A 60,948-nucleotide genomic window follows, 5' to 3' on the forward strand; every position below is an offset into this window, starting at 1 on the left:
ATTAACTTTAGTTGACCAGAATTGGAAAGCAAGACTTACATAAAAAAGCACATAAAAAAAACAAACAAACTAGACAGGGAAGTTTGAGAACAACTTCATGTTGGTTTGAAAAAACATGTGAACTCACTCAATGAAATCTGATTGGCTCTTGTTGGCTCTGCCCACTTTGTAACTTTTAACCTTAGTTCCAGAGTGACCAACTGTGAAAAGTATGGGGACACTGGCATCAAACATGTGAAAATAGCAGCAATTTTAATTCCCCCAATCAAAGTTAATGCGGTTATTGGCTCCTCCCACTTTAGGGCATCCAAGCAATATTGCCTTTTCATTCCGGTTGACCCCATTCAAGTCTGTGTTGCTTAAAAGCTCTAACACGGACAGCCATTTGAAAATCTTCCCTGTCAGTCAGTTAAATAATTGGGTGTTGGGAGTTGGGTGTTGTACCCCTAAAGCTGTAGGAGGAGTAGCGTTTAGAAAGTTGGGGGTACTAAGAATAAGAAGCAGAAGAATAAGCTTAAGTCAAAGCTACATAAAAAAATACATCTGTATTTCCTTACCTCCAGAGGTAGATATGTGTGTTTCTGCTCTTGTCCCACTTGGAGACATGGAAGGTGGGGGTATTTTAATTGTAGGTTATATTTCTGCTTAAAATACTGTGCTACTGTGCATTCAACAGTTTGACCACTCTCCAGCTGTAGAGGGAACCTGCAGAAAGGATGACATCCAATATAATAAACATTATCCCCTTTCCCCTTCCCCAGGTTCCACCAAAGAAAACTGTAGAATCATGCTGCCTACTTACGTCTGATGACTGGCTGGCCTCCGGGTAACATTGCACACTCTGTATTTTCTCTTCATCTGCCCACAATGGGTAACTTCTACTTTTAAGCCTGTTTTTAGAAATAAAAAAAAAAATCAACAAAAAAAAAATCTAGCCAAATGCTTTTTTATGCTATTTGTTAAATGTACTACAGGTATGGGACCTGTCCAGAATGCTCGGGACCTGGGGTTTTCTGGATAACAGATCTTTCTGTAATTTGGATCTTCATACCTTACGTCTACTAGAAAATCATGTAAACATTAAATAAACCCAAAAGGCTGGTTTTGCTTCTGTCTTGCCAAGCTTCCCTTGGCAGACTTTTGAGAGGAACATCAGCTGGGGGACCCCGGGAAAGGTACAGCAAACTCTCAAAGCCAGATCAATCGGGCAAGGTTCTACACAACACGTCTGCTTGTAGATGAAGTCCCGAAGCCCCCTCTGAGTTCCTTTTTATATTAATGTAATAACAAAGTGATAGATGGCTACATGCCCAGAACGGTGACCTTGAGAATGACCACGACAATTAAAATAACCATGTGCATGAGATACAAGAAGGAATTAATATATTGAAATAATAACAAAGTAATAGATGGCTACACGCCCAGAACTGTGACCATGTTAATATGTTTGCGAGTTAATTAACTGAACTCCTGCTGTTCCCTTATTCCAACTAATGCTAATACATCCATATAACAACAAAGGAGCCATATTGGATACATTTGATCACACTCACTATCATACATGGCCTTCCATGTCACATTTGTATCACAGCTTCCAATAGGGATTAATTATATCTTAGTTTGGATCAAGTACAAGGTAAAGTACAAGGTAAAACATTTCTAAAAATTTGCATTATTTGTATAAAATAGAGTCTATTGTAGATGGCCTTTCCATAATTTGGAGCTTTCTTAATAAAGGTTTCTGGGTAACGGATCCCATACCTGTACTGAAAAATAAAAGTTGGTTTATACTAATGGCACATGCCATGTTTTGCCTCTCGCATGATTTCCACCTTCAAACTGGTGCTCCATAAAAATAAGCTTCATTACAGTTATTACACTGACCCTGCCAATACAATCATGGGTCAGATGATTACTACTTAAAAATGTGAGCATATTTGAGCGATAATTGCCCTACAATTGTACAAGACAGGTCAGCATAATCGGGAAATTTTGATCATTTTTCAGGCCACAAGCACTTAAAATGTTAAAGGAGAACTAAACCCCCCATTGTGATAAGTCCCCACTGGCCCCTGTCCCTGCCTCCCCATGCACAGTCTTACCCCTGAATTCTGACCCCTCTAGAAATAGCGACCGCACGTGCAGAGTGAGCGCAGCAGAGCTCACGGATGCCATCTTTTTCTCTTTGGTAATCTTTGTGTCTTCTTCCTCCCCTGCGGCAATTTCAATCTCTTTCAGCGCATGTGCAGTTGTCGCAAACTGGAAGATTGCTCCAACTGCACCAATATGCCGCTCACTTCACTGCGCTTACTCTGCATGTGGTCGCTATTTCTAGAGGGGTCAGGATTCAGGGGTAAGACTAACTAGTATGTCTGTAATGCAATGAGTGGTTCATTTTAGATTAACTTTTAGTATTATGTAGACAGTAATATTCGTAGGCAATTTGCAATTGATCTTAAATTTTATTTTTTCTGTTTTTTAATTATTTGGCTCAGAATTTTAGAAATGCAATGAAAAATATATATACAAAAGGGCCTACCTAAATAGAAATAAATAAAACGTAACAATAACAAAAAACTGTAGCTTTTTGGCTGCTATGGTCAGTGATCACCATTTCAAAGTAGAAATGAAGACCAATTGAAAAGTCGCTAAGAATATGAGAAATATGGCATCATATTAAAAGTTAACTCAAAAGTGAACCACCCCTTTAAAAAGGTACAAAACCATAAAGAAAAAAAAGCTTTTACCTTTGATTTCCTTTGTGAAGCGAACTCTCTGAGAATCTGTGAGAGGTTTTGGCTGTTCATCGATGTTTCGTATATCCAGGACCTCACACATGAACTCTATGACGGGCTGGGCTTTATAGAAGGCTGTTGCTGAGACTATGGGACAAACATACACAAGTTAAAATAAAAAGAAAGAAAAAAAAAAAAATGTAGCCCATCCTTAAAGGGAAATCAGTGTTACCTATTAGATTCTGGTGAATGGGGTGACATGCAGTAGAACAAAAAAGGCAAAATAATCCAGTGTTTAGTCTTATTCTTTATGCACAATTATCTTAATTTTATATATGGACACATTCTAAAACATCTGCAGTAGCTTGCCAAGTATGATTGTGTGCACCACAGACTTTTTCCAAAAGTATTATAAACAAATTTATTCACATAATTTTTTGGGTAACACACTTAATACATAAAAAAGGTATTCAACATGCACCAGAACACAGGTATGCCATAGAGGCACATTTATCAAGGGTCGAATTTGAATTCATGCGAGTTTTTTTAAAACTCCCATAAATTAAAAATTCGACCAATCAAAAATTATTAACAAAATTGAATTTTTCCAACTCGAATTCGAAACGACGTGAAGACTCGAACCAAATTTGATTCGAATAAGAAAAACTCATTGGTCAGGACAGCTGTAAACATCACCAAATTGATCCCTGACCTCTCCCATTGACTTATACAGTAATTCGGCAGGTTTTAGGTGGTGAATAGTCGAATTCGAAATCTTAAAGGGCCAAAATATGGTAAATCTCGAAATTCGAATTAAAACTTAAATTGAGTTTGGATAATTCACAATTCAAATTTGAGAGTTTTGACCAAAAAAAAAATTAAACTCAGCTTTAAAGAAGGAAGTAGTGTTCTGGCTATTATGTTAGACATCCACACCAGCCTTTATACATTACATTTTTGGCTAACGATATTAGAATTTTTCCTATTTACCCAGTTTTTACTTTTACACTGAACAATTCCTTTAAGATTCCCAAGTCCCCAAACTGAAGGAAAGAAAACCACTTACAACCTTGATGGTAATGTAAAAATATGCAAACGTTTGTACTTATTCAGTAACCAACCAATGTGTAATTTCATTTTAATGATCTAATCCAGTTAAAAAGCAAACATTTCATTGTTTATTGGTCTGTTAACCGAGTGTACAAAGCCTTTACTCAAATCGTTATATACAATTAATGATGTAAGAGAAATAGCCTAGGAAAGAAAACAAGTCACCTAACGCAATTCTATCACTCACCATCAATATTGAGCATCATGTTCCACATGGCCGGACGCACAGATTGATGGAAACCAAACCAAACCTCCCGCCCACCACCAAGAGGGTGATAGTAGCCCTCAGGTGGAGAGAAGAAAGAACGCCCAACAGGGGTATACCTAGGAAAGAAAAAAAACCAAACATTGTCATGGTAAAGCCGTTTGTGCTAAAACTGGTTATGGATATTGCACCTTATTGTTTCACTGCCCCCAAGAAAAGTTTACCCTTAATGTCAACCTAACCTATCAAGTTTTAATAAAAAGACACTCTCATAAGAGGAATTTTATATAATTCATGCTATTTTCAAAAATTTACCATTTTTAATACCAGACATATGATAATAGGAAAAATCCACCACACTGGCAATGCCATATCCATTTTAATCAAATAATTGAACTTTTTTCACCTTATTTTCTGTAATAATAAAACAGTAGCTTGCGTAACTAAACTGCACAAAACCATATTGGTGACAAAACAATTCTATTGGATTTATTTAGGGGCAGATTTATTAAGGTTCGAATTGGAAACTTGAATTCAAATTTTTGGGTTGGATGTTTGGACAAAACTCATAAATTTGAGTTAGGAATAATCCAAACTCTAATTCGAATTTGAGATTTATCATACCTGGACCCTGGGAAAAATTCAAATTAGACTATTCGCCACCTAAAACCTGCCAAGTTCATGTACAAGTCAATGGCAGAGGTCCAGTGACCACTTGAAAATGTTAATAGCCTTCCTGACATTCAGAAAAAAAATCGATTTGAGTTTAGTGTAATTGGAATCCGATTCGAGTTTTCAGGTCGTTAATATTCGTTTGTGTTTTAGATATTCGGTTTTGTTCTTAAATAATATACTATACGAATTTTGAGGTCATTTGAGTTTAATCAAATTTTAAAAACTCTAATATTCAACCTTTGATAAATCTGCCCCGTAATGTTTAAATGTTTTTACAAAGCTTAAGCTATGGCAAACCAAATTAAGGAAAAAAACACTTCTCCAGAAAGCTCCAGGTCACAAGCATTCCAGATAATACTTCACATAAATGTAAAGTCAGTTTTGATGAAACAGCAGAACTCAGCAGTTATCCTCCAGGTTGAATAAACAAGAGTTACACTAAAACCATTGGAAGTGATATGGTCATGAAAAAAAGTTATTTATTTCAAACTCAAAATACTGTGTTGAGATGTGTTGCTTGGTATATGAAAGTAAGTATTTTTTCCAGTTTTTAGGAAAAAAAAAAAAGAATAAATATATATATTTGCTTTGTTAAAATAACAAAGACCTAATACTGGTTAAGCCAAGTGCATGGCTTAAGAAACCTAGGAGTTTGAAAGAATCAGCTTCCATACTTGTGGCTTCATGTTTTTGCAGGCCAATACTGCCAGCAGCAGCATGAGTAGATTACACATACAGCTGGGCAACAATGGGGGAAAACAGACTGTGCAGGATATATGTTAGCAAAATAATACACTATAGTTAATGGCATATGAGGTGCTGGTATCACTGCCAAATTACAATTTTTCCATCCACCATGAATTGCTTTCTACCAACATTAATGGAAAGCATAAAAATTGCCCTATCAAAATGCCTGGCTGGTCACAAATTTGCAAACTACATAGGTTTTTAAAGAACTTCAACAGTTGTTACTAATCTCATCTGGTACCGGTCCAAATATCTTTTTGTCCCAAAAAAAGTAACCAATGACAAAGGGAAGTTGAATGTGAAGAAATAGCCACACTGACTCTGAAGCTAACTGCAGATTTTCATTTATGTAACATGTTTCAAGTGATGATACATGTTACACAAACATCTACTGAAGCTTTTTATTACCAGTAGATAAGCCACAGTAGTGCAAGCTATAACACTATACTTATTCTGCTGAATGCTTTACCATACCCAAGAAAAAGCTCTAGAAGCTTTCTCTGATTGTTTAGGATAGCAGCTGCCATATTAGCTTGGTGTGACATCACTTCCTGCCTGAGTCTCTCCATGCTCATTTGTAGCTCTGGGCTCAGATTACAGCAGGGAGGGGAGAGAGGAACAAACTGAGCATGCCCAAACCCTAGCGGTTTATGCTGAAAACAGGAAGTGTGATACAGAAGCCTATGTGTACACAATAAGAAGGAAATAAATGCTGTGTTTTCTTTTGACAGAGGACTCAGAGCAACATTACTTTGAGGGGTTACTGTTGTATTTATATAGACCTTTCTGATAAAGCTTACTTAATTTTAGCCTTTCCTTACATGTCCTAACCCCACCCCTTAACACAGCATTGTGCAATGGGAAGCAACCGCTGAAGGGAATTGCACCATAGCTTCAATTGAAATTAGAGTTTGCTACTTTCTAGTCATTTCTATGGAAGCTTTAGAACTGTCTTTATCAAAATCATGAACTATAATTTTACCTATTGATAAATACACATCTAACAATCCCATAGGAAGAAATAAAAAAGTAGGTGAATTCTTCTCGGGTAAACCATAATCTCACATTTTGGTAAATCTGCCCAACAGAGTTCAAACTATGTAGGATTTGATCATCGATATAGCAATAAGTGGTGAGATTACACACTGTGTAATACAAACTGAACACCATCACAGCAGAGCAATTACAAATACAACATTTTGGGGACACGCCAACCCTCTAAACCAGTGATCCCCAACCAGTAGCACGTTAGCAACATGTTGCTCTCCAACCCCTTGGATGTTGCTCCCAGTGGTCTCAAAGCAGGTGCTTATTTTTGAATTCCAGGCTTGGGGGCAAGTTTTGGTTGTATAAAACCCAGGTGTCCTGCCAAACAGAGCCTCAATGTAGGTTGACAATCCACATAGCGGCAACCAAATAGCCAATCAAAGTACTTATTTGGCACCCAAACAACATTTATCATGCTGGTGTTGCTCCCCAACTCATACTTCTGAATGTTGCTCACAGGTTCAAAAGGTTGGGGATCCCTGCTTTAAATCAAGCATTAAGCATATTGTCTAAGAGAAGTGATGGGTGTGCTGTTGCTTTGTTTTCTCATAACTTTCAAAAAGATCTGTACATTTTTTTTAACACAGACAACCTGTGTTTCTATCAGATCTATTATGCTACCAAAATGATATAGCACACTGAGAAATAAAAAAAACTTTGCGGTTTGTTGGCAAATTGTCGAAATAACAGAAATGTCTAGATATCAGGGAAGCTTTACGTACCAATTTTTTGAAAAAAAACAAACACAAAATACGAATCAGTATTAAATTGCCTAGGCCATCTTCCTCTACAGCATGCGCACTTGTTTGTGTGATCCATGTAGTCCACCTTCCTTGTTTGGAGGATGGGCTATATTTAGCAAGTCATATTACATTTACTACATTTAGCAAGTCACAATAGTGAAAATGAAATGTAACCATGTTCTATGTATAACATGGCAAATTTATATCACAAAGAAGGGACAATTCTGCAAACACAGACAATAGTAGAATGGAGGATATGCAACGCTTAACTCTCCTAAGGCTTTTATACAAAGCAGTTATATGCACATAAACTGTAGACATATTTGCATGGGATGCTGATGGTCCTTTCATATACAGATATAAGATAAAAATAAATATTACTCTTACCTCATTGATGCCAAGTGCCTCATTGCCACATCCAAAGCCTGCACAGACTCCAAGGGCAGCTGAATTCTTCCACTCCCAAGTGCCTCATGAAGCATTCTCCAACTCACCACTGCCACCCATTTAATAGATACCTTAAAAATCCTATCCTTCCCTTCTCCAGGGATAGTTACCTCAAAATCCACCTAAAAAGAATAGGATATGGTTAAGAGAAAATATGAGAAATGTAGATTCATTGTTTCAAGAGCCCTCTCTTACCCGTTCATGGCCAATAGGAAGTGTAGTGACAGTGTAAATATTCTTCTTTCCATCATACACAGGTTTTCTGTCCCCAAAAATTTGTGGTTTAAAGTGCTGTACCATGTACTCTACAACTTCCCTGAGAGAAAGTGCAAATCAGTGAGACAGATAGCACACAAAGGTGTAAGATTTAAGTAGTTTAACTACTGCCACATAATGGGTCATAGTTCAGGAGTTAAAATTGGAGTCTGTGACTCCCCCTCCACACACAGCTCTAAACTTCAATATCAGATCACAAATTGAAAATAGAACGTAATTAAAAAAAGGCTTTAACTTCTGCTGAAAACAACTGAACTGAAAAAAATGTTGGAAGGTGAATAACCCCTTTAAGGTAGATTAGTTATATTACTGCAAAGATAAGAAGCAGATCAATAAATTGTTCCAGGAATCCAGGACAGGATTTACAGATTATAGATCAGTAGAGGGGACATTGGAACTGGTGTCATTAAAACAGAAATCTAATAACCCAAATATAACATACTCACTTGATCTCATACATGATCATACCTGTGCTCACCTCCTTGCTCTATCATAGAGCTCTTACCTGTTTACACGGCGAGGACATTTATCTGGTTTGATGTCCACCTCATAGTGATAGACGTCAATCTTGGGAATGTCAACCTCAAAGTAATTGGCAAGTAATTTAATAGGTTTCCCCACAGTACCAATTCCTGGCCTTCTCGGGGCTTGGAACACTTGCTGTAGGGGTGGAACAAGGCCACTCGGGGCTGCGAAAAAGAAACATAATTGGTATAAGAGTTTACAGGTTTTTCTACAGTTTAATACTTTCAAGATCACAAGTTATAACTACTGTATATCTAACAAAGCATGAACTTCAGAGGAATGTTAACGAAATTGTTCAGTGTAAAAATAAAACTTGGGTAAATAGATAGGCGGTCGCCGGAGATTTGTCACCAGGCGACTAGTCTCCCCGAATCTGAGCGTGTGCCCTGACCATTATATGTTAGAGGTTCAGATATCAGAAGGACTAGATTCAGCATTCCCAGGCAGGTTCTGCCTATCACCAAATAGTCTATAGGCACATACTTTTCAATGAGTACTTTGACTTGTACAGGTTTCCCTGAGAACACCATGGTGGTCAATTAGCCATGTGTTTCAAAGGCCTAAGGGTGGCCACAGAAACACAGTTGATAGCACAGGAATCAAAGTTTTGTACAATATAGGGTGCGTGTATGGCGAGCCGAGCTGTATTGGCAGACTTGGATATTGGTCTGTTCGCCGATCGGGCTGGCCAGAAATTTTTGATCAGCCACTGTTATTGCTTGATTGTCAGATACAGGTAGAATTCAATTGTTTCTATCCGTATACCTGACGATTCAGCTCTAACACACCTGTTTGAAAACAAACGATCTTTCCTGTGACCAATTGTTGTAGGAAAGATCAGAATTGTTAAGTCTATGACCACCTTTAGGGTAATGGCACCCTAGCTGCCTTCAATTGTTTTGTCACCTTATCACAGTGAGCTCTGTTTTCTGATTATATTGTTTATCATCTAAAAAAAACATTGTGTATAGCAAATCATTTTTGAGGAACATTTTGATTTGGAATTCTGTAGGGTGCTGCTAGAGGTTTCAACCCTGAACCTTCCTGGATTTTCACTAAAAAAAATTGGGATGAGCAACTGTCAAATAGTGTTAGGCCCACAGTGTGCCAGCCGTTTACTTTGCCAGTGTACACACTCCATCAAGTCTTGAACTGCCAGCCATAGACCGGAGTAGCACACTGCCTGTTACCAGTGAATTTTGACCAAAAAACACAGTGTAGCGTAAGGGTCCTCAACCTTTTTTTTTTTACCCGTGAGCTACATTTAGATGTAAAATTATTTATGGAGCAATGCAAGCATGAAAAACATTCCTAATAGTGTAATTTGTGGGCTGTGATTGGCTACTTCGTACCCCCTATCTGAACTGGAAGCATATAGGAGGCTCTGTTTGGCAGTACACCTTGTTTTTATGCACCAAAACTTGCCTCTAAGTCAGGAATTCAAAAATAAGCACCAGCTTTGAGGCCACTAGGAACAACATCCAAGGGATTGGTGAGCAACATATTGCTCATGAGCCACTGATTGGGGATCACTGGTGTAGAGGTTCAAAAGAGGTTAAAGGCAGGAGAGACAATTTTTTTTCTCAAGGAAAAAGTTAGTTTGCCAAATAGTGCAGAGATCACCACGCTTCAACCCCCACAAAGATTATCACACCAAAGCTTCACAGGCTTCCCTTTTGTTGTGTAAATTAACCTCACAGGACTTTGTGTAGTGGGGGACAATAAAGATGTTGCGTTAAAGAGGGGCAGCTTAATGCTGCTGTTTAAGCATTTTATTACTGGAGACCTACAGTAGGAATATCCGAAAAACATTTTTAAGCATCTTTAGGATTAGCTAAATAAAGTGAGCAGATGGAAGATGTGCTTGAGGAAGCTTCAAATGGATCACATTTGCATGGGTTTTGGCATAGGTTTTGTACTTGTTTACACAAGAATAAAAAAAAAAAATCCCTGCAGAGTAGTTAAGCAAACTTACAAAACTTTTCCAATTAAGAAAACTTAAGCAATATTGCTCAATAAAAAAAAAAAAACTACTATTAACATTTCAAGGGGATCCTCCACCCAAGAGCTTTTATTTAATGCTGGAAAATATTTAATGCTAATGTGTTTTCTAATATTCACTGATTTTAATAGCTTTAAAGTTATTTGTAAATGTAATTGCCAATAAAACCTGTATTTACCCATTTTTAGTGACAGCTGGCTCTTCAAAAATGTAGCAGAAATGGCTTGTTTAAAGATGTGGCACACTGACTTCAGCTACATTGTTTCAAGATTTTAAACTAGAGATCTGAAAGGCATTATAATAAAATGCTGCTTTCAGTTGCAGTAACATTACAAATATGTGCATGTGTATGAATAGTATCTCTACAGTACAAACAAGCAAGGCGTGTATGCATAAAAGCACCTGCAACCCAAAACCATATTTCATTGTTGAAGTCTACGAGGTTAAAGTATGGCCATAACATTTGACTAAATAAAGAATGAAATTGTGGGCTGCCCCGCACCCTGTCCTGCTGGCGATGCTTCCCATCTGTCAGTCAGGATGGGGGAAGGGACAGAGGCACAAAAACCTAGAGGGTGAACCTCTATTAAACAAAGCAAGGCAAATGTAATCACTCCCCCTAGAAATATTTTCATTTCTGCAACAAAAAGAAAAATAAGTAATACAAAAACCACTCCACAAGACATGCATACATGCAAAAAAAAAAAGGCAAGGCATGCAAACAACAAAAGACAAAAATGATGATGATGATGATGCACACAAAAATATTCAGATTGGTGTATGCTAAACTGCTCATTTGTTTTAGCATGCAACTCTGGACTGATACATACAAAACAGACAATGTCTTTATTCTGTTGCAAGCACTTGTACTGCACATACACCACTACACTGTTATTTTCTGAAATCTGATTAGACATAAAAGTATGGATTAACGAGTCTGAATTAACCCACCCTAAAAGATAAGAGTTGTAGTAAATCATCTTGAGGACCATCGGTTGCTTTTCCCTGCTCTAATCGTACCTAAAGCACCCTAGGTATATGACGTAATGAACAATGCTGGCAGTTGTAGTTCAGCAAATTAAGGGGGGGCTACAATTTAATGGATTTGTTATCAGGTTGAAACAGGGAAGAATATTTTCCCAAGCTGTTGCTAGTAAGTAGGCAACACAAAGGGGGTTATTTATCAAACACAGAAATGTTCTCACTTTTTTCTGAAAACTACTCCGACCAAATCTGCATGGACTTTCCCCCCTATTTATTAATACATTTTCACAAATTATTCTACTGCAGAAACAGTCACAATAAAATCGGGGGAAAAAATGGACTCCTGCAATATTTTCGGATTTTGCGCTCTAAACGTACTTTTTTTTCCCCAGAAACCCATCGCAAAATCTTCCAATTGTTAAAAGGACATCTGCCATTGACTATTATATGTTCTCAGCAGGTCTGAGTTGGAGTACTTTCTTCATCTGAATTTAATCCAGAAAGAAAATCTAGTTTTTTTTTTCCGAAAAAAATATTATTTTCCCCTTAAAAGGTTAGACTGCAAAATTTGGAGCTTAATAAATAAGTGTCAAGAATGCTAGACTATTCTAAAGTGTAAGGGCAATGGTACACCAGGGGGCACATTTACGAAGGGTCGAATATCGAGGGTTAATAAACCCTCAAAGTAAAATCCTACGAATTCGAAGGATTTACCACAAATCCTACGATCGAAGGAAAATTAGTTTGATGGAACGATGGAATCCTGATGATTCTAAGGATTTTAATTGATTGATCGAAGGATTTTCCTTTGATTAAAAAAACCTTAGAAAAGTAATGGGGAAGGTCCCCATAGGCTAACTTTGTACCTCGGTAGGTTTAAACTACCGAAGTATGTAGTCAAAGTTTTTTTTAAAGAGACAGTATTTCGACTATTGAATGGTCGAATGATTTTTAGTTCGAATCGTTCGAATCGAAGTCGTAGTCGAAGGTCGTAGTAGCCTATTCGATGGTCGAAGTACCCAAAAAATACTTCGAAATTTTTTTACTTCGAATCTTTCAATTAGTAAATGTGCCCCCTTGAGTTTAATCACCAGCGATAAATCTATGCTTCTGCAGACGTCTAATCTCCTGTAAAAGCTTTTCCACAGACAATAAATATGAATCACTGGTGGTAAAACCCATGTGTCTCTTCAGTCTCCCAAAATTGCTTGAAGTTGCCTCAAGTGGAAACTTAAAGTTTTTTTGGAAGAAGCAATATTTTTTTTGAAGCAAAATTTTTTTTTACCACCAGTGATTCACATTATTGTTGAAGGGAAAGCTTTTTACAGGCGATAAGTCGCCCCCAGAAGCAGACATTTATCACTGGTGATTGCCCTTGAGGTTGGCTTTCAATGGAACCAGGAACTTTGGCACAAACAAAACAGCCCCAAAACATGTTTCCCTCCTCCACCAAACTATACAGTTGGCATTATGTATTCAGACAGGTAGCACTAGCCTGGCATCAGTCAAACCCACAGTGTTAATGTAAAATCCAATTCATCACATTAGCACTCTTCCACAACTTTACACCTCTCCAGCCAACATTTGTCATTGTTTACAGTAATTTTAGGTTTAACAACAACAACCTCATTCTGGTGAAAACAGAAATCCAGTGGCACATTTCATAGATACTTGTTTATGTGTACACTTTGTTCTATTGCAGGCTTTTTCAAAATGTTAAAGCTGGACTTGAATATGTCACTTCGCACAATTCACTCTAAATGGAACATTCATTTGCAAGGATAAACGGAAATAGTTATCGGAGATAAACAAAAATCCAAATGATTAAAATAAGCTCACGTTGTAAACTTAGAATAGATTAAAGGCTAATTATATTTTGCTGCACCGGTGTACATAAATACTAGATCCTGCTGCTTGTGTCTGGAGTAAGCAGGCTAATAGCTTAACAAAATTTCAGGTTTTTTGGTGGTTTAGCATAACCCATATGTCAGTTTGGTAATAGGAATTGTGCTATGTGGTGGATGAGAGGTTTGAGTGGTATCCCTTCATTTAGCATGCTAACTAGTGAAACAGTAATATAGAAGCACATTTATCAAAGGTCGAATTTCGAAGTTATGTGATTTTTTTTTTAAATTCGAATGAGCTCACAACATGAATGGGATGTTATTTATAAAAAAAAATGTGAACGTTTAGTATCCGATCGAATATGAACGACCCGAAAATTCTAATGGAATCAAGTTTTCGTTAACATCTTCAAATGGTTCAACGGATCTCAACCATTGACTTCTACATGAACTCAGCAGTTTTTAGGTGGCGCATATTCGAATTAGAACTGTTTCCAGGGTTGAGGTGTGATAAATCTCCCATTCGAATTCCAATTCGAGTTGGTGACTTAAAATTCGAATTTAAAATTTTGACCTAAAAAAATTAGAAAATTCGAATTTCCCATTCCCATTCCCATTAAAGACAAAGGCCTTAACACAATTTATAGAGACATATCATATTTATAGAGTATCTACAATCCCTTTTAATCAAATGGAAAGAAGAAGAAGTTGTTGTTAAAGGAACAGTGACACCAAAAAATAAAAAACATGCTTTAAAGTAATTAATATATAATATACTGTTAAACTAAACTGGTAAAACTGACCTGTTTGCTTCAGAAATGCTACTATAGTTTAAATAAATAAATAAGCTGCTTTGTAGACACCGGCAGCCATTCAAGCTGGAAAAAGGCACAGGTTTCATAGCAGATAACAGATAAGCCCCATAGAATACAATGGTGTTTTTTCTGTTATCTGCAATGTAACCTGTGCCTTTTCTCCCTTTTCCATCTTGTATGGCTGCCCCTATGGCTATACAGCATCTTAATTATATAATCTACAGTAGTCTTTCTGCAGCACACACATCACTTTTACCAGTGCAGGGCAACAGCGCATTATATTTTTAATACTTTTATACATTTCCAGTTTTTTGGGGGTTATTGTTCCTTTAAAAATCACATTGTAATCTTTTTACAATGCACTTTTGCAGTGCTGTGTACACGATGCTGCATTAAAAACAATGTATTTTAGACATCTTAAATTGGTTTGGGTAAATAATTACTGTGCAATTATTAATATAGCTATATTTAACTCTGTTATAGCATAATGGCTTTATGATTATGAATATGATATGGCATCTTGGTCACTCATTTATAAATGCATTCTTTTCAATATTCAGTTTCTACCTTTCCCAATAAAACATTTTCAGTCTACTACCACTATCATGAGTTAAAATCGCACTCATAAAAAAAAATAGTGTTTTCTGCCTGAAAATAGCAAAGAAAAGTTACTGCTCTGCTGTCCACAAATTTCCCGCTATACACAGCCATCTGTGTTATTATAAGTATGTAGATCTGGCTTAGGCTTGCTTAAAAATAAATCAATGGTCTGAAATTTTTTTTTGATTGTTTACAAAAAAAGAATGGGGAAGAATGAGGAAATAATAAGAATAATTTTCTTCTGTAATATGAATGATTGCAGCTGCTTTATGGTATTGGTTAGGGATGTACCGAATCCACTATTTTGGATTCGGCTGAATACCGAACTGAATTAGTGTATGCAAATTAGGGGTGGAAGGGTAAATTTTTTTTACTTTTACGATGCGTAATTTCCCTCCTAGGCGTATGCAAATTAGGATTCGGTTCGGCCGGGCAGAAGGATTCGGCCGAATCATGAACCGAATCCTGGATTCAGGCATTCCCTAGTATTGGTATATTCATGCTGGGCAAGAAGCACATAACTGATGAAAGATGGCCTTACGTCTAGAATAAACAGAATTATGAAGTATAGGGATACATTTTCACATTAATGGTTGATAATGTATCGACAGTCCAGTGATGCAAAAGAAATAATGTCAAAAATGTTCTTATGTGGTCAGAGTTAAGCGGCTGCTTAAAAAAAATATCCTTCTGTGTCATGCAACATGTGCTGGTATTTATGCATGGCTGAACCCATATTTTGAGCTCTTGGGTATTGTAACATGCCCCAAATCACACATGATATTAATATTAACACATTTACTGTATGTGAAGCACCAACTTATTCTGCAGCACTTGCACAAGAGAGAACGGTGTACACACATCAAACGTACAGATTATAAACCTATAGGGTTCCATACAGGAGGTAGAGCAGGCTCTGGCCAATAGCTCTGACAATCTAAAAGGAGAAAGGGGTATGAGACACAAGGTGTGGGAAGTTAATACTTTTTTTTTAAAATTAAATACAAATGCTGACAAGTCTGTCCACATGTTATGCAATAAATCACTTTAATTCCCCAATGAATTCAGACTATTTCTCTTTCCTGCACTTGCTCAAGCCACCTCTCCCTCCTCCTTGCACTCCACTCCTTTTTGGCATGAAAGAAAGATTCCCAATTTGCATTTCTTTAGGGGGTCTCTCTAACAACATTAGTTGCAGTACTCTCCCCACCCCCTCTTCCTTCCTCCCTCAGTACATAAACTAACTGGGCAGCTAGCAATATTCACTGCTCACCTGCAGAAGAAGGTCCTGCTTCCATCCCATCCACGCAGCTTAATATCTGCTCTTATGTACAATGTAATCTGCCTACAGTCTCCCTGTTCTGTTGCAGCTGCCTGTTCTCCAAGCTCAAAGATACAGGCGCATGCGTATTGCCACTGCAGCGAGTAGCCAATCAGAAAGCTTACAAAGCAAGTTTTTTTCTTTTTGCAAATAACTTTATTTAAATAACAAGCACATCGTGCGCGCACACACGTGGATTGGTATTTATTTATTGTCAACCACATTATACCTGCAGCCTTACGCCCTCAGCTGGAATTACGGATAAACACAGCGAATAGTCTTTAGCAACCACTGGAGTAGCTAGCTAAATAGCCCGCTGCTTCCAAATCTATCCCATTCGCGCGGTTTCAGTAGTTCGCTTACACTCGCACGGTCTTAATACTTAAGAAGGCATCTGATTGGCCGCCTGTCAGATCCTTTGATTGGCTACTGGTTTGTTACCTGCCCTGTCACCTGAAGGGATGGTTCACCTTCAAGGTAACTTTTATTATGTTATAGAATGATCAATTCTAAGCAACTTTTCAATTGGTTTTGATTATTTATTATTTTATAGTTTTATTATTATTTTCCTTTTTCTTCTCTTTGCAGCTTTCAAATGAGCGTCGCTGACCCCTTATAAAAAGCAAATGCTCTGTAAGGCTACACATTTATTGATACTGCTAATTTTTATTACTCATCTTTCTATTCCTATTCATATTCCACTCTCTTATTAAAATCAGTGCATGGTTGCTAAGGTAATTTGAACCCTAGCAACCACATTGCTGAAATTGCAAACTGGATAGCTGCTGAATAAAAAGTTAAATAACTCAAAAACCTCAAATAATAAAAAATGAAAACCAACTGCAAAATATCTTCGAATATCACTCTACATCGTACTAAAAGTTATCTCAAAGGTGAACAACCCCTTTAAAAAAATATAACATATCTTAGTGCTTCTCTAGTGGAGTTCTGTGGCTCTGTTGGGTTTATCGCAGAGAAAGAGGAGAGATACAGATAGAGATATGATCCCACATTTTGAGAAGGTCTGCTTTAGACCCTCTTAAAGAGCCATTCTTTATTCAGCACTAAACTTAGTTTGTAACAAGGTTAAATATACAAGGAGAGTACCAACTTTTTAACCCCCTTCCAATAATATATAGGAAATCAAAATAGGCAATCACAAATCCCACCCTATTAGACTGAAAGCACTTGCCCTTCATGCAGAGGGCTGTTTGCTACTGTCAAATTAAACCTAGCAACTATACAGTAGCTTAAATGAGAAACTACAATATGGACAGGGGAATGCCTAAATAGAAAGACGTAAAAAGTAGCAATAACGATAAAATTGTAGCCTCACAGATAAAGCTTTTTTAGCTGCTGGGTTATTGATCCCCATTTGAGAGTTGGAAAGATACACAAGAGGGAAAACAAATCAGAAACTATTAACAATTATAAAGCTATAATTAATGTAAAAAAAAAAAATGTGATGAATAGAACATTGTACAATATATAACAAGTTTCACGATTTCCAGTGCACATAATTATAGACATAATCCTCTGTAAACATTGGTGCTATATAAATAAATGATGTTGGTGACATGGACTAATGGAAAGTAGGAACTATTATAGTAATAATGGATGCATGATACTCTGTTGATCAAAAGTAGTTTATAACGATGTTATTTTTTTTATTTGAAAGTGTCATGATACAGGCCTGTAATAGTTAATAAAACAGGCCAAGGTATCATGAGAAATATTTCTGCCAACATCTAAATCAGACACATAACAGGCCTCTTTTCACTATGGTCAGAGCTGTAATGCCCTTCTGTAAGTCCTGGCTGATAAGAGCCATTCCATGGGGAGGGGGAAGCCCAAGAAGTGAGAACTTAAAGTTCCCAGCAAGACCCTCTAAGGTGAAGTGGTCACATATAATGTATACTCAAATATATTTCTCTCCTATGTTCCTATAAGGAGTTATGGTCATTATATTCTCAACAGAATTCTGCACTGAAATCCATTTCTCAAAAGAGCAAACAGATTTTTTTTATATTCAATTTTGAAATCTGACATGGGGCTAGACATTTTGTCAATTTCCCAGCTGCCCCTGGTCATGTGACTTGTGCCTGCACTTTAGGAGAGAAATGCTTTCTGGCAGGCTGCTGTTTTTCCTTCTCAATGTAACTGAATGTGTCTCAGTGGGACATGGGTTTTTACTATTGAGATCTACCAGGCAGCTGTTATCTTGTGTTAGGGAGCTGCTATCTGGTTACCTTCCCATTGTTCTTTTGTTTGGCTGCTGGGGGGGGAAAGGGAGGGGTTGATATCACTCCAACTTGCAGTACAGCCATAAAGAGTGATTGAAGTTTATCAGAGCACAAGTCACATGACTTGGGGCAGCTGGGAAATTGACAATATGTCTAGCCCCATGTCAGATTTCAAAATTGAATATAAAAAAAAATCTGTTTGCTCTTTTGAGAAATGGATTTCAGTGCAGAATTCTGCTGGAGCAGCACTATTAACGGATTCAATTTGGAAAAAAAATTTTTCCCATGACAGTATCCCTTTAAGTATAGGTTTTCCATGTTTTCCCTTTTATTTTACAACTGTTTGTAATTGTATTATTGAATGTTTCTTTTTGTAACATCTTTTTGTATATTGCACTGTTATACCTTTTATAATATTAAAGAGAATTTAATAAGATTGTCTTTGGTGCTCTAAACGAACCTAGCCTGAAAGAGTAATTGTGAGCCTTAACTCTCTGCATGTTGGAGTACTTGTTGAATCAGTAGGAACTAACTGACTATAGTGAGAGAGTGTTTAATGCCTTGGTGTATTGTGAATTATTACCCGTTAGAGAGAACAGGGGAATAGTCACATTAGGTTTCTATCGCCTGTGAATGATAGATTGCGGCAGCGAATGAGTTTTGTGGGTGTTGGTTAGTGTTTGGGGTGCTTTGTGTTTGTCGAACCTGTGTGAAAGGTGGGTGAGAGACACCTGATAGCCACACCTAAAGTCACGTGCGGTTGGAAGTACAGTATCCGTGACAGAAAGATTGCTTTTTTAAATAATTTATACAGAGAGATAAAATTTAAGACTGAAAGGTATAAAGAGTAGAGTGAGGCTGGTACTAGGAGAGTCAGAGAAGAGGGACAGATAAGAACGTAAGCAAAGGAGATAAGAAAGATGGGCTTCCTTAGAGTCTAGAGCCTACTCTGCTCAGTAGTGAGTTGCGATGTCCAACAATCATTGATGAGATGTTGCTCTTCACGTACATCAGCCATCTGCACCAGATTTCTTGTGGAAGTTAGTTTTTGGCAAAGAGAATATCATTTGTTTTTTTTCTAGAATTTTACCCTTTAAAAAAATGTTACCCTTTAAAAAAAGCTTGTGTGTCCGTCCTGCACAAGGTAATCAGTATGCAACTCCCCAAATGAGCCAGAATTTTCCAGTGCAAGAATGAATGTATTGCGTAAGTTAAAATCCCCATAATCCTGTAGGCAATGATGAATATCAGTGCTAGTTTGATTCTGTGCTAAAAATCAGTTGATTTTAAAACCAACCCATATATTGGAGCTCCCCATAGATCCTCTGTCCCTAGAGTGCTTCAACTGAGCCAAGACAGACTAGTAGCCTACTAGGTCTGCCTAGTTGCCGATTGGTTTGCATCCTACACTGCATAGTCCTAAGAGCCGCTGGCTCTCTTGAGTAGGTGGAAAACAGGTAGGCAGGACCAGTATGATTTTGGGGGGAATTTTTACCAAGCACATTCGTTGATCCCAGCTCTCCCACCAACTATCATCCAGTTTCCCATTTTTTGTTTGCATCCAAATTGCTGGTCCAGCATTTCAATCAACTCCCTCCTCAACCACCTGCTTCCACCCAACAGAAACTGCACTCATCAAAGTAACCAATGCTCTTTCATGGCTTTGAATCTTATCTTGTCTGATTGTTCCTTTACAGTTCCTGTCTAACAGTAACTCCACTTAATTCCTTCGCTTTTGAGAAGTCCCTCGGTCCACCAAAGATTTTTTAAAAGCTTTCATGGGGGGCCCTGGCTCCATTTTTTTTTTTTAACTTATAGTGGGGCCCTGGTCACGAATATATCTTTTTTAACTTGTAGGGGGGGCCTGACCACCATTTTTTTTTTAACTTTTATGGGGAGCCCTGGCGCCAGAGTTTTTTTTTTTAACTTATAAGGGGGCCTTGACCATCAATGGCTTTTTATAACGTGTGTGGGTGTTTCACAGTTTTTAGCGCGGATGTCTAAATGGACTTTTAACTGTGGTGTGAGGGGGCAGGGCTAAGGGGGCAGAGAAAATGTTGTTGTACGGGCCACGTGATTTCTAATGGCAGTCCTGTGTTTACCCTCTCTGCTGTTCTCACTCTATACTACTTCATTAGAAAAACGCATTCAGTCATTTGGCCTTCAGTACCACCTATAGGACATCCCACGCTGTCTACTCCTGCCTACTCTGCCTTTCTGTGGTCTCCTCCAGGATGTCACAGAGCTGCCTGAAACAGAAACTTTATAAAACAGAACTCCCGTTTCCTCAGGTCTCACTCCCAGTCAATGATATGCCTTTTAATCAGCCACAAAGACATGCTGCCTAGGAATTACCTTAGACTCTTATATGCCTCTTTCATTGCAAATCCACACTTAGATATTCTGCACAACATTGCCCAAATAAAAATAAACAGCATATACCCTACTGCCTACCTTCTTTACATCTGTTTCTTAACAGTTTGCCTTTTTCTTACTATACTCTATCATATGCTCTGTTCCTTCTGTTGCCAACTTTGAAAATAAATGGTATATTACATTTAAACAGCACATCAAAAGACCCGATTTTTCTTTTCATTTATGTTAAAGAAAATCAAAACTTTAAAAAAATGTATTTATTAACAAATCTCACAAACATTTATAACAATGTACAATAAAATATATTACAAGAAACACATTCATTACACAGTTTAAACGGGTAGTATATGGATATATACACTTTTATTTAACATGAGCAAAATAAATAGGACTTGTTTTAAATTTGTTCTGCTTATTGTTTTAATTAAAAACAATCCATATAATAACCTAATTTTTTATATTATAAAGCACTAATAGGTTGTTGTTTTTACCAGCACTCCCATAAACTTATAGTTTCAGTGTTTGCCCTGTTTAATGCAATTCATAAGAAAAACATATTTTAAGATGGGGGGGAGAGCATGTTCAGCACATGACGTAATTGAACTTGTGTTGAACAAATAGGTACAATGCCCCTTTATAAATCAGCACTTGTAAATGGAGTACATTTAGAGAATAGAATAAGAATGCAAAGTACAAAATATATGGGTGGTTGTAAACAAAATTACTGTATTTTTGTAGGGTATCTGTATCTCTATGAGGTAGATTTACATTAGGTGATACGGTTTGTGTAATTTTGAACAAAACAAGTGTAGAACATTTGACACAAGGCAATAGAAATACACAGTGTATTTCACATGCCTCTGTATGAATAACATGCAGCACAACTAATTTCATGATGAAAAACACTTAGTTCAAGTATCTGACAAATTTCAGTAAAGCGAGAACTGTAGCATGTAAGCACAGCTACATTAAAATATAGAATTTGCTGTAACTAGGACACAAAAACAAATTACTGATTTAGTGGAATATTCGCAGAAACCTACTCCAACAACTGAAATATACTGCGGCTTTTAACAGTAGGGGTGCTGTCCCTTTTAAAACGTTTAGGGGAAGGCATGGCAACAGCTATATTCTTTCGTACCTGCAAGAAGAAGATGGAGAGAAGTAAACCAACAGAAATGTGCAATATTGGAGCTATACATTTTTATCAAACTGGTGAGAACAATAACCTTGCTGTAGCTTTTGGCAGGGAAAAAAACACATTGTTGGGGTCACCAAACATACTGCAAGCCTAATTTTTTTTTTTAATTTGCAGAAAGCATTCCCCTTGTGGTGCCCTAAGGCTACAACATTATACACAAATAAAATATAGTATTTGGGAAAGAGATGCTGCTTGGGCTGAGCAGTTACTTTTAATAGTCTGGGTTTTTCTGCAGAATAGAAAACCTCTGTTTTTACATTTAAACTTGCCTTTGATCTTGGCTTGTCTGTAGTTTCTTCTTTCTTTCCGGGTGAGACAGTTTGGAAGACAAAGTTTCTTGAGTTTCGAGGTGCATTTGGATTCAGGTCTGACACAGCTGCCAGCTTCTGTAAAACTTCTTTTGGTTTGCTTAACAGCGAACCAGTACGCAACTGAAAATCAGAATGAATAACATAACCTTACTCATATAGCTCTACATTTGTTTTTAAAGGGATTAAGATTTTATTTCCTTCTTATCCCTATAAATTAGAAGACACTATAATGAACACTGAACCTTCAAGCAATAAAAGTAATATCACACTAAACTACATGAGGTAGTTGAACTTGCTTAGCAAAGTTTTCCACACTGCAATGTAACTTTTTATTTTATGTTGCACTGTTTGTTTTCTAATCTGAATGTCAAATTAACATGGCAAACAGTTGATATCCTTACTTTTTGCAAACTAATACTCATTGTTGAAGATCAGCAGCCTAACATCAGATTCTGCAATAGGTAGAGCTCATGCCATTCACATTGAATTTAAACAAAATGCAAGTGGGGAAAGGCTTTTGGCAGCCAAAGTTCTCCCTGAGAAAAGTCAAGCCAACAAATTGAAGGCAATATAGAAGATTAATTTGATGATCATGTCATGAAGTAAAAAGCTTGCTGACCAAATGTACCTCAAATGTTGGCTTCAACTAAAAGCATGCAAACCTTACCTTAAGGCCTTGATGCAGTGGACCAATTTCAGGCATTTGTGCAGTCAAAATTGCTAAATCTGCACTCATTGCATTCTATGAGGGTCAGCCTCATACCATTTAATCTGGTCTAAAATCTCTCTGTTCTAAAATCACAGAAGTACTTTTATGCAACTTAAAAATCTTGTTATTTAAGAATAATACAAATCAGTTTTTATAAAGGTAAATGTAATTGACCTTCCATTGCCTAGTTTATATGTGCAAATAAAATACATGTATAGGAATCAGTTATCTGGAAAACCCATTATCCAGAAAGCACCGAATTAGGAAAAGTCCCATAAACTCCATTTTAACCAAATACACAATTTTTAAAAATAATTTTTTCTCTAATAATAAAACAACCTTGTACTTGATCCAAACTAAGATATAACGAATGCTTTTTAAAAGCAAAACTAGCCTATTGGGTTTAATGTTTATGTGATTTTCTGGTAGATTTAAAGGGATTCTGTCTGATTTTTAAGATGTAGTTTTTATTTCTTAATTACACCGTTTATGCTGCAAACAATTCACTATTATGTATAATTTCATTCCTGAACCAGCAATTGTTTTTTTAGTTGTAATATTGGTGTGTAGGCAGCCATCTCAGGTCATTTTGCCTGGTCATGTGCTTTCAGAAAGAGCCAGCACTTTAGGATGGAACTGCTTTCTGGCTGCCTGTCGTTTCTCCTACTTAATGTTACAATGTGTCGCCGTGGGACCTGGATTTTACTATTGAGTGCTGTTCTTATATCTATCAGGCAGCTGTTATCTTGTGTTAGGGAGCTGCAATCTGGTTAATTTCCCATGGTTCTATTGTTAGACTGCTGGATGGGAAAGGGAGGAGGTGATATCACTCTAACTTGCAGTACAGCAGTAAAGAGTGATGAAGTTTATCAAAGCACAAGTCACATGATTAGTGGCAGATGGGAAATGGACAAGATATCTAGCCCCATGTCAGAATTCAAAATTAAATATTAAAAAATCGGTTTGCTCTTTTGGCAAATGGATTTCAGTGCAGAATTCGGCTGGAGCAGCACTATTAACGATTCATTTCCCCATGACAGTATCCCTTTAAGGTATGATGATCCAAATTACAGAAAGATCAGTTATCTTATACCTCAGGTCCCAAACATTCTGGAACCATATCTGTATATACAACTGAAAGCAAAAGTTTGGCCAGCCCTTGCCAAGTTACATATTTAGGTTTTCAAGTGAAGAGTAACATATTTGCAATAGCATATTATTTCACAAACATACATAGGAACAAAGAAAATATTAATGGTAGCATGTGCAAAATTTTGGACATTATTGTCAGAATTTAGTAACACCCTTTTTATCACAGATTAGTGCTTAGAAATGCCTGTATCCAGCTAAATGTCTTCAGTTCTTCTTGTAGGGATTTTTGCCCACTCTTCCCATTAGATCACTTGTTCAGATTGCTTTTCTTGAAGTAGTTTATGTTGGCCATTGGTAGAAATATATATTAAACATATTTTAATTGTTTATATAAGGGGGTGTAAATTGGGGCATGAATCACTGAACAGGAAATACAGTCACTCATCTAATGGGACTTTAGTTTTACTATTCACACTATTGATGTTTTTACAAAGCAGTTCCTGTTTAGGAATTATGGATTATTCTGCTGATAAGGAACTGCCTGGTAGCCATGAAACATGCCAAGCATATGGTTTGGTACAATGAACCTGGCTTATAGATTTTATAGATGTAATATGGTTGCATATAAGGCTGTCTTCTATGCAGATCAATATTGTACAAGCAATGTATGGAAATGTGCAACACCACTCTTGTCAAACCTTCCTGTAGTCCTTTGCAGCTAGGCAAGCATACAAGCAGATGTATTGAGTGACTATCCAAAATTTGGGTGCGAGATCTGAAACGGTCAAAATGTAACAGTTCCTAAAAGTTGACTAGGTCTAATAAGGTAATTAGGATCTGAGAACTTACAATGTTTATCACTGGAAAGGTGGAAGGCTCTCCAAACATTTGCACATGCCACAATAAATATTTTCATTAATGAGAGAAAGTGTAAGTATGAATGAATTTTTCACCACGCCAATTCCTGCAGTAATTTTCTAGATTTTACTTACAAAATGAAATATGTATTTTGGAATGGGGTGACCTAGGCTGGAAATGTAAACTTCCATAAAGCAAATTATGCAGTACACTTAGCTCAGTGAGCAGGAAAGATCTGATCTCAGACCCTCATTGAACTTACCTTGGGGAGGCTGAAAGGCCTGATCACTTCATATGGATTTCTAGGCCCAGGTTTCTTTGGTTCATTAGTCTCTGTACTCACTAGAAAGGCATATATATATTGACCATTAAATGTGTGTGTTTTACAGATAATAGAAGTTTCACAACATACAGACAATGCATGTGGGTAGAACTGAACATGGCTACTTTATAACTACTAGCAAAATTAGTTTATCAGGACAATCATACAAAGCTTGTTTTTAAAAAAAATCTCAAATTTTATTTTAAATTAAATCTTAGTCACAAACTTGTGCTTGTAAGATTTAAATGTTCCTTTTTTTAATTTACATACATTTGGCTTTCAGGTCATCAAATGATAGTATTGCTCCATTTTCGGTCACAAGTCCCAGGTATTTGAATATGATATTGTGCCAATATACCAGGGTCCGGGATGGATAGTAGGTGGGGAAGTTGAGGGTTATACCATAGGGGAGTATATAGAAAGGCATAGAGGTTGTTTCTGGGAAATTGTGTCAGTGCTGCTTTCCATACTTGTACTGTTGCTTCAGTTATTGGGGATAGGCTCAGTTTTCCTTGGTATAGTAGGTTTTAAGTGCCTCATATGAGCCTACAGTCTGTGCTGCTATTAGTGGCAGCGTTTAGGGATGATGGGACGGCCCACCAGCAGGCTGTAACCAGCTTTGTGGCTACGTAATAATGAAACATATTGGGAGCTCCAAGCCCCCCCCCCCCCTTATCTGCAGGGTGTTATAGGGTTATAAGAGGTTTGGCGAGGTGATGCAGCCCAGTATAATGAAATGAGCATAGATTTTAATTTACCAAAATATTTGCAGGTTATATGGATAGGGGCTTGTTGAAACAGGAATGTAAATTTGGGGAGCAGTATCATTTTGAAAAGATCTATCCTGCTCATTTGGGTCAGTGGGAAGGAGTTCAAAGCCTTGGCTTTGGTTTCTACCAGGGAGAATAGTGGGTAAAGATCTAATTCAAAACAATTTGAGATTTGGCCCAGTTTATGGACAGGCCCAAGTAAATTGTGTGACGATTTATTACTTCTAAAGCCGTGTTCAGTGCCCCATATGATTTTCTAGGAATAGGATATTGTCATCTGCATACAATGCTACGGTCTCTGTAATTGCACCTAGTTTAAGTCCTTTAACCTCGGTTATAGTTTTCAGAAGGGAGGCAAGGGTTTCCACTGCTAATGCAACAGCGGGGGAAAAAAGGGCACCTTTGCCTAGTCCCTCTGCAGAGTATGAAGGGGGTGGAAATAATTTGGTTTGTTCTTATACGGTCGGGTTGCGGTATAGTGCCGAAACCCAATTCCTAAAATTAGAGCAAACTTCTATTATGGACCAGAGAAAGCTCCATTCCACTGAGTCAAATGCTTTTTCATTATCTAATGCAGCAATGACCCTAGAGAGGGTCGTACGTGGAGTAGAGCTGCACACAGTACTGCTTAAAGACCTGCTTAATTGCGCTTGGGTTATTAAGGGTGGAACCACTGCTGTCCTTAATGGCTGGTATATTTAAGGGGGACATTTCCCAGGATAATAAGCCATTTTTATCTCCAGGTGCAAATACATTAGCCTTGTTGTACAGCACTGACTTTTTTTTTAAATTGTTTAGTTATAGTTGTCATTAGGGTGTTCTGGCTTTTGAGCCAGGTCTCCCTATTTTGTCGGGAGGGTTTTTTACAGAATATCCTCTCATCTTTGGTGGCTTGTAGTTCTAAGGTGTCTTTTTCCCCTGTAGTAACAGCATTACATTTTTTAATCCGTTGTATGTAGACCCCTCTAGCATAGGCCTTCGTGGAGTCGCAAACCATTTGGGGGGGGGGTGCCGACTGTGTTAATATCCACGTATGTTTCCAACTCATTTTCTACAACCTCTGTTATAGAATCTTGTTGAAGCCAAAACCTATGAAGTTTCCATATTTTGTTTGTTGGAGAGGTGTCTCAATTTGTAACAAAAAAAGGGGAATGGTCAGATATATCGCAATAGAGGTTGTTTGATTCTCTACCTCTGCTGTCCCGAGGGCGAGGTCTATGCGGGACATGGTGTTACGAGATGCAGAATAGCAGGCGTATCTCTTTTCCTCTGGGTGTTTTCTTCTCCAGAGGTCTCACAAGTTATAGGTAGAGGCCCAAGTCGAGAGAGTATTGTTTGGCTTTGTACTGGGGTATAATTTGTCGGTTTGTTTCACAGGACAGCATTAAAATCTTCCATAAAAATAAGGGGCGCAGCAGCTCACTGACAGGTGGAGGCATATATACATTCACAATATAATAAGGTTTAGCGTGTAAATTACAAGACATAATAAATGGACCATCAGCATCAGATATTTCCCTAGTCAGTTCAAATGAACAGCTCCTTGTAACCATTATAGAGACTGCTCTGGCATATGAGGAGTAGGTAGCATGGTAACATGGTAAGAGACCCCAGATGGATTAGACTTCGTTCCCAACTCCCTAAAAAAAAACAATTTAACTTGCAAATGCCAAATCTTCCTAGACAAGGCAAACTATTCAAACATTCATACCTCAGACAGAAAACAGGTTTTAATACCATAAACCATACCTTTTCTCTGTAGGGCTTTTGCAGTGACCTTCTTTGCCAATTTCATAAACTGGCTGTCTTCTCCAATATCCTCCTCCTCCTCCTCATTGTTATCTCTACTACCTTGTGGCTAGATAACAGTATAAAGAACAGTAAAAGTATGAATAACATGACAAATATAGCCTAGCAAAAACATTACATTTTGGGGGCAGAAAGGAAAACAAATATATCAATGATTTATTTTCACTAATGTACACACATTAGTACGTTAGTATAAATAAAGAATAAAATATATATTGGTCCATCAGTTTTATGTACAGGTTTCACATTTTCATAGAATACTAGCCCTAATAAAGATGTAACAGAGCCTCAAGAATTTAGTAACTTTCTTTTAGTTGTTTATTAACGTGCTACTTACCTGTTCTCGCAGCCATTGTTCCCTTTCGAACCGCTCTTTCCTCCATTTAAGTTCGGTTTCCTCAGTTTCCTCATTCTCTCCGTCCACCTCTTCCAATTCAGAGTCTCGGCGGAACATGTCCACCTGTGAGGCATCATCTGCAAGAAGCATGTGTGTAACAATCATACAAATATAATTATTTGATATTGCTCACTAACAGTTCATCAGGTTCACCTCTTTATCACACCATTCAAGCTGAAAAAAGAAGAAAAGGCACAGGATATAAAGCAGATAACAGATAGGCTCTGTAGTATACAATGGAACTCTTCAGAATGTATCCTGTGCTTGAATGACTGCCCTCATGACTACACAGCAGCTTGTTTTTATAAACTATAGTAGTCTTTCTGCAGCAAATACACCAGTACATTATATGGTCATTCCTTAAAAACACTTATTTTTTGGTGTAATGGTTTCTTTAATAAAATATCTGCCTCGGTACAGGAATTTGTAAGTTTGACACGTACCAAGATGTTTCCATCTGAACTTTCTTGTTCTCCCTGGTCCGTCACTATGGAGATCCCCATCAGCCAGGTACCGCTCCTGATAGAAACGAAGCTGTCGCTGGTCTTCATCCATGGTAACTTTCCTAAAGTCACAAATTTAATCAGAAAATACCGCTTCTAGTCTTCCTACATTCAGAAGCATACGTCTTGAGCTAAACATAATTAAAACACCCAAAAAGAAATTTATGTTTTGAGCCAGTTTCATTAAAAAGGGAAAATCTGAACTTAAAACACATTCTACATCCTTGTTTGTACAGGCACAACTACAGTCAAAACAAATCACCAATGCACTGAGCCTCTGTATAATTATCTGCTCCTTATTTCAAAGCCTAACTAAAGACTCTATCTGGGGGAAGAAAGAGGTTTCTTTATCAAAGGGATTTTGAGTACACTACAGATTTGTGTTTTTACAAACTAGGAAGTAGAAGTTTCAGATTTTTCCCTGTTTAAAGTAAGAAAAAGCACAAAAAAAAAAAAAAAAGCCAACATTTAAAAGAAAGAAAGCCATGTCTAGCACAAGGCTTATTCATTGAACTGCAGTTGAAAGAATGGATTCTTCCCCTTTAACATAATATTAAAAACCATAATTAAAATTTAGATATGCCACTATTTTTCTTTGAAATACAAGCACTCCAATTCTCTGGTAAATATAAACTTACAAACATATTTTTGTGGAGACTCAAGAAAGACCCATAATTAACATGCTGTCACAGAAAGACCACAGAACTTCATAGATAAAGCTCCAACAAGTATAAAGGGTTAGGCACAGGAGGTAAACGATTTGGGAGATTAATTATGTTAAATAAGTTGTGAGGAACACAGTTCAGACATTGTAGTGTTGGGAAGAAAGATGCAGTGTGCCATTTAGTGTTTGCCATCTTAATAAAATAGCAGTGTATACACGGACAATTTATTTTAAATGTTCCTGTGATGATACAGCACTGGACTATAATAACCATATTGTAAAAAGCAGGTATTTGCAATACATAAGAGAAAACATACCCTTTTTCTCATATGAGCCCATTCAGTTGGGTTTATTCAACAGATTGAATGGGAACCATGATATTTATCAACCATTTCCCAAAACTCCAGAGGCTCAGAGTATAACATACCTCGTTAACTGACAAACTGCTTTATATAGTGGGTGGCACCTAGATTCACTTGAAAGCACTGGGACTTAAGCTTTGAAGAGGGGGAGGAGGGGAGCGGCGGCATTATACTACAGAACAACCTTGGGGGGGGGGGGGGGTTGGAAAACACTACACATAAGGAAGGTTTGCAAACTGATTGGAATTAGGCGTGTATTTTGTGGAATTGTGGTGTGGAATTTCAGATATTTATATATAATTTTTTAAAAAAAAAGCCCTGTCTGTATATTTGAAAGCTGATAATTTAATATTTTATTAGTAGTTGTATTATTTAAATTGTGTGCATAATAAATTAAACAGTTAGCACAACTTTGTATATAAAAACATTTATACACTTACATATGAATTTTATTGACTTGATCCTGCAGTTCCTCATCAGATGGGAGATCTTCATCTATGGCTTCTTCCTCATACTCATCATCATCTCCTTCATACTCATCTCCGCTACCTACATCACTTCCAGACAATTCGGCTTCATCTTCCATGAAGTCATTCAGCCTCCTGAACAAAGAAGAAGTTTACAAAATAGATCAGTCTTCCATAGTGCTGGACTATACAAGACACTATCTGAACCGATTTATACCAAATGTGAACATATAATACATTCAACGGGCATTGTAGAAGGGGTGTATTTCTCAGAGAAGAATATTAAAAAAATGAACAATGTCTAAAGTTGAAGAAAGCAAAGCAACACATAGCTTAAGTATTTGCAGCGATGTTAACAAAAAGTAAGAAACAAAGGCCATTCTCTGCTTGTTTCAGTCCTAATTGGTACATCTGCTTCAATTTGCACCAAAGTGCAAACATCTCCATTTCAAAGATCCATCAAGCTAGAGATATCGTTCACGGTCTTCCAATCTATAAGATTGTTGCATGGTTGAGCCCAATCTGAAACATGCACAGTCATTGCTTTAGTCAGGAAAACTGATTATTTATTTTTTTAATAAGTCAGTATAATTTCCCAAATTTCCCCTAAGCAGACTGGAAGTGTCTTGGCTTTCTGGCCAGTTAGAATGCAACTTGTGGAGAATATTTTCAAGATGCTCTTAGAGACTGCTTGAAAAAGAATTAGAGTGAGATGGGGTTCTAAGAAAAAACGGCAGGCATTTTCTTATATCACTAGCCTTATAAGAAACTTTAGGTGCCTATGATTAAATGGTTGGCAAAACATGGTCACTTCAATTCAAAAGGACAGAAAACCACAGCATAATTTAACAGGTGCTACAATTTAAATACCTTTTAACATTTAGAGTTTAGCATTTTCAGAAATATACATGAGCACTTTTGATTAAATGAAAGCCTGCTTAAAGAACCTGAAGGTCATCATATCCAAGCAGGAACACAACCAAGTTACCATTCATTAGAACAATGTTTACTCACAATTTTCTCTTTTGCTGCTTCTGCAAAATTTCTTCCTCATCTTCATCATCCTTAGCATCCTCTTCTTCTTCTTCCTCTTCATTTTGTTCTTCCTACGTTGTGACAAGTTGTATAAGTCTATTAATACTCAACATGTGTAGCTACACCTTATGCTAAGTCAACTCTCAAACAGTTTAAAGTATCACTAACTGTCTAGTCTACATTAGACTAAGACAATTTGAATGGTACAAGATTTTTTTCCATTCTGTACTGTGTTCCCATTTGCCTACATCACACAGAGATGTTTGGCTACCCCCACCCCATTGCCAGAAAGAGTAAGCAGTTAAAAAGTAATTTCAGCCAGATGGCAAGGTGACTGCGCTGTCTTGATAGCAGCCTTAGGGAACATATACCATCAGATATACCCAAGTTTTTGGTTTAATTGTAAGTAGATTTTCTTTCCATTAAAAAAAAAACAACTCACGTTTTCGCTCTCCGAATCATCACAGGGTAAGAGCTTGAATTCACCAAATTCTTCTTCCTCATCTTCTTCCTGTTCTCTGAAGAGGAGCATGAAGCAGCACATGTCATTAAAAGAAAAAAACAACGTTGTGGCCAAGGCGTTGTAGATAAAGCTAAGCATGCCAGGAAACATTTGTTCCTAAATGTAGATATTTTAAGCATCTAATTTAATCCTTTCAAAAATAGTCTGAACACTTTGGCTAGAACCCATACCTGTTGTAGATAAAGCTAAGCATGCCAGGAAACATTTTTTCCTAAATGTAGATATTTTAAGCATCTAATTTAATCCTTTCAAAAATAGTCTGAACACTTTGGCTAGAACCCATATATTACAGTAGGCTTTATTTATAAACAACTGCTTATTAGTTGTATGGGTTACAGCATTTATAACTGTGCAGTTTAATTTGAGCAGGGATTTCACCAGTGATTAGGATGAAAAAATGGAAATTATAAGATATTTAATTGTGAGTAAACACACTGTAGTAAACCTTTAAGGATGCATCAGAGCCATTTTGCAAGTATTATATTTTTGTGCGATTTGCAGGCAGTGTCTCCATTAAAAACCTGCACTGCATACTGTACAAAATGTATGGTTTGACAGCCATAAAAATTGCCTGAATGTATGTATTTGTCAAATCTCTTTCAGAACCTAAAGAAAATAAAAGGAATACTCAAAAAGCTGTGCTAACGAGGTAGCTAACAGAGAGCTTAATACTTCTGGTGGGTTTATATATTTCATGTATAGAGAGGCCCATAGAGTCCCTCCAGGCTTCCTTTGACATCTTACAACAACCCCTCTTTGCCAAAATCAACAGATTGTCAGTCCAAGCCAGATTTACCCTTATAGAATATTATATATGTCAAGCACATTAGTGCCTGTCCCTTAACTTAACCTTCATTTTTCTGGTGTTACTTTGGATTGTCAATGGGAAAGAAGTATGCAGACAAGGCAAGAACATAACGGTCAAGGTCAAAGTCATACTTGGGCACCCTATGCTGCAAGGGAGGAGGTCTAATAACTAATAAGTTATATTCTAAATTTCTTTATGGTGTGATTTTAAGGAAATCTACCTCTTTCTACCCATTAGCAATAAGAAAAGATCAATGATTTGATTAACAGCAAAGCAACAGGAGCTGCACTCGCTCTTTTTAAAATTGCATTTTATTACGCCAAATAAAGCACTGTGTAAAGATGTAGGATGATATATTTACAGTTACCTCTCAGTAAGGAATGAACTTGAAACCGTTGCCACTTCATCAGAAATGTCCTTTTTTACAGCTGTAGAACGGTCCTTAGCTGAAGCAGAAGAATCTTGTGTGGAGCAGTCAGCTGGTGGAGAATAAAGGGACAAGAACAAATGAGATACTCTTTTTAAAAGAAAGGCACAATACTACGTTTAATCAGTCAATAACAAGTGACCTCAAAACATACAGTAAGTCATAATAGGGCCGCAAGATTTTGTTCAGATTACACAGCTTCAATTCATTTGAATTTTAAAATTGCAGGTTCAGATTGTGAATCAACAACAAAGCTCTATAATAACCTCCATTTTTGTCTGGACCTCTTTACTTATATCCATCACCCTAATGAAAGCTTAGTTAGATCTCCAGAACTTAGAGGCACATTTATCAAAGGTCGAATTTTGAATTCATGTGAGTTTTTAAATACTCCCCTGAACTCCCATAAATTCGAAATTCGACCAATCGAAATTTAAAAAATTTAATTTTTACAACTCTGATAAATTAGGTCGACCTGAAAACTCGCATTTTAAAAACTCGATGTCAGGAAGGCTGCAAACAACTCCAAATTAATCGCTGCACCTCTCACACTTGACGAACAGCAATTCGGCAAGGCCAGAGTATGATAAATCTCCAAAATCAAATCAGAACTTTTTTAAAAAACTCGATTTGAATTTCAATAACTCTCTAATCGAAATTGACAGATTTAATTATAATTCTGCCCCATAGTGTAGCCAACAAACACGGCTCTATTCACACCACCCTACACTTCAATATATATTCTGCATTACTTTCACGGACACCTTACCTTAACAGTTTAACCTTCTTTGTGTTGATCTATTTTGTAAATTATACTTCAATAATCAAGTATTCTGTAATACAGACATCACCAACTACTAAAGGTAATTCAAATTTTAAAACACAACCTTATTCCCAAATATAGGATATTCTGAGACACAACAAAACAGTTTTTAATAGGGTGCCACAAGAACTCCTTTTCTGACAAGGTTGACTTTTTTATTTATTTATTTATTTTTTTTAAGAGGGTGTTTTCAGATTTAAAAAAAACAAACACACCTATTGCGAAAGTAATTATTTCTGCTGTATTTATTTTTGACCATGTATGTAAAATTGAAATGTAAAATTAATTCCTCTCTGGTGTTTCTAGGCAGCGACAAATACAAACTATGAACAATCTGCAATATTGACATTTTTCAGAAGAATCTGTAGAATGTTGGCAACTATTGTATCAATTAACAGCTAACAAATGAAACTCAAGGGGCTAAATAAGACAATAGGTCAGTTTACAGAGTAGATGTCCCCAACCAGAGGAGCTCCAGACAAACAAACATTAAAGCTTAATTAACAAAAATGTAAAACATAAAAAGTAGAAAAGTCTTTCTGATCTATGGTCTGAAAACAACTAAAAAAAATGTTTGGATGGTTTACCTTTAAATTAACTTTCTCTATGTTATAGAATTGGTTATTCTAAGCAACTTTTCAATCGCACTTTATTTTGTTTTTTTTTTTTAATAGTTTTTAAATTGTTTGCATTCTTATTTTGACCCCACCACTGACCCCCATCTAAAAAAACTGATTTATAAACCACTTTTAGACCAATTTTCTATTCAAGAGAAGAAATTTTGTAACAAACGGGAAACAGAACTAAATGTAAACATTTCAGCAACTACATGGAATAAAATCTTTACTAACATATTTAAAGCTTCCAGGGCTTCAGGGGCTAGAGAAGTGGCATATAAATTAATTAGATGGCATTATACCCCTATTAGGCTTAGCAAAATGAGTGCGACTATGTCAAGATTATGCTGGAGATGTAATGCCCAGGAAGGTTCTCACTCCCACAAATGTCCTGTACTAAAACAATTTTGGTCATCAGTAATCAATATAGTTAATGGAGTCACTAATTATGGTTTGGACATTAATAACCCAACGCAAATCTTACTGAATTATTCAATTAAGGAGGACAAAGTTATCTCTAATCCCCTCTCCTTGCATCTGATGCAGGCGGCGAAATGCCTTATAGCAAAAAAATGGAAGTCCTCAGAGGCACCCACAATAGTAGAGTGGCTTTCCTCGGTTAAGGATATAAAACAATTGGAAGAAATCACTTATATTAAACATAATAAAAGTACTCAGTTCTGGGAAATTTGGTCCCCTTGGATACATTTTGTGGAATTATTACACTTGTAATCTTTTAAGCACAACCGAGCAGGCACATTATTTCGAAAGATTGAGGGTAATTGGAAACATAAGCCAAAGGGGACATCTGATACTCTCAAGAGTTGATTGTTGGTCATATCCTATTGTTAGGAAGCCAATTGTATTTTCCTTATTCTTTTCTTTAAGTATTGCATACTTATTTTCCCCCTTCTTCCTGTTCCCTGTCTTTTTTCATGTGAAAATTCAAAATAAAGTATTATTGATACTTTCTATTAATTATCTTTCTATTCAGGCTCTATCCTATTCATATTCCAGTCTGTCGTTCAAATCAATTCATGGTTGCTAAGGTAATTTGGGACCCAGCAACCAGAATGCTGAAATTGTAAACTGACGAGCTGCTGAATAAAAGAGTAACAAGTATATATCATTAAAGAGGTTGTTCACCTTGGAGTTAAGTTTTGGTATAAAGTAGAAATAATATAACACTGTTTGCAAATAGTCTTCACTTGTTCAGCAACTCTCCATTTGACCACTTGGTTGCTATTACCTAAGCAACTAGGGAGTGGTTTGAATGAGACACATAATAGTAGACAGTCTGAATAGAAAAATCATTAATACAAAGTAGCAAACATTAAAATCGTAGCCTTAGAGAGCAATAGGTTTTTGGCTGGTGGGATCAGTGACTTTCATTTGAAAGCTGGAAAAAGTGGAGAAAAGCATCAGAAGGCAAATAAAAACACTATACAAAATAAATTCCGAAGACCAACTGAAAAAGTTACTTAGAATCGGCCATTCTAAAGTACTAAAATTTAAAGAGATACTGGGGCTCATTTATAAACACTGGGCAAATCTGTACCTGGGCAGTAACCCATGGCAACCAATCAGTGACTGTCTTTTTACAGACAGCTGCAGGTTGAATAATGAAAGCAATTATCTGATTGGTTGCTATGGGTTAGTGCCCAGGTGCAGATTTGCCCAGTGTTTATAAATGAGCCCCAATGACACCAGAAATTAAACCATTTTTACATCTATCATAGTTTTGGCTTTGTTTCCTACTTATAATTTTGCCATAAAGTATTTGCTCAAAGCTTTTACATTACCCATCTGACGCCCCATGCTAGTCTATGATGGGGCTGCCATATTTGTGCAGCAGGAGTCCGTTAGCATTACAAACTTTAACTGACAGGCTGGCAAAACAGTCAGGTTTAGGAACATCAACTAAAAATTATTTACAAAAACAGACCTCAGCAAAAAAAAACTAACGACCTATAGGTAACTTTTAAGGTACATACTTTTCATATTTTAAAAAGTAATTCTTTAGCGTTACTATCACTTTAACTTAAATGTGAACCTACATCAGTCCATAATTCATGTACAGAAATAGAAAACATTAAAGGGATACTGTTAAAGGAAAAAATAGATTTTTGTACTTACCGTTAAATCCTTTTCTCTTGACCTACATTGGGGGACACAGGCACCCTTTAGACCCTTTAGAATGTGGGTCCAGTGGTCCAGTGGGACAAGGAGAGCCATATTGCCCTCAGTTCCAATATGTTGATGGGAAGAGATCTTTCCCCTGGGTTCCATTTGCCCTGGACAGTGTGTTGCTCCAGTACTCCTCCCCATACTTGTAGGCTGGCATCTGTTGTTACTATTGTCCATGCATGGTTGGGAAACAATTTTCCTGATTGTAGTGTGGATGACTGGAGCCACCATTTCATTGATGCTTGAACTGGATCCGTTACTAGAATCCTGCGGTCTAGCTCTGTACGCTTCTGTCTCTGATGCCGTAAGATCAACCTCTGCAGTGGTCTTGTATGTGCCTGGGTGTACGGTACCGCTGGGTTTGATGCTACCATTGTCCCCAGCGCTCTCATGGCTACTCGTAGTGGTATGTATTTTTCCTTCTGAATGATCATGTCTTGTGTGAAAGGCATCTATCTTGGCAGGTGGGAGAAAAACTTTCCCCAGCGAAGTGTCTATCAGAAGGCCTAAATATTCCCTCCGCTGTGCTGGTGTGAATGCTGACTTCTGGTAGTTGATGAGCCAACCTAGTTGAGTCAGTCTGTCTACTACTGTCTGTAGGTGACTTGTGGTTAGGGAGCAGGACGAAGTCTTGACAAGTAGGTAGTCTAGGTACGGTATGACTCCAATGCCTTGGAGTCTCAGGTCTACTAGAGCTGCTGCCATAACCTTTGTGAAGACTCGCGGTGCTGAGGAGAGTCCGAAGGGAAGTGCCACAAATTGCCAATGTTCGCCTGCAGCGAAGAAATGAAGGAATCTGTAGTGGTTGGGATGTATCGGCACGTGAAGATACGCGTCTTTGATGTCTATCACCGTCATGTATTCCCCCATCTCTAGTGATAGTAGGACCGACTGTACGGATTCCATTTTGAAATGCTGTCTTTTGACGTATTTGTTTACTGCCTTTAGATCTAGCACAGGACGATAGGATCCGTCCTTTTTGGGGACTATGAACAGGTTGAATAGAAACCTCTGCCCCTGTCTAGCTGTGGGACCTGCTGTATGACCCCCGAGGATGAAAGGTCTTGGATAATCTTTAGAAACGCTGATCGCTTTGGCTCTTTTGAGGGAATTCGTGACATAAAGAATCTTTTTGGTGGAACTTGTAAAAAGTCTATTAGGTAGCCGTGAGATACTACCTTCAGTACCCAAGGGTCCTGGACTCTCTGTTTCCACACCTCTAGTAAGGCACCTCTTCATGCAGAGGTGGATTTCTCCTGGGATGGTTTTGCGGTGTTTCTGGTCGCAGACCAGTTGTGGCTCTGTTTGCTTGGATATCTGGGTCGATTGTACGTCTGGTGCTTTTCTGTTTGTGTTCTCTGTCTTTGGCCTTGACCTTGACGAAAGGGCCGCAGAAATGGTCTCCTCTTGAAAATGGTGCGCTTGGGTCTGTTTTGCGGTAGCAGGGTACTTTTACCACCTGTTGCCTGTGAGATTATCTTTTCTAGTTCTGCTCCGAAAAGCTGTTTTCCTGCAAAAGGAAGGCTGACCAGAGATCTTTTTGATGTAAGATCCGCAGACCAATTCTTCAACCATAGAAAACTTCTGGCTGCAATGGATTGTGATGAAGCCCTGGCAACTAGTTTTGCTGCATCAAGTGCTGCTTCACAGATGTAAGAGTTAGCGTCAGCAATCTGTGACAAAAGTAGGTCTGTAGACGGGTCCTCGGACCCAATAAGTTGTGCTACTTGCTCCACCCATATCTCCATTGCTCTTGAACCCAAGCTGTGGCAAAGATCGGTTGCAGAGCCGCTCCTGCCGCTGAAAAAATGGCTTTACAGAACCCCTCTAATCTCCTGTCTATGGGGTCCTTAAAGGAAGCTGCGTCCGCCACTGGTATGGTTGTGGTCTTCGAAAGACGCGACACTGGCGGGTCCACAGCTGGTGGGGAAGACCAGAGTTCGGTAACTTCTGGAGGGAATGGATTAGTCTGTGAAAAACGTCTAGACAGTTGAACCTCGCGGTCTGGAACTTTCCATTGTGCCTTCACTATATCATCTAGATGTTCATAAGCTGGGAAGACATATGAAGTTTTCTTCTGCTTCTTAAAAATGTTCTTACTTGGTTCTGCCGTAGCTGAAGTGTCTTCTATATTTAGGGTTTGTAGAACCATCTGAATCAGTGATTCTACCTCCCTTTGAGATCTGGGAGTATCCTGTTCCTGATCTGACTCTTCGCCTGACAACACTTGTCCCTCTTCTCCTGAATCCTCCTCGTCTGGGGATTCGGAAGATGGAGGGTGAGGGCGCTTGGAAACCGTCGCCTGTGCACTCATCCTTTGTGGTTGATTGGAAAGGTGCTCTAACACCCTGTCTAAGGTTTCTGGAATTCTGGCTAGGTTCTGGAGTCCTGCCAGTGAAAGAGAGAGTGCTCGCACCAATTCAGAATCCGAGCTCAATTGAGAAGCCGAAGCTATCGCTGAGCTGGGTTGTAGGGTTGCATTAGGCAAATCAAGTGCAGGGGTAGAGCCAGGCCTACAAGATATACACTCTGGGTCAGCAGAGTCAAATTTGGTTTTACATGAAGAACATGCAAGGTAGGAAATTTGGGGTGGGGTGCGGTTCTTATTTTGCCGCTTAGTGGAGGGTACCCCTTCTGCCCTGTCAGTCATGGCAATAGGGTTGTCGCTTCCCCTTAAGGAAGGTAGGCAGGGGAACTGCTGGGTAAGTGTTGTGACAAGTTCACAGGGACTTCCCCTTGAGTGGAGACCTGTGTGGGCGAGAAGAGCATATGCTTAAGCATATTACTCATGCGGTCGCTTATTGAAGAGGAAGACAAAATTACTCACTGAACCCAGCTTCCTCGTGTCTCCTCTAGGAGCAGAGATGTAGCAGAATCCGCGTCTCACTCGGATCCAAGATGGCGACCGGAAGTGACGCAACGGATAGGTCGCAGTGGCCCAAAAGCAAGATGGCCGCCGATATCCCAAAAACCGCCCACCGGCGAAATGGCGGCCACAAGAAGTGCGCGGAAATCTCAGCTGGGGTCGGGCTCTGCACTAAGTATGCCTGGAACCTAACGGCGAAAGCTGCGACGCGAAGGAGATAGGACGCAAGCGGCCCAAAAAGAAAATGGCCGCCGCGAGGTCTCCACATAGAGGATGCCCACTTCAAAGATGGCGGCCGCATGTCGAGTGCGGGAACGCAGTGACCTAGCGTGGAACGGTCCGCTCTATTAATGCTGCAGCTACACCAGGGAAACTTGTAAAATAAGGTACCCAGGGACTCAGCTCTCCTATGAAGATAGGAGTGAGGCAGACAGGCTGGAGACTAACAGAGTGCCTCTACTCTCTCCTTGAAGAGACTGTCAGGGTAACAAGAGGTGAGAAAAAAGGGTAATAACGAAGAACTTACCCCCTTTGCTGCCAGCCATAATTGCCCAGATATTGGTGCGTACCCCAATTAGGGCCTCTGGTGCAGCCTCCGGGGAGCGGAAACCAAGGGCCCCGGGGTGGTGAGGGAGCATCTGCCTGCAGACCTCCGTAGAGCGGGAAGTCATTGAGGGCACAATGTGTTCGGCTGGGGGGGGGCTCAGGAAAGACAACTCGCGCCCCCACTGCTGACATGGCACAAGAATCAATCAGTACCACTGCTCCCAGTCAGAAGTATCCGTCCTCCTTCTGAGGACACTAAAGTAAAACTGAGGGTACAGGAAGTAGGCAGGGGATGAAGCCCAGTGCAGGAGGAAGAGTTTCGTTAACTGTTTAGTGTCCATCCTCCAAGCAACAGGATCTTCATCCCCATGGTGCCTGTGTCCCCCAATCTAGGCAAGAGAAACATGTTTTTTTTTTTCTTCAAAATAGTCAGCTAATAATGCTGCTCCAGCAGAATTCTGCACTGAAATCCATTTCTCAAAAGAACAAACAGATTTTTTTATATTTAATTTTGAAATCTGACATGGGGCTATACATATTGTCAGTTTCCCAGCTGCCCCCAGTCATGTGCCTTGTGTTCTGAACTTCAGTCACGATTTACTGCTGCACTGCAACTTGGAGTGATATAACCTCCCCTACGTTACCTCCCCCCAGCAGCTTAACAGAGCAATGGGAAGGAAACCAAATAGCAGCTCCTTAACACAGGATAACTGCTTCCTGGTAGATCTAAGAACAGCACTCAATAGTAAAATCCAGGTCCCACTGCAACACCTTCAGTTACATTGAGTAGGAGAAAACAGCCTGCCAGAAAACTTTCATCCTAAAGTGCTCATTCTTTCTGAAATGACCAGGCAAAATCATGACAGAATCCCTTTAAAGTAAAGGTTCCTACCATTTATGCAAAGCTTGCATGAACAAGTATGTAATGCTTTGGCTAAACAATCTTTTAGAACTAAATAAGCACATAAGAACCTTACCTTGAGATACAAATTTGCCAGAACACAATTCAAGCAATTCATCCATTGGTTGTTTCTTAGCATCACTTTCAGCTGCCTGTGATGTGCCTGAAAGAGATTCTTTGAACTGTCCTGAGCAAAGGTCTAGTAGTTCATCCATATTGGCATCCATAGCATTCTCGTCCATTGTATCCAAAGCTAGCCTGTGTTTGGCAGAGCTAGATTTATGGCGACCAACATTCAGAAACCTTTTGAAAAGGAAAAAACAAGATCCTCAAAAAAAAAAACAAAAAAAAACTACTGGAAATAGGCATTGTGCAGTCTGATTACACACCATATTAATTTAAACTGGTTGAGTTTAAAAATAAAAATGTATTGCACATACTTCATTAAAAACCAATCTCATCTTTTCTGAAAAAGATCAGGTCAATGAAAGTTGATACTTTTCTAAATGTTTGTAAATGCAGCCATATGAGAGTCCCTGGGTGCAGTCTGCTGCTTCACTTTTTTTTTTTTGGACAGTTATTAAATATCTGGCCTTCCTAAACAGATGGAAATTATATAATTTTTGGTTGCTGCACAATGCCATCACCACAAGGAAGGCCTGCAGCATACAATACACTGAACGTGCAGTTGTGACTTGTCGAGAATGTTAGTGGCAAATGCCTCATATGTAAACATGCAAATACGCAAAATTACACACCCATCAGCATCAAGCAGTTGGCTCTGGGTGTCATCCTCCAACGAAAATTGAAATTGAGAGTTTCTTCCAGCACAGAGATATGAGGCTTTGGGCTCTGGGGAAGCATTATATAGATCCTGTGAGTCTTCCACGGGAAGGGATGGTTCAGACATCTTGCCAGAACTCTGAAATGAAAGCAATTCTACATTGGTGTTGTAATACACACTAAAGAAAACATGGCAGTCATGAAGGAGATTAAAAAAAAAGAAAAAAAAAAAAGATTCTAGGCCATTTTTGACAAGTGTATCGCCAGTAAAAGAATCTCAGTCTCCATGTCTATTCAGATTCTTCAGCAGTATGATGTTAGCATCCCTTAGTGGCAAGACTAAATCAACAAATTTATGGAATAGCAAAATCTCATGTTCGTAGCAAAAATATCAAAGAAAAACGTAACAACCCTGCCTTCATAATGTATATATATCAGTTAGAAGTTAGAAGCAGATAAGTAACACTTTTTTAATACAACCACACTAATGTTGTAACTTCAATTGTCAATACATTAAATCTTATCTTGGACTGGACAATATAAAACATGTTCTACAAGTTTGGGTTTTTTTTTTACTTACCTTTGATGCAGAGCTGAGAAAACTTGTTTTGAAATGAACCGGAGATGGTGAGCGAAAGCCAAGGTTATTGGAGTTGATCACAACTCGAGTTGTTTTATTACATGGCTGGTATGATGGTATCATTGAACTAATAAGTTCAAAGCTACTATTATGGCTGTTTTCTTTTAATTGTGGCAACAGGGAGTCTTCTTCATATTCTGTAAAAAAATACCATGGAAATTGAATGCAAAAAAATTAACACAAATTTAAAAAGGAGGAATGTTTGAAGTGATGTAGAAGTTACACTCTGCATAGAAAAGGGCAAAATAATTCACAAAACATCAGTAGCTCCCTTTATAGCAGTCTTATGTGGTTGTGTAAGTAGTCTTACACAATATCTTAAACACTACAAAGTCCGACATGCAGGTCCATCTGGATATCAGTAACACGTCAGGGAAAAGTTGTACTATGTATCATGTGCTACAGACAGGAATACTAAAGCATATCATGGAATAGGGATACATCCATCTGTTGCAAGTAATGCTTCCTACTTTCACAGTAACTGGGGGGGGGTCCTGTAAAGGCTTTAGAGCAGTCAGTTTTCTGGGGGAAAAAAAAAAACAAACGATGTTCAACCTAAATTTTTTTGAGAGAAGGATATGGATAATTGGTTCTAAACCTGGATTATAAAACCCAATTGACACAAAAGTTAAAATGAGTACATGGGGTTATGTATCTAGTTTAGCAAACAAAATCAAACATCTACAAATTGATCCTTCACCTCTCCCATTGATTTAAATAGTAATTTGGCAGGTTTTAGGTGGGGAATAGTCGAATTAGAATTCTTAAAGGGTCTGATAAATCTCAAAAATCAAATTTGAAAATTTAAAAAAAAAAAAAAAACTGGATTTGAGTGAATAATTCCCTAGTCAAATTTGAAAGTTTCGACCATAAAAAAAAAATCGAATTTTCCATTCGACCCTTAATATAGCTGCCCTTTATATTCCTACGCACAAACCATTTCAACAAATTTTGATTGGCTATGTAAGAGATCTTATCTGTTCAAGTGATAACTGCAATACAAATATTATATCTAACTTGTTCATTGAAAAAGTATTTTAAATTAATTGATAGGAAAAATCCCAAATTCATGTTCGTATAGTATGTGTGCTACTGTGTTCTCTGGTAGAAATTAGTATTTCAAAATAGTCTTGCTACAATATATATTTTAAAAGAGATTGTACTTTATCAGAGTATTGGATATGAGAAATATGAGTGTTATTTACCTAGCCTGCTGCTTCTCTTGCATCCACTTTCATCAGGTAGCGAATCTCTGTATTGCAAAAAACCATGGGGAAAGAAAAGAAAATTGCGCATTAACAAATGTAATAGGCTAGAATAGTTTTGTTTTTCAGGACCATGGGTACCTATGGAAAGTATTCAAAAAATACTTTGCCATGGTCTACAACTAGATGATTTACAAATAATCCTTGTTTTGTAGTCTTGAATAGTCTAACCTTATTGCAAGCATTGCTAAATTTGATCAACAAAAATATGACAACAGGAAAGCACACTCCTAAAGCTACCCCTTATTTTGTACTATTTCTGTATTAAATATTGACATCTATAAAACAGTCTTACCCTAGCTTTGAAGAATTGTCCTTGAACAGCATGAGGCTAGAATCAGTAGTTACTGGTCTCGGCAGTGGGATAACAATTTCAGGCACATTTCCCAACAATCTATCATTTACAGTATCATCCTCATCATTGTCATCTTCAGCATCACCAACCTCTTCCTCATCTTCCCCTCCAGGATAATCTGCAGTCTGAAACATGGCATCAAATAAGCACAGTCAGTGAATAGCTGCTGTGTATACACCTACACGTTTATTTTTTTAATGAACCTGGAGAACTGACCTCCACATCAGAATGTACACTTTTAAACACAAATTTTCCCTCTTTTCATTACTTTCCTTTATACAGGTGTGGAACTTTTTTTCCAGAATGCTCTGGACACGGGGTAGTATGGATTAGGGGTATTTCCTCAATTTGAGCTCAATACCTAAAGTCTGCTAAAAAAATATTTAAACCAATTAAACCCAAAAGGATTACTCTGCTTCCAATAAGGATAAATTATATCTTATTTGTGTTTAAGTGCAAGGTACAGCTTTATTTTAAGTAAAAAAAAAAATATTTTTAAAAATGTAATTATTTTATTCAAATGGAGTCTATGCCTTCCCATAATTGAGAACTTTCTGGTTAAAGTATTTCCGGATACCTCTCCTATTAAAGGGGACGTATAGGTTTAGGGGGGAAAAAAAATCAACATTTTTGTTCACATTTGTTGTGCCATCACTTGGACTTGGTATAATACAAAATTACGTTAAAGTATGTTTTGGGGTATATATATGTTTGTTTTACATACAGTATTTTACCTTTACCTCAAGATGTCCTGCATGGTTCCTCAAAACACCAGAGTTTTTCACTGGCTGATGGAACACTGCATTCATGATAAGTGCCATTTTTCGTGAGTGCAAAGGTTAAGTCAGACGTGGAAGTTTAGAATTTAGTACTTTAGACAATCCAACAGGACTTTAATTAAAAGAAAAGTATTTATCTGCCTATATTTGTAGGCAGGTGTCCCGAGTTGGTGTAGTAGTAATAAGCTAACCAGTAGTAGTAAAAATAAATTAAGTTCTATTTATTCCTTCAATGCCAACATGACCATGCAAATTAACACTGGCAAATCTTCAGATATTCATTACACGGCCACTCTTTCCAGGAACCTAGCCTCCTTTTTACTTACAGGATTTCTTTAGGTATTACCTCTGAATACCAATGGGCCGCTCCTGTTCCACCGCCCTTGATGGGATCTCACTATCCCCACCTGCCCTCAGCAACCAGACGCTCCTCACTGGCGTCGCCTTGCTATTCCGGACAGGACTTTTCACGATGGCCACAGTTCCATAGCTCTCTCTTTTACTATCCTGTAATACTGTGCCTACAAAATAGTCTACTGCTGACATTGTCAAACATCAACAAGCCAAATGCAAGGCTTGTACGGACAGAAAACGTGGTGCAAGAGAAGTGCACTTTCAGCCTGGATCTTTAGTCAGAAACCAGGACTACTGAAACAAGGACAATCTAAATTTAGTACACCACTTGAAGCGAGATGCCAGCAAGGACCATATACATATGAACGGTCTGTTGGTCGCATATGGAATGCAAGTCGTCTTGCTCCTGAATGACTTTGGAAAAGCTCCATTTGATGAAGGACATTTTTCTACCCCTGATGCCAACTGCAATGGGCCTAAAGAATGTGAACCTATAAGGCGTACTGAGAGAATCAGAAAACCACCTGCATGGACCCAGGACTATGTGATGTGAATAATGCATAATATTGCTTTAAGATGCATACTGTTTAGCTGTTTATTACATCTGCCCAAATGCTTTTCTACTATATGTGGTGTTTATACAAATGGCCTGCAGGTGTCACTGTGCACATGAGTTATACTGTGTATACATAGTACTATCAATACTGCTTAAGAGTGATAGAGTTGGAAGTTACTGTTGTGTAATGGCTGCATGAGTCTGCTAATAAAGCACTGTTACATTCTACTCATCCTCGGCTACGCAAAACATAACACCTATCACTACATCCCTGACTGGTAGAGGATCTACCGGAAGGCTAGTTCCACTTACTCCTGGTTGGGGCTCTTAACTGCTCTTGCTACCTTTTCTTAACTGTCTTGTACACCTAGTGCACACTATAACAAATCTCCTAACTCTGGCTAAGCCTACTACAAACTTCGGGACTGGGCTCTTCTTTGATTGAGGAGCCTGCCATCTCTCCAGCGCTAACTATGAAGTGAGACGCACGGCGCAATAGGAGACTGAGGCAACCTACCTCACTTCCCGTCCTCCTACACTGACCGCACAATGCCTACTAAGGGTTCTGTTTCTGTTCACAGCTCATGGCGACGCGGTCTGCATATCCCCTGTTCCCCCTACAAGGGCATAGGGAACAATACAAACAATATGACTGACAGAACAGAGGAGGCAAGCAGGCACCTCAAAACCCACAGCAACTTACCATACACCTTTGGTGTCATATTTTGCTTGTGCGGTGTGTCAAGCCAAATTTCTATGCGCTTCGGCTGAGCCAATATGTATTGCTTGTAGGACTTCTCCTACCACTAATCATACCCAAAAACCTCCTCCCCCAATGCAACAGGCTTACATAACCTGGCCGCATCCTAGAGCGTCTGTCACCCTCTGCTAAAGCACAGGACAATCGTCCAGCTGTTACTAAGCGTCCCAACATTTCGCCTCCGGGCTCTCCGGGGGGGGGGGGGGGTCAGACGAGGAGGGACAAGTCTTAACAGATGAAGACTCTGATCATGACCCTGAACAAGAACATGAAAGGAAGTAGAAGGGCTCATTCAGGCTGTACTCAAAACACTAAATATTGAAGACAAAGCCACAGTTAGAGAGCCAGGAAAGAATATCTTTAAGAACAAAAGAAGAATTTGTGTATATTCCCTGGGGTACAGGTGTCCAAGTGTTTCTCCCAGGCATACCCCTTCCCACAAGAGCGTATAGACTTATGGTCCTCACCCCCAGCAGTGCATCCACTGGTATCTAGGCTGTCAAGGACTACCACTATTCCAGTAGCAGATACAGCAGCATTAAAGACCCAATAGATGAGGCTGAAGGGCTTTTGCAAGGCAACCTTCACTGCATCAGGCACAGCCTTCAGACCTATATTCACCATAGCATGGGTGGCAAAGATGATGAAAGCCTGGGTGGAACAGGCAGCGCAGCTACTGGGGTCAGAGGACCAATCTACCCACCTACTACTTTCTCAGATAGCAGATGCCACAGCCTACATATGTGATGCGGCCCTAGTTGCAGCAAAACTGTCACCAAGCGTCAGCCCAATCCATAGCAGCCCGCCGATTTCTATGGCTCAAGAAATAGTCAGCGGACCTGACCTCAAAGAGATCCCTAGTCAGCCTACCATTTCAGGAAAAGCAACTCTTCGGAGCGGAACTGGATAATCTAATATACAAAGCCACAGGTGGCAAGAGTACCCTACTCCCGCAGACCAAGAACAAGAGACCTCCATTCAAACAAAAGACCCTTTTTTCGTCCCTTTCGTCAGGGACAGAGGACGAAACCAAAGACTGAAAAGCCTAGCCTACACGCTCGCTCCAGATACCACAGCAAACAGGGAGCTAATTGGTCCTCAATCCAAGGGAGCTACCAAACCCTCCCAGGACTTGACCACTTCTGCATGAAGATGTGCCCACCCCCGAAGGGAAACCTCTAGGCGGCCGCCTCAGATCCTTTCAGGAGGTGTCGAAAAGTCAAGTACAGGACCAACGTGTTCTACAGGTGGTTTCCCACAGATTTTTGATAAGACTTGGCACCACATTCTCCTCAGATTTTTCAGATCCCGCCTACCCAGGCACAACCCCAAACGGGAAACGTTCTTAACAGTCGTCCAAGAGCTTGAGTCCTCAGGGGTAATCTAGCCTTTCCCCAAGACAGAGAAAATTTTCCCCATGACAGTATCCTTTTGTTTTTATTAACCCACTTTTGGAGTCAGAACAGTTCCTTCCCTACACAGATCATTAATAAGGCCAATAAACCCCAGCACACCCCAACTGCTCGACAAAAAAAGGGCACATTGGTATCAATAGTTTAAGGGCAGCCATGAGAGATATGTATCTGTAACTATCTCTACACCTTGCTTACAGAATTTTGTGTGTACAGAATATTTCTACACTTTTTCCTAAATTATTGCTAAAAGAACAGGCAGCTAAAACACCACGGTAGATAAATGATGGCATGTTGCCCCATAAAATACTTTGTGGGTCAAACAACGAGACTAGTACACAGATCTGCTCCCCAAACAGAGTATTTTGATTGCGAGGATATCGGGAAGTTTAACGTTATATGAATAGTTCACTACCACTTATTAATATGAATTATGTCCCAAAGAGTATAACTAGTTATTTAACTAATTAACTAGAAAATCTGTCAACAACAATTTACATGCCAAACAATTTCTCATTCCAAATGCATTAAAGTCAAAGGGCATTTTTTTTTTTTTTTTTTTTTTTAACGAGACTTCTTTATCTCAAGGACAATTTTGTCTTGGGAGACTTTTGTCTAAATGCATTAAAGTCAATAAGCGTTTTTCTTATGGCAACTTTGTCTCAGCAACAATTTTGTCTTGGTGACTTTTTGTTGCAGCAACATTTTCCATTGCCAATGTGTGCTGCAGTTTAGTGAAAAATTTCACAGATGGCAAAGTGCGGAATTTCACCACAAATCCATGCCTGGCTAAAAATTCACTCATCGCTAATTATAACAAAAAAATAGCAGATGCAGATTTCTAAAAGGTTTAAGAATTAAAAATGTAGTAATAAAATGTGGGTGCATTGTATTTACCATACATACACATCCATTAGTATCTACAATTATATTGTAGCTTTACAATAATGTACAATTATAAATCTTTATATGAAACACCAACTATAACTGGTAAAAGTGAGCTATAAACATACAGTATTTAATATGCAGAATATGTTTCTTATAACAAGCAGAAAGCCTTGGAAAAAGGTCAGAAATGATTTAACTAAAATAAATGATTAACTAGAAAGATTAAAGGGGAACTCCAAACAAACAATTTCAACTTTGCAATATACATCAATTAAAAAAATATGCAGACTTTTTATGATTTTTTAATGGTTTGGAACATTCCCTAAGCCTAGCCCCCTGCTCTCCTACTGATCCATCTGACTACTTTGCTGAGCTGGCTGACTACTGTTACTTTGCATCAGCAGCCATCTGTCCTTAGCCTGCATCCTCCAAACGACAATTCCCTGCACACGTGATTTCAATAAGGAACAGAACATCACAGTGCAATGCATTGTGGGTTATGTAGTGCCTGCATGCTGTCTGTAAGCTGTGGAGAAGTGTTTACAATTGGTACCATCAGTGTTTAAGTCCCTTCTTCCCTGCCAGGATTTCAAGTGATGCAGAAAGAGAAGAACTGTTAAAACAGCTGGATTTCAGCATATAAAATGGCATTTATTCATACTTTTTGAAGAAACAGGTTAACTGTGATGGATATATTAGGGGTTTCTGTGTTATGGGAGCCTCTATCAAATTTTGGTTTGGAAGATGGAATAAGATTACCCCTTATAACCAATTTGTAGTATCCCTGTATGCACAAATGTATCTTAACTGTAAAATACCTCAGCATTTCCATCCCCATCATCTTCAGACTCCTCTGTCATTTCTTCCTCCTCTTCATCATCTTCAAAGCCATCTTCATTGTCAAGCTTATACAAGGCTTGCCGCTTCAGGCGCTCCTCACTGCGACGGATTTTCATTGCTTCCTGCAGTTTGACTTTCAATACCTGCAGCTTCTCACCTGGACACACACAAAAGAGAGGCTTTAGCAAACTTCCAAGGAGAAATTGAAGTTAAATTAAAAAAAATAAATAAAAAAGTGTCACAAAGAATACCTGGCTTTTGATAAATGCTCTTGTCTGGTTTTTCTGTAGCCATAACTATTGGCACAACGTCTGCTTTTAGTTCTTCTTTTCCATCAGCAGTGGTCTCCTTGCGGATAATATTAAGATTGACTTTCCGCTCAGTTCTGGGTTTGGACTTTTGCAGAGTGTGCTTCAGGAAACGCTCCTTCAAAGCTTCAAATTCTAGGCAAAACAAAGTTTTTCTATTTATTGGAAATAGGCAACTTGGAAGAGAGAAAATACAGTTTAGTTCCACCATGTTCTGATTTGATCTTGATGTTTTGACTTCAAGCCAAAGTCAACATGTAGCAAAATTAATTTGGGGATCATAGCTAAGGCACAGCAGTATATTAAGAAATGTAAAAAAAAAATACCTATATTATACACAAAAGGAAAAGCGATATCTGCACTCACAGGTCTTATGTGCAAAAAATTGATTTCTTGCTGGAGACTAATGTTTCAGCTATCAATCAAGCCTTTGTCAAAGTGAAACTGAATACATCAATGGGTCCAATAAACACTACAATGGTGGGATTGTAGTGTATTATATATATATATATATATATATATATATATATATATATATATATATATAAAATAGATACATATATAAATATAATAGATACATACACAACTGTGTTAGGGAAAAATAATACAGTATAACAAAAAATATAACTGGTGGCAAAGACACCAAATGGGGTCTTCGTTACTTTTTCTGAATGTCATTCTTCTACCATGTTTAATTTTTTCCCCTAACACATTATTTGTTTGTCCCTTCATACACATGTAGTATGATGTCACACCACTTATTCGCCATTGTAGTGTTTATTGGAACCACTTGTGTATTTAGTTTCACTGACAAGATTGCTAGCCAAAATGTTAGTTTCCAGCAATAAATCTATTTTTTGCACATAAGACCTGTGAGTGTGGATCTCTCTTTTTCTCTTACATTTAATTTTTTGGGACTGAACCTAGGTTTTATTAATGCTTCTGTTATTTTTTCCTGCTATTTTGGATAGGAAGATTACAGTACTACAACTAAAAATGCAGCATCCGGAGAAAAAAAAAACAAAAAAAAAAACCTTGTCACACGCCATTGTGCCTAAGGCCATAATATTATTTACTAAACAAGATTTAAAACAATATTTAATACTCAATCATAGCAAAATGTAAAAATAAAAAAAAAAAACAAAGCAGAGCAGAAGGATTCATAGCCATACCTTTATTCGGCTTTGGTTCATCCAAGTTGACAAAAGAACCATCATCAGGGCAAAGGCGAGGTTTTATAGACAAGTCCACTCCAAGAGCTTTCAGCTTTTCAAGCTTGGATAACTTGGGTTTATGCGTGGGTTGTTCAGGCATACGTTGCATCTCTACTACATCATTCTGGATTTGTTCACATACTACGCTCTCTGGTTGGGGAATAAAGGGTGTCTGAAAGGTTTCAGTTACGGTTATTAATCCAACTGTTTCTTGTTCATGAACAATGTTTGAATCACTGAAAGCATCCTCATGGTCATTCATTTGACCAGTCACAACTGCCTCTGTGGATTTACTTAACCCCTCAGTCCGAGCATCATTTTGCACAACACATAGGACTGCAGCATGTGAACACTGAGTATTTAGTAAAGGTTGCTCTGGACTGATTTCTAAATCTTCCTTTGAAACATAATCAAACTCTGGAACTTCAGCACATATTTCCTCATTGGGTTTTTTTTTCTCTTCAGTGCAGGGCTGGTATTTTGTTGACCTGAAAAACAAATGACCATTTTTTATATTGATATAAACTGAATGTGTCGCAGTGGGACCTGCATTTTACTCTTGAGTGCTGTTCTTAGATCTATCAGGGAGCAGTTTTGTGTTAGGGAACTTCCTATTGTTCTGCTGATGGGGGGGAAGGGATGGGGGTTAGATCACTCAACTTTGCAGTGTAGCAGTGTAGCAGTAAGGGCAGAGACACGCGGCAATTTGGGAAGATTACTCATCTTCGGATCAACTAATCTCCCCGAACTGCCTTCCGGGCGGCTACAATTAAAATCGCCAGCGGGATGGCACTCGGATCGCTTCATTTTCCGAAGTCGCCCAAAGTTTCCTCGTGCTGGCTGGAAGGCAGTTCGGGGAGATTACTCGCCCCATAGAAGAGGAGATTTGTGGCCGGGCGACTAATTTCCCCGAAGCTGCCGTGTAGTAGCTATTGAGTGACAATGTGGTGGGGTTTTAATATAAATGGTCAAATGATTAGGCCTGTGACATTCATAAAATAAATTTTATGGTTATTTAAAGGGATATGACCAACACTAGCCACACCTCCTTTGATAAAGCACCCAATAGCGTGAAACACTATGAAAGTATGTCTTAAAGGTGTTCTACTGACGCAGTTTCACTTGTCTAGTGAAGCATTCAAGTAGAGATACAAAGACTCATGGGCGTAACTACAAAGGAAGCAGACCTTGTGGCTGCAGGGGGGGGGGGCAGGAGGTATAGGGGCCCCAAGAGGCCAAATCATGCTCAATTTCAGCATCTATTAGTAAACCAGGTCAACCTCTGGATATGTTGGGGGCCCTAAAATTAATTTGCTGTGGGGCCCAGTAACATCTAGTTACACCACTGCAAAAACTAACTGCATAATTAGATGTATTTATTGTAATGTTCCCATATTGACTACATATTTTACCCCAAGACAGAAGGGTCAATTAAGTGAAAAATATATACACATTTAAATATAACCTTTTCACATCTAAAAATGACCGCTTCAGAAACTATTTTAAAAAACTTTTAAAAAAATTGCAGTGATGGAATTAGGACTTAAGACTTTTTTTAAATGAATAAATAATTATTTTTAAATAATTAATTTAAACAGAAATGAACGTTCAAGGTACATAGATGCATTACACTGAACTGTGAGCAACTATTATGACTTACTTTATAAGCTGCATTGCATTTCCTTGACAAAGAGGCCTTGGACGCCTTTTGAAAAAATCATGGATTGTTTTTGGTTCAGGTAGATGATATGGTAAAGATACAGAAGATTCTAAAATAAAATAAACAGTGTGGAATTGAAATGACTGACATGCAAGCAAAAGTCTATTGTACAACAATATTTGGAAAATTATTTACCACGTATTAGTCTTTGGGTCTCACTGTGCATTTGTTTCATGGCTTCTTTACCAAGTCGCGCAGCTTTTCGTTCCTATAAAAGATGAATGCAGATATGGATTGCATAAAAAAAATAAACACTACCATGTTCTCAGCTGTGATCTGACAGTGGCTCACAGGACATTGTTTGAGGTGACCTATCTGTATAAGAATGATAACAGTATGGACCAGCTAATTCAAATGATTAATGCAATAGTATTGTGAATGACAAGTTTGACAGTAAATTGTTGCCTATAGCCTAGTCACAGAGTCATTTTGGTCTTTAATATGGCTGTTTAAATTGTGATTTTTGCCATTTTTAACTATATTCTGTCTGATCAAATTCCACTTGCTATACAATTTAATTAAAACATGACTTTTTTTTTTTTAAGAAATAGTCAACACTAAACACTTTGTAAACTGAACCAACACAGCAGAAAGATGCAGTTTTGAGGATAATGGGTTTACAACATATGGTGTTAAACTTAAAATATCAGTGAAGCAGACTATAGTATTACAGGAGAAAAAATAAAAACTAGTAGGCAACCTCCCAGTGATAATGATTGCTAACCTTGGACCCTGGACTGATGGACTTACAGTCACTGAAAAGCATCAATCCAGGGTACAATGCCGTGAGCAAAACACTCATTTTCATCAGCTTTCCAATGGTCCCTTTTCTGCTGTTTGGGACAGTGTGAAGAGTAGTATATTAAAAGCATATGCAGAGTCCCATAAGGCATGTGAACCATGGAAAGTGGCTGTAAATGGCAGTGCATCACTTATAGGAATATACCCAAATCTGATGTTTTCCAGTAAAGAGGAGCCCCTATCTGGGGTTCAACGCTAGCAATTGAAATTAATTGGGGGTGGAAGGTGCACATGGAAGATGGGCTCCACCCTGTGGTTTTTACTCTTTTTGCCCTGTGGTTTTTACTCTTTTGCCCTGGACCTTCAAATTGCCATGCTTGGGAAAACATGCTGTCCACTTTGCAGTTTGTGTCTATTTCACCATTTTGGTATAGAAGCTTTTGGAGAGAAATGTATTTAGTTGCTTTAGAACAATGATATTTGCTCCTACCTGCAGAGTCTAACCAAACCACTTGGTACCAATGTGAACATGAAAAATATTTGTGATTAGAATTACCTTTCTTTTTTCTGGGGATTCTTGATTGCCTTCAGTATCAAGTTCAAAGTCTTCAAAATTTTCAGCCTAACAACAAACAAAACAATTTAGCAAAATATAATCTTGGTTATAGAATAAAAAACAAAACACAGTAGTATCATAGCCTTTGGTATGTTGGTGGATTAGCACAACAATTGATCAAAACTTTGTAATTAAAAACCCTTGTCTTTATACACAAATGCACTTGCATATATATTGAATTATTTGTGAGACAGGGGACCAGGGAATGTGCATTGATTAAATGGGATAAATCAGTTGCACTTGTATTAAAACTCATATTTTTTTCTTTGTAGCCTGGAGTGCTTCCACTTTCCCTCCACTTGATTCAAGGGAGCATGTTAGACAGTGGAATGGACAATAATTGAACCAAATGCTTTGTTAAATATTTATATATTTATTTTGTTTTCATTTGTACTTTATGGTTGTTAAACTGTAACACACAATACAATAGAAACATTGTAACATATTTGTAAAGTCCTGACTTTTGTAATTGTTATGATAATGTCCCAATAGTATTAAAATGTGTCTTATATAATTAGAATCACACTAATACTTACAGAATGACTATTCAGTTTGCTTTTCATTTTTGCCCGGATAGCTTCAAGAGAATCCTCTTCTTCATTAGAATCCATCTCATTTTCCACCCCATTGTCAAAAAGATCTCCATCTGTGAGTAGGCAGCCACTGTCATTTAAATTTGGCCTAGCTTCAGCAACTGCCTAGAGGTAAAAAGCAGGTTTAGCACAGTTCCTTTAGGGACTGTTAAAAAAAAAAAAAAGTACTACAGCGAGACATCAAGTGTTTCCTTTATTTAATATACAAACGGTCAAAAAAAACTAAAATATCCATCTGAAGTGATACGGGCAGATCTTGGCTTTACACTAGATTTTGGAATATTGTTGATGGCTTGCAGTAGTGTTCCAGTTCATGCCATAGAAGTTCAGTTTGCATGAGGTAAGGGTTCTGCGCAAGAAAAGCCAAGCTCTTCCCCTCCATTCTAGCCCAATTATTTATGCACCTTACTTTGTGCAAGGGGGCTTTACTATGTTTAGAGGCAAAAGCCTTTCCCAGATGTATGTAGGAGATAAGAAGCATGGAACTGCCAAGAATTTTATTGTACAAAGTAGTTTACAAGTGTTTAATGGAACCCAGTGGCCTTATCGGAGAAAAACAGCCCTTAATTATTATTTTTTTCACCAAATTTTGGGCAGTCATCATCTGGTATCTGCCATACTCAGGCTTTTAGAGAAAGCATCCACATACATTTGGTTATATAGCATGTATGTATATTTGTGTTATACAGAATTAAAACAAAGCAGTAAAATCAAGAAACAGTAAATGGCACACAGTATTCCTTTCTGATCGCACCTAAGCAACAGCGTTATTTTTTTGTTTATATATTTATACACCCTCACACTAATTTTGCAATGGGTCTATTATAGAGTATGCTATTTAATTAAAAAAAAAAAAAACAATACAAAGAAGGGTTAGTAGAATATTTTAAAAGTAGTACTTTTGACTTCTGTTTTGTCCTCCTTTTAATCTTCTCCTCTTTCGGAATTTTGCGCTTTGATTTATTCTTCACGATTTCCTCTTTATTAGTGTCAGTTTGTTTTTTCAAGGACTTGCTTGTTTTAGGCTTCACAGTATGAGTTTCCTTCTCCAAGCTACCATGTTCTGACTCAGGTATTTCAGCTGCATTTTGACTTGTACTTATTTGAACATCAAGCTCATGATCACTATTGTCACTGTCCAATACAGCTGAACGGATCTTTCTTGGTTTTTCTCTATAAGCAGACATAGTCTCCTCATTCTCCTCATTATCAGAGTGCCCCTTTACATTATCTGCAAAATTACGCATTTCCAATTCTTCGTCACTGTCACTATCCACCAATACTTTCTTCTTTTTAGATTTTTTACGAACCAAGATTTCATCATCTGTATCTATTTGAATATAGAATGGAAACAGCATATTAGTGAATGATGCTTTGCTTCAAAAATCAAGTAATATGCATGGGCAAGGCCACATGGCTTCAAAACTCAAGAAACTGTCCTAAAAGTAGGAGCCACTACATTCTGCAAGGTTGACAAAGTCAGCAGAAGGTCTCTCTACTTTCCAAATCTGTCAAAGGCCAGTGATACAGACTGTTGCTGCTTGCAGCCTACGATTCTTTGTATAACAGTAGCATACAATGCGATTAAATTGTATTCTATAAATATCAGCCTTCTGTTTTAAAGGGCTTGTTCACCTTCAAATAACTAGTTGTTTTCAGATAGATCAGCAGAAATGACGTTTTCCCAATTACTTTGTGTCACTGTTTTTCTAATATTGAAGTGTAAAGTGTCACCTTCTTTCACCTTCTAAAGCAGCTCTGGGTAGGGGGTGGTCGCAACTCTGTAAACTGTTCTAACTGGATACATTTAGCTGATACATTTCTTATCTTTGTCCCTACTGAACAGAATCTCTGGGTTTCATTAAAGGCAGCTGTTAGAATTGATACAATCGTTGCCAATACTGCTGAGAAATGTATCAACTATATGTTGCAAAACTGTAACAGTTTAGAATCTGCACCTGGATTACTGAGCTGACAGACTCACACCAGAGACAGGAACGTTCAACTTTAAACTTAGATTTTGGAAAAACATTAAAAAATAAATAATGGAAAGTAACTGAAAAAAGTGTATTTCTGGGGAACAAGCTGGGGAAAAAAAAAAAAAACCAGAACTGAAAAAAGCGTTTGGAAGGTGAACAACCCCTTTAAGTACAAATCGGTATCTGCTACATTCGGTGGAGTACTTGTGTCTAAAGGCAATGCCTCTATCATAATAAAAAACAACACAACAATGAGGTATAAATGTTTATTTCAACATACCTTTATCCTCCACACAACCCAATAATTTATTCTGATCAGCCATTTCACAGCTGCCTTGACCACTGTCAGAATCAGTCTCCACAATTTTCAGACTGATGTCTTCTGGTTCCAAAAATACCTTATTTAAAAAAAATATTTAAAAGGTTTTACAAAAATTAAAAAACACCACCTATAAGTATTTAAAATTACAAACTTATAACTACCATTAATACGTGTTAGTCCCTTAAACATACAAAATGTAAGAAGAGACAGTGACCATATATTAGCTTTGAGAACATAAATTTAAAGGATTCTAGGTTGTATAAACTTTCTGCAATTGAGCCATATACCCATAATTATAAAACAAATGACAAACTCTCACCATTTATTTTATTATAATAAATCTTGATAAAGGCTCTAGAAGGGAGCCGAAACGTCGATTTTATGTGCACTACCATACTTTGTGTGCACACAGTCCCAGTGATGTCTGCTTGGCTGGTGCGTGCGTGCGTGTGCGTGTGCGTGTGCGTAATTATTAAACATTTTCACTCTTCAACTTTGAAAACCAATGACATGTATGGGAACGAAGACATACAAGTCAGGGAAGTTTGTATAGAAACTTACAAATGTTGGTTAAAGGGGTAGTTTACCTTTGAGTTAACTTTTAATATTTTATAGAATGGCCTATTTTTAGCAATTCCTCACATGGTCTTCATTTATTATATCATAGTTTTATAATTGTTTTCTTTCCTCATCTGCCTATTTCTTTAAAATAGGTACAGTACCACTGGCCCTGGCAGCCCAAAACCTAGTCTGTTTGGCAACAATCTTATTGTTGTTACTTATTCAGTTACTTTCTATGTATCGTCCAGTCTTTCATTCAGTCAACTGGCTGGTTGTTATGGATGCTAGCTCCCAAATAGTTGCAGAAATTCCAAATTGGAGAGGTGATTAACAAAAAGCAAAATAATTCAAACGCATATAAAATTAAAAACATTTTTTTTTTAAAAAAAAAAAGGCAGAAAATCATCTTAGAATACCAAAATAAATTCAAGGTGAGCTACCCCTTGAATACTCAAGCCTTCCAAAATTGTATGTCTTACACAATTTTAATCAGTTACGACTTTGTAAGCACTTCTAAACCTCTACTACTTTTAAACCATGATGCGTTAAGGAAAAGAAAGAACAGAAAATCATATTTCTCAGCTACTCTACATCTCATTCATAAACACAGGGCCAAAAGTAGGTATAAGCAGAGTAGGGGGCTTCCATAGGGTAAAAGCTGGATGCCAATTAGTGGAGATCAGTAATATAGTCACCAGCATGGGGGATGCAGTCAATCGGCCAATTGTAAGTCTTCAGTAGTGGCCATACGGGGTGGTGAGAAGTGGGGCTGAATCCCTGAATCATTCCTGAAATATTCGCCAAATACCGAACCGAATCCTAATTTGTATATGCAAATTAGGGATGGGGAAAACATTTTTACTTCCTTGTTTTATGACAAAAAGTCATGCTTTTTCCCTCCGTATCCCTAATTTGCATATGCAAATTAGGATTCATTCGGCCCAGCAGAAGGATTCGGCCGAATCCTGCTGGAAAAAGGCCGAATCCCAAACTGAATCCTAGATTCGGTGCATCCCTACTTGCAAGTGACCGGCTGCACCCAGGCCTTGGGTGAAAGTAAAACTTGGCCTAGCGCTGCATAACCACCAAACAATAGGGCCAAGATGGGATTCAAATACAGATCATAAAAAATGATAATTTTCCAAGTCTCAAGCAAAAGATGCAAGGGACACTCTGGTGGAAGTCAATGTGTTATAATACACAAAAGCCATGAATATCTTGTAAATTATATCCTTATAAACGGTGAGTTCTGATGTCATCAGTTATGAACGGTGAGTCATTTCTGTCACATGACTCACTGAAACGTGTGTATTATAATAAATAATGTACCCCCTGTTGCAAAATGAGGATAATAGGAGTTACCTCTGCGTTCCATGACCTTAATAAAAACAATCGGACTTCTGCCTCGTATTTTTATATGGTCATGAAACTCATCGGTAACTTATAATATCCTTATAATTTACAAGAAGGGGTACTTTATTCACTATATAATACACAAAAGCCATGAATATCCTGTAAAATATATCCTTATAAACGGTGAGTTCTGGTGTCATCAGTTATAAACGGTGAGTTCTGATGTCATTTCTGTCACATGACTCACTTAGATTTGTGTATTATAATAAATAAAGTACCCCAGTTGCAAAATATGAGGATATTAGAAGTTACCTCGAAGTTCCATGACCTGTATAAAAACACTCTGCCTTCGGCCTCGTGTTTTTATATGGTCATGAAACTCCTCGGTAACTTATAATATCCTTATATTTTACAAGAGGGGGTACTTTATTCACTATATATTCTTTAAAGATCCTTATGGCATCTGTAAGACATACAAGGATGTCTCTTTTCCAAACGTAAACGCTAATAAGGCAACAGAAGCTTTGTCTATTAGAAAGAGCCCACCATAGTTGAACAATGATAGCATGCTAATATAGTTGTGTAAAAGACACAGGAGGAATAATATCTATTACATTTAGGTATCTACCAAATCATCTTAAAACTCCAGATGGACAGAGTCAAATACATCCAATTACACATAAAACATTAGCAGTTAGTTTTAATTGTCTCTTTTTAAGGTCAGGCTTCTTTAGTTGCAGAAACGTCTTCCATTATTCTTCCAGAATGCATGTGCCTGTAGTACTGCTATAAAGGAGACGCTAAAGACAAACAAGGCAGACAAGGGCGTAACTATGGGGGAAACAAAGCCTGCGACTGCATGGGGGGCTCCAGTGAGGACGTGACTAGTAACAAGCAACTTCTATCTGGGTTAAAGAAAGCCATCTTACTTAGGCAGGGCCTATATATATGATATTAGATTCGTTTATACGACTAACACACATGGTTAGGTTATTTTAAACAAAACGGGACAGGTTATTTAGAAATGCACAGACAGCGAATTAGACATACCGTTTTGCGCCGGAGTATAGGTACAAAGTGAGCCAGTGCCTTATGCATAAGCACACGGAACTATAGTCAGTGCAAGAGAACACATGACTGCCTTAGCCTTTGTTACGCTACACGACTGGTCTAGTTCGGCTTAGGTAAAGCCACACATCAAGAGCCCAAATAGTTAATCAAATGCTGATTCTATCTGTGCGAATAATTCGCCTCACCTGCTCTTCTTCGCAAAGCGCGGCCATGGTGCTACCCGGTGATGACAGCTCCCGCCAATCCTCACTACTGCCGCCTTGGAATTCGCGCCCTATGCGTGTGGGTTGAGCAGAAAAAAACTCACCCAATCACGGTCTTCCAAAACAGTGACGTTGAAATTTCCTGCATGCGCTCAAAGCCTCGTTTTCAGTCTAGTGTTATCATTTTAGATTGTGTTCCAATGACTTTGTTTCCGCCTTCCGAAAACAATGAATGTGTCTTCCGGGGACCTGGTTGGGGTGTCACTGGGGGTTATTTATCAACAATGAGCAGATTTGCCTATGGACAGTAACCAATGGCAAGTTGGCAACCAATCAAATTGCTGCATTAAATGTTCTTACAAAAGCTAATCACTAATTGGCTGTTATAGGCAACTGCCCGTGGGCCAATTTGCCCAGTGTTGATGAAGGATCCCTGACTGAATAAAGATTGATCCTCCTACCCAGACAGATGCCCTTTAGAAGTAGGGTTGCCACCTGGCCGGTATTTTACAGGCCTGGCTGGTAAAAATTATGGTTGATCCCAATGTTATTAATAGGGGAAAAAGTTAAATAAATAGGAAGGCCGGTATTTTTTTTCCAGAAAAGGTGTCAAATCTATTTAGAAGATGGTAGCAAACTGCAGCCATCAGGGAGAGGGGCAAGGGGGTAATTTAGGATTAGGGTTGCCAACTTTTCTGTAAAAAAAAAAATACCGTCCCTTCCTATATATTTATCTTTTTTC

At 38.1% G+C, this 60,948-nt stretch overlaps 2 protein-coding genes across 4 annotated transcripts in view; both read right to left on the minus strand.

The window, feature by feature from the left end:
* The window catches only part of ago1.S (argonaute 1, RISC catalytic component S homeolog), a 26,378-nt gene extending 10,176 nt beyond the window's left edge, over window positions 1-16,202 (minus strand). The window contains exons 1-8 of the mRNA NM_001358835.1: window positions 16,029-16,202; window positions 8,491-8,674; window positions 7,905-8,025; window positions 7,650-7,831; window positions 4,033-4,169; window positions 2,748-2,882; window positions 803-890; window positions 558-705 (exon numbers count right to left, since the gene is read on the minus strand). Coding sequence (NP_001345764.1) covers window positions 558-705; window positions 803-890; window positions 2,748-2,882; window positions 4,033-4,169; window positions 7,650-7,831; window positions 7,905-8,025; window positions 8,491-8,674; window positions 16,029-16,053 — 1,020 coding nt within the window. The 5' untranslated portion in view covers window positions 16,054-16,202. The remainder of the gene's footprint in view (window positions 1-557; window positions 706-802; window positions 891-2,747; window positions 2,883-4,032; window positions 4,170-7,649; window positions 7,832-7,904; window positions 8,026-8,490; window positions 8,675-16,028) is intronic.
* Window positions 16,203-20,937: 4,735 nt separating this feature from the next.
* On the minus strand, window positions 20,938-60,334 carry clspn.S (claspin S homeolog). 3 transcript variants are annotated; one of them, XM_018248110.2, is made up of 25 exons: window positions 60,311-60,334; window positions 56,977-57,094; window positions 55,617-56,047; window positions 54,661-54,822; window positions 54,065-54,130; window positions 52,903-52,975; window positions 52,708-52,816; window positions 51,006-51,535; window positions 49,777-49,968; window positions 49,504-49,682; window positions 43,877-44,061; window positions 43,522-43,568; window positions 42,257-42,453; window positions 41,652-41,815; window positions 40,970-41,196; window positions 32,894-33,005; window positions 31,638-31,713; window positions 31,175-31,266; window positions 30,134-30,295; window positions 28,608-28,729; window positions 28,105-28,241; window positions 27,708-27,816; window positions 25,129-25,208; window positions 22,166-22,327; window positions 20,938-21,836 (listed from the first exon to the last, which is right to left on the minus strand). In XM_018248110.2, exons 2-25 carry the CDS (start codon window positions 57,017-57,019, stop codon window positions 21,735-21,737), a joined length of 3,759 nt encoding a protein of 1,252 aa, XP_018103599.1. In that variant the 5' UTR covers window positions 57,020-57,094; window positions 60,311-60,334; the 3' UTR covers window positions 20,938-21,734.
* Between the last annotated feature and the right edge of the window lie 614 nt (window positions 60,335-60,948).

Source organism: Xenopus laevis, chromosome 2S (assembly GCF_017654675.1).
Source record: "Xenopus laevis strain J_2021 chromosome 2S, Xenopus_laevis_v10.1, whole genome shotgun sequence".
Taxonomy (NCBI): domain Eukaryota; kingdom Metazoa; phylum Chordata; class Amphibia; order Anura; family Pipidae; genus Xenopus; species Xenopus laevis.

Coding starts and splice junctions, on each gene's coding strand:
- clspn.S (XM_018248109.2), bottom strand. CDS start 60,030: ATGCATAAGGCACTGGCTCACTTTGTACCTATACTCCGGCGCAAAACG. Junction 41,816..42,256: donor TTCTCAGCTCTGCATCAAAG/GTAAGTAAAAAA, acceptor CTTTCATTTCAG/AGTTCTGGCAAGATGTCTGA. Junction 33,006..40,969: donor TGGCAAATTTGTATCTCAAG/GTAAGGTTCTTA, acceptor ATTCTCCACCAG/CTGACTGCTCCACACAAGAT.